General features: G+C 34.1%; 9 protein-coding genes across 9 annotated transcripts; 4 read left to right on the top strand and 5 right to left on the bottom strand.

Annotated features, from left to right (window-relative positions):
* Positions 1–7198: 7198 nt before the first annotated feature.
* LOC106353534 (BEL1-like homeodomain protein 3) lies at positions 7199–9836 on the bottom strand. The gene is made up of 4 exons (XM_013793297.3): positions 9581–9836; positions 8106–9206; positions 7974–8034; positions 7199–7836 (listed from the first exon to the last, which is right to left on the bottom strand). The coding sequence occupies exons 2-4, from the start codon at positions 9131–9133 to the stop codon at positions 7465–7467; spliced, it is 1461 nt and encodes a 486-aa protein (XP_013648751.1). The 5' UTR covers positions 9134–9206; positions 9581–9836; the 3' UTR covers positions 7199–7464.
* A 22992-nt stretch (positions 9837–32828) lies between these two features.
* LOC106353535 (dehydration-responsive element-binding protein 2D) lies at positions 32829–33887 on the top strand. Its single transcript, XM_013793298.3, has one exon. The coding sequence runs from the start codon at positions 33268–33270 to the stop codon at positions 33880–33882; it is 615 nt and encodes a 204-aa protein (XP_013648752.1). The 5' UTR covers positions 32829–33267; the 3' UTR covers positions 33883–33887.
* A 641-nt stretch (positions 33888–34528) lies between these two features.
* On the top strand, positions 34529–37374 carry LOC106369436 (uncharacterized protein At4g04775-like). The gene is made up of 2 exons (XM_048759999.1): positions 34529–34785; positions 36793–37374. The coding sequence occupies exon 2, from the start codon at positions 36796–36798 to the stop codon at positions 37369–37371; it is 576 nt and encodes a 191-aa protein (XP_048615956.1). The 5' UTR covers positions 34529–34785; positions 36793–36795; the 3' UTR covers positions 37372–37374.
* On the top strand, positions 35700–36578 carry LOC106355720 (glutathione S-transferase T3-like). The gene has a single exon (XM_048759859.1). The coding sequence runs from the start codon at positions 35700–35702 to the stop codon at positions 36576–36578; it is 879 nt and encodes a 292-aa protein (XP_048615816.1).
* A 1941-nt stretch (positions 37375–39315) lies between the features above and the next one.
* Positions 39316–42096, bottom strand: LOC106355722 (protein WALLS ARE THIN 1-like). Its single transcript, XM_048759998.1, has 6 exons — positions 41819–42096; positions 41669–41731; positions 41461–41577; positions 40702–41122; positions 39967–40118; positions 39316–39864 (listed from the first exon to the last, which is right to left on the bottom strand). The coding sequence occupies exons 1-6, from the start codon at positions 42028–42030 to the stop codon at positions 39663–39665; spliced, it is 1167 nt and encodes a 388-aa protein (XP_048615955.1). The 5' UTR covers positions 42031–42096; the 3' UTR covers positions 39316–39662.
* A 3794-nt stretch (positions 42097–45890) lies between these two features.
* LOC106355724 lies at positions 45891–47869 on the top strand. Its single transcript, XM_013795622.1, has 4 exons — positions 45891–46407; positions 46504–47304; positions 47487–47704; positions 47783–47869. Exons 1-4 carry the CDS (start codon positions 45891–45893, stop codon positions 47867–47869), a joined length of 1623 nt encoding a protein of 540 aa, XP_013651076.1.
* A 3784-nt stretch (positions 47870–51653) lies between these two features.
* Positions 51654–53243, bottom strand: LOC125588491. The gene is made up of 3 exons (XM_048759858.1): positions 53174–53243; positions 52269–53062; positions 51654–52067 (listed from the first exon to the last, which is right to left on the bottom strand). Exons 1-3 carry the CDS (start codon positions 53241–53243, stop codon positions 51654–51656), a joined length of 1278 nt encoding a protein of 425 aa, XP_048615815.1.
* Positions 53244–65290: 12047 nt separating this feature from the next.
* On the bottom strand, positions 65291–66481 carry LOC106355725 (glutathione S-transferase T3-like). Its single transcript, XM_048759857.1, has 4 exons — positions 66056–66481; positions 65605–65993; positions 65499–65514; positions 65291–65353 (listed from the first exon to the last, which is right to left on the bottom strand). The coding sequence occupies exons 1-4, from the start codon at positions 66479–66481 to the stop codon at positions 65291–65293; spliced, it is 894 nt and encodes a 297-aa protein (XP_048615814.1).
* Positions 66482–68526: 2045 nt separating this feature from the next.
* LOC106353538 (general transcription factor IIF subunit 2) lies at positions 68527–70223 on the bottom strand. Its single transcript, XM_013793302.3, has 5 exons — positions 69898–70223; positions 69472–69583; positions 69235–69365; positions 69080–69154; positions 68527–68987 (listed from the first exon to the last, which is right to left on the bottom strand). Exons 1-5 carry the CDS (start codon positions 70105–70107, stop codon positions 68712–68714), a joined length of 804 nt encoding a protein of 267 aa, XP_013648756.1. The 5' UTR covers positions 70108–70223; the 3' UTR covers positions 68527–68711.
* Between the last annotated feature and the right edge of the window lie 606 nt (positions 70224–70829).

Here is a 70829-nt window from a genome sequence, read left to right as displayed (position 1 = left end):
TCTCCACAGATTTTGTGCTCATGTCCAGGTTATAATTTTTTTGACCCATTGCAAGAAGTTCAACATGTGTCGAACCTTCCCCCAAAAAAATGATTCTCTCTCCTTTGACATTATCAACCACAAAATCCCAACGGCAATCTTTCAACAACCATTCTCCATACACTGCATGTAACTGACGCATCATCTACAAAAATTCAAAATAAATCACATTAGTGAACATAGAGAAAATGAAAGTTTACTAAACATTGACGCAGACGACATACCAGTATGTCGTCTGGAAGACTTACCAGTAAGTCGTCCAAACATGTCATTTTTGCAATTGAATTTTAATTAGGACGACTTACTTGTAAGTCGTCCAGCTTTGTTTGTTAGAAAAAAAACCTAGACGAGTAAGTCGTCTAGGATAAACGGGTTAGTTTTACATTTGACCGAATTGTGTCAGATATTTGACTTTTCCTGAACGACTTACCAGTAACTCATCTCCGGTAAAACAAAATTTTTAATATTTTATTAAAGCTAGACGACTTATTTGTAAGTCTTCTCAGATTAGTTTGCAATTCGAAAAAGAAACTTAAATATTTAACTTTACCCAGACGACTTACTTGAAAGTCGTCCAGGTAGACGACGTACGAGAAATTCGTCCAGGTAGACGACGTACGAGAAAGTCGTCCGTGATAAGCAAGGCTTGACCAGAATCTAGGAATTAAATCTGGACGACTTTGCTTATCCTGGACGACTTTCAAGTAAGTCGTCTTACATGACGACTTCCGCGTAGGTCGTCTGGGAAAAGTTAAATATTTATGTTTTATTTTCCAATTGCAAAAGTAACCTGAGACGACTTACAGATAAGTCGTCCAACTTTAATAAAATATTGAAATTTTTGTTTTCCCGGAGACGACTTACTGGTAAGTCGTCCAGGAAAAGTCAAATATCTGACACAATTCGGTCAAATGTAAAACTAACATGTTTATCCTAGACGACTTATCAGTAAGTCGTCTAGGGTATTCTCTAGATTTTTTTTTAACAAACAAAGATGACGACTTACAAGTAACAGAAGACTTACCCGTAAGTCTTCTACAGCCAGACTACTTACGGGTAAGTCTCCTACACGAACAGATCTGGAAAAAATTCCAATTTCATACTTTAAACTATTGAGATGACTTCCTTAGCACACAGAGTCTTCTCCAACCACCCATAATCTCAAACGAAAGTAACCCACCAAAAATAGTATGCTTGAATGGCTCTATCAACCATAAAAAAAATTTGAATCAAAAGCTTGAGTTTTTTAGATGAATATGGAGGCAAAGTGAAAGAGATGTTGTTTTTAGTTCATAACAAGTGAGAAAGAGATAGTGTAAATCGATTTTAAGTGCATTAAGAGCTTCAAATTGGTTGTTCATGGTGGTTGGGGTATTGATGACAATTGCAATCTTGTAATTACTTGAAGATGATGAGGGTGAGAGAGTAAAAATGTCATTTTCGGAAAGAAAAAAATTGATGGCATTTTCGTGAATTATATGAACTTGTGGGATGAATAGGACAAAAGAAAAATCCAAAAAAAAACATGGGTTAGTTTTAAGTTTGACTTTGAGTTTTGAGTCAATTTTGCAAAAAACTCAAATTTCTTATGATAAAGTCAATTTTGCAAAAAACTCAAATTTCTTATGATATCTATTTTTAAGTTTTTGTCACAAAAATAGTCATCAATGAAAAAAAAAGACCAAAAAAAGTTTTATTAAAATGTAAAAAGATATTTTTACCCTAGGGTTAACTAATCTAAACTTAGGGTTTAGAGTTAATGGGCGTGATTTTGGGAATAAGATTTCAAATTAAAAAAAAAATAGAAAATAAATATTCAAAATTTAAAAGAACTATTTAAAAGAATTGTCCTACTTTTTATATATTAAAACATAGGACGAGGTTTGCTAAGAAACAAGCAGAGTGAGAAACTCAACCGAGTCTCTCACCAATACTATAATGACCTTACTTCATATAAATGTGACTAAAATTAATCACATACTAGGTTGGTTATAAAAAATTCTAAGCTCAAAATTTTATAATTTATGAAAAAGTTCATAGTTATTTTGAACCGAGAGATTCATAATTTTGTAATTTTGGTCTAAAAATATATTATAATATCTTATTCCATTTCCTAAGTTAATATATATATATGCAGATATAAGAATATTTACAAAGTTATTAAGATAATATTTTGTAGCTTTTTTTATTTTTTAAATAATTTATTCATTTTTACTTTTGTATTTTATATTTTAAAATAGTCTGATCGATCGTTGCACAAGAAAAAGAACTAGTATAATCAAATATATCATATTTTCGGGTTCTGGAGGATTTCACCCTTTTATCTCTCATGTTTTTTTAACATATACCCTTATTACAATTTGTGATTTATAAGCTTCTACAAGGCTTGATGTAAAAGTTGAGATTTTGGTATACTAGAGTTGAATTTTATATATATATATATATATATATATATATAATATTCTAGACCATGCAATTATACGTACATCTAACATTATAAATTCTAACCATCGTTATTAATTATAAACCTTATACAATCAGGCAACTTATATATTCATTTTGAATTAGACACATGTACAATACAAATAATATATATAGTGTTAGGGTTTATGTTACTATTATTAGCGCTAACATCTAAAAATAATATTGGTCATGTCACTTTAGATATATATATAATATTGACAGAAATAGTATAATGTTTGATAAAGATACATGGTCACAAGATTACTTAATGACTTTTCAAGGGAAATATATTTACATATATTCTCTTGGTCAATTAGGCTATATATATCTCTAAATTACTCTGTATACTTTTGGAATCAATATCCCATATAATGATATTCGTGCCACATTTCTAGTGCTCTCTCCGTATCACTTTAAATGATGTTTAAGGATTTTATTTTATTTCATAATAAGTGATATTTTCACATTTCTAGATAAAATTTAAAGTTATTTGAAATTTGTGATCAATTATACTCCTAAAATACTGCATTTTTATTGGTTTAATTAATTTTATTTAATGTTAGTTTATGTAAGAAAGATAAATTGCATAAAATTTTGTATTTTCTTAATCTTTGTGCAAAAACTTTAAACACATTTAAAATGATACAGAGAGAGTACTATATATTATCAAAGATTTATTTTGTATGGTGTTTAATTGCAATGGTGATATTGAATGAGATAAGGTGACAAACAAATCGCCCTAAATGATCGTCATGCACCAAAGCAATATGTTGTATTTCTTCCGTTCCAAAATAGGTGATGTTTTGAAGAGTTTCCGATGATTCAAAATAGATGATTTTTTAATATTTTAATATTAATTTTATTTTTATTGAATATTATGTGACCAATAATGTTTTATAGTTCTTTTGATAATTGGTTGAATTAGTTTTTATTTATATTTTAATAATATTTTTAGATAAAAATGTATATTTTAATTTTCGTACATTGAACTAAAACATCAATTATTTTGAAATTGAAAGAATATTAACTTTTACAAATCAACCAAGCAAATAGCATAACTGGTCATTGATGAAATGATCAAAGTCCAAAAAAACGTTTTTTTATTTGAAAACCCATTTGCGTTCATTGAATCCATGTATCATGTTGATCAGCGATCTTGTCCTTATTTGCTTGCTGCAGATTATTAAATTAATATATTCTGTGAAGAGGAATAAGAAATTGAGGCAAGTAGATGTTCGTGACTCTGACTTAGCGTAAGAATAAAATTATACTTCAAGGTAATAATATTATGAGGAGTATACTTCTCTCTCGCCACCGCAATTTATTATCTTGATTTTCCACCATCGCTTTTTTTAAACGATCCGAATAACACACGTACGAAAGGTTGATTGGAATCGATTCTTTAGATAGTTGCACCATTTCACTTCTTCATTTTATTTTTGGCAATAAACTTCATTTATTCACGATTATATATATATATTCCCGTTAACACTAGCTATTGGATCACATGCGCGTTCGTATGTTCGTTTGCGCAACTATACAAGTATGAAAGACACATTTTAAGTGAAACATCTTTTAGAAAAATCGGCTAAAATCCACTTCAAATAAATACCTTGTACTATTAAAATCTAAATAACCTATCTTACATATTTTATTTTGACAGATTTTTTAATGCTAGTTAATTATATTATTATAAATTATATAAAATATTACAAATTTTGAAATGATTTGCAAAATTTACGCATGGCAACACTCATATACATTATGCTAAAATTCGATAAATTTTTCTTCTTAATCTGTATAATTTTTTTTTTTTTCTGGAGTTTAAAACATAGACTTCCTAATACAAAAGCATTAATATTTTTTAGTCAAACCATTACACTGATCGAGCTCTCACAAGCAGATTCATCTTATTCCCAATATCTTCTCATCAAAACTTTACATAAGACGCACTGATGTATATGAAACCATTGTTTCAAATACGAGTTCTGAAGACCAACTTTTTCCAGCAGGACAGGATCAAAAGGATTCTTCTTGTCATTGAAGATGTTTGACACGTACGTATAATCAAAAGTATTCTTCTTGGTCAATAGAGATGTTTTAGAAGCAAATATCCGATTTTGACAGGTTTTTGGGATTAATTGGGATTTCAGTATGTGATTTATCCGGTTACCAACAATAAACACATTACACCGGACCTGTCACGTATGAAAAAAAGAAGAAGCAAATTTAAGTTTAGATGGGCTAAACTGCCAAAAAACATGGTGGGAAAACAATCACTGCCATTTACTCTGCAAAGGTTGTTGACCAGATGAGAGTTCTCGCCCAGGTTTGTTTGTAATAGACCCTCTGCGATTTGGGCCCTATCATAAGTGATAGAAGTCGAATAGAAGACCCATTTCTTAGATACTATAGTAGATATGACAATTAATAGTCACATCTTTTGTAATAAAAGTTACAAAACAACACTAGACATAAATTTATTGTCTAACTGGGAGTCTTGGATGAAGGGATGGACATGATTATTTGATATTTGGCTTATATTCTATGGTTGCCCCGTACTTGCTTCGAAAATCAAGTATTTAACATTCTCAAGTTAAGTAATAAATCAACAATTTTTTTACTACTTTTAAGTCCGAATCAAATCGAGTAGCAAATACTTAAAAATTAACAAGTACTTACCCGTTCTCAGTCCTAACAAGTAGACTAAGTATTTGCTAATTTTCAGGTACTTGTTACTTGGCTTAGTTCGTTCAAGTAGTTTGATTTAGTACTTGTATTTGGCTTGTTCGATTTCATTTGTTTTCTTGGATCTTCCTATCTAGGGTTATATTCATTATAAATGTATAAACAGAGCTTGCTAGGTTTTGTTATACGTACTTGGCTTGTTGCGAGAGGGATCTTGAGTTGGTGTCTATGACCATGTTCTATCCTGTAACCGATAAGCATTTTCTTTACTGAAATGCTAGCGTATTCTCAAAGAGATAGATGGTCTTTTGATAGCGAACAGTACGTAGGTTCTAGCATCCCTTTTCTTTGTAGAGCTTGCTCAAAGTTTCTAACGGAGAGGTCTTCTGTCGCCAACTTCGAGCTCCCAATCGCTGCTGTTCTTTCCTGTGGCCATGTTTACCACACAGAGTGCTTAGAGACCATGACTAGATAGAGAAGTACTATTGAGGAAAAACAGGTTGCAAAAATAACAAGGAAAGCCTTAAAGGCAAAGGCAAAGCACTACAGAAGATATAAAATCCGTGTGGTGGAGTGGATAGTTACAGAGAGAGTGAATGCAATGAGTTTATGTTCCAGACGACAGAAAGAGAAGCTCTAAAGATGGATCCTAGTTGAAGTAGGAAAGGCTCATCTAAGTTGTCTTGAAATGGCATTTCGCTTCTATCAGCTCCAAGTTGAGTAAAGCCTCGTCCAAAGACTCTGCTTTGATTAAAGGGTTTTGGTCAAGACACTTTCATTATAACATTTGAGGCATGACACGTGTCGTCGTAACAATGATTCTACAGGGTAGTTTTGGAAAAAAAGTTGGTTCATCTAAATATAAACTATAGTTTTCATTAAACTAACCATAAATTAAACTAACCATAAAATCTCTTATTAATCTAAAAATGTTATTTTCCATTCTTTCCTTAAATAAAACTTACGAATTACCTAATATGATTAAAATATATATGACAATTAATAATTGTCAATAATAAATATTTTTTAACAATTTATATACCCTTTATCATTTTTTGTTTAATTTTTTTGTTATTAAAATAAGCTACACAATTACATTAACTATTTAATAAAAAAAATTAATTTTTCGCATATGTTGTATTTTGAATTTTTAAAAATGAGTATAAATTACTAAAATGTTAAAAATCTGACATAAACTTTTGTAATCAATGATTTAAATTTTCTGCTATGATAAAATACAAATAATTATAAAACTAGGTGAGTAAGAAATCTTATTTAATAGGTGTTATATTAATATATATATATATATATCATTTAAATTAAACGATATACAATATAACACATACTTATATTTTGATATTTGCATTAAACAAATATTAAAAATTTAATTTTAAAATTTTAAAATATGCATTGAATTTTTAAAAATGATTATATGTTACTAAAACAATTAAAATCATATAATATATCTATGTTAATATCATTTAAATTTAATTATATATCATAAACAATAGATAAAATTGATTGTTTTATTTATTTACCAGAAAATGATCGTTAATAAACAAGAGTGATCGTTTGATTTATATACATAATAGGTATTGATTCTTCAATTATTCAACATATATTTATTTTTTATTATTTTATATGTATAAAATATAAAATAAATAATCATACATAAATATAATTTTTATATAAAATGTTTATCCTTGATCTTAACCTAGGTAAGATTTGAAATGGTTTCATGATAACCGGTAATACACATTTCAGGGACTTAACCAAACATCTCACCTGTGATGACCCCTCTATCTGGAACAGAAAAACACAAGTTACTTAGGAAAAGCTTTGTAGAAACAAAAACAACAGATATTGAGCTTCATCTTTCAAGTTCTGTAATCTCCATTACATGCCGTTTCTTTGATCTAGATGATCTCCATGTTTACAACATGGATGGAACATGCTCAGAAAAACAATTGACAACAGATTCACACTTGTAGCTGTAACAAAAAAAAAATTAAAGAAAAATCTTTTCACACTTGAGGATTATATTTATACACAAAACAATACAATATTGGCTTACCAAAGTGTAGCTCAGTATCATATACAAACCTGAAGACTAATGCCACCACCAGGAAATATTACAGATATATATATATTGTGTATCCCCCTATCTATAAGAATGCAAAAAGCGCATCTTTCTTGCGCTTCAAGAATCATTACTCCCCAATCCAATCACTGGCATTGCCAGTTCTTGAGCTTATCAAAAGCTCAGAAACGTTTTCAGACAACAAAGTCGTGTAATTGATGGGGATTAGAGAATCTACCATCTTGCTGGTTTCCAAGGCCAATGTAGCGGTTGTAATCATCCACACCAAACCCTTGATGATAGTTCATCAAGCTGTCGTAATCTCCACTAGTAGAACGGTCTGCATCAGATGTATACGGGACGTTGTTGTTTCCATGACTCTGTTGTTGCGAAGAAGAAGAGTCTTCATGTTTGAGCTGAGATGTTTCCTTCATTTTGTTGTTGTCTTTGTCTTGATTAGAGTTAGAGAGTAACTCTGATGATGAATCTCCAAACTCTTCTTTATACATCTCCTCAATCATCGGTTTCCATAGCCGAACTCTCGCGTTAATAAACCAGTTAGCAACCTAAACAATGTAGGACAACATTTTTCAAGAGCCAGAGGAACCACTCAGCAACAACAAAAGTGAGATCACGACAAGACCACTAGGAAAGTGGAAACAGACGAGTACTTGACCGTCATATCTCTCTTTTTTTGTTTTACCTGGTTTTTCGATAGTCCTGTCTGTTTAGCAAGCATGATCTTCTCTGACTCCTTAGGATAACTACAAAACATTTGAAAATGGTTATGAACTAAGCAAAGAGAGAAAGTGGTCACTTTAATGTAAACACTTACGGATGAAGGAAATGCTCAAAGAGCCAAGCGCGGAGTATAGAGACAGAGTTTTCAGGTAAGCCTCTTTGCGGTCTCCAAGAAGGTCTAACCATTCCAAGCTGTTGATGCAAAGCTCTCTGTTGTCTCAGCCTCTGATCTAAATACCTAAGACGCGGTATCCTCTCTCCTTGCTCTTCACAAGACTCCTTGTCCTCCCCAAGCTTCCCTCTAATCACCTGAACCTGCTCTTTTAACGCATCCCTTAAGCAGCGGAAATGGCGAGAGATTCTGTTCAGAGCCACTGATGTGTAAGGCTTAGCTGCTCCGAGACCAGCTACCATCTCGAAAGAGGAAGCTAATGCTTCCATCTGGTGGTGGTATTGGTTGTACCTTTGGTCTACTTCATTGACCATTGTTAAGAGCTTGTTCTTCTTGCTCTGAAGCTCTTGACGTTCTGAAGAAGATAACTCCTCATTGTCTGTGTTGTTTTCGCTAGACCCATTGGTAAAGTCTTGACCTTTGTCGTTGTTGTTCTTGGTCTTCTTGTTACTATCTTTCCTGACGCTAACAACTTCATCTAGCAATAGCTGTGTTGGTTTAAGGTAAGGAGATCTTAGAACGCTACTCACGAACCCTGTCGTCTCGTAACGGTAGTTGTTGTAGAGTCCAACTCCGTTGATGTAACCAGAGGAAGGACTCTTCCCATTCTCATTAGACAGAGAAGGATTGTAATTCAACTGGTTCGGGAGGTTCTGGTAATGGTATTGGATCTGGTTACCGAGGCTTAAAGAAAGTCCTCCACCGTGGAAGCTTAGATCGTTGCTTGAAACCGTTACGCTTCCGTTAAGACCAGCGCTTGTTGTTGGTGGGATAAAAAGCATCTCGTTTTGAACACCGCTGCTCGAGTTTGGGACTTCGAGACCGCCTCCGCCGGAGATTATCTCGGCGGAGGAAGAAGAAGCTTGCTGTTGCTGTTGTTGTTCGTTGAGGTAGATGGGTTCTTGGTACAGAGGTTGCATCCCGACACTAGTTTGGTAATAAACCGCCATGGATTTTCTTGAAAATGTTTATTACAGTGAGTTTCTCATCAGATTTTGATGTTTTGTCTGAAAACGAGACTTCCTGTAAGAGAAAGAGAGAGAGAGAGACGTGTAAGATTAAAAACCAGATTCTTGAAAGGAAGTTAAAACATCGTCGTCTCACGCCGCAATTACAGATGAAAACAATTTCAAGAAAATGAAACCAAGAAGTATCCAGTTTAGGAAAGAATTAAAACCCTAATCTTTATACGCAAGAAAGCTTTCTACTTTCATAAACAGATGATGATAAGTCACAGGGAAAAGATGATGATTTCTTTCCAAAAAGGAAAAAGTTTTTTTCAAGAAAGAAAGAACACAGAGTACAGATCAATCATAGCTTTCTATCAAGAAGCCAAAGAACAATTGATTATTATTAATAAATAAAATCACAACGTGAGAGAGAGTTTAAAGCTTTACAGAGGTTAGATTGTGGATATTGATGTCGCTGAACCAGGGAGCACACAAGAAAAGAGGAGAACGTCGAACAGTTGAAGACAAAAAGAGAAGAAGAAGAACACCCAATCCCAAGAGAGGATTAATAATTACTATTATAAATAAACAAAAGTATTCTCTTCTTTTTTTTGGTGTGTGTCACTCACAGTGAAGAGAACCCAACCCATCTTATCATTGGAACCTTGTTCAGAACAAAGACCAGATCTTAAAACTAATAAAAGAAAATATCAACCAATATGATAATAATATATGGAAAAAAATTGAAAATCTCTACTAATAATTATTTATTGAATTTAATTCAAACAGAAGCTTCTGTACAAAAGTATATTATTATATGGGCAATTTTCTCGAATAGCTGTTTTTAAGTTTTTGTCACAAAAATAGTTGTTAAGAAAAAAATGACCAAAATAATTTTTTTTTTTTTTGAAAATTTTAATTTTAATTTTTTATTTTTTAAAATTTGAAACCCTATATCCAAAACCTCACTCCTTAACTCTAAACCTTAAGTCTAGATTAGTTAAGGAAAAAAGTTTGCCAGCTACACGACGTTTACTATAATATGTTATAATATGTTGGAAACCATCCGATGTATCATAATGTGTCAATAACTACACGAAATTTATGTTAATACATGCCACATATACGACGTTAAATATGTTAACAACATCATAATCCGGTCTAATTGATTTTAACCTTAGTTATTGGGGTCAATCCGTAATCTTATAAAGTTAAACCCGATTAACAATATCCAACCCTATCCTTCCCTTAGACCCGACTTGACATGACCCTTCTTCCCCAAATCGCGATTTCATTAGTTTTAGGGTTCCAAAGAAATTTTTTTGGAGGTTTCGAAAAGAGAGAAAGAGAGAGAGACTTGAGAGAGACTTGAGAAACAAAGAAAGGCCGTCGGATTCTAGGTTTGTAAGAAAGTTTGGTGAAATCGGAATCCGAATCCAAGTTTGGTGAAATCAAATCAAAAGTAGCTAATGGAAGAAAGGTAATAAGCTGTAAACCTTTGTTTGTTTACTTGGAGAATCAGTCGCTGTCTTTCACCATGTTCTTATGTATTTTTTTTGCTAACAGTAACACAATCTCGGTGAAGATAAACCTTTGGCCGGAAACCCACAGTAATAAAGCACATTACCTTCAGTTATCTTGTTCTTTAGCTTATTGTTCGATCCTCCACCATGTGCCATCTTTCTTTCTCTTTGTCTTTCTTTCTGAAAATTGATTTAGGGTTCGTAATGAAATCGATTTGGGGAAGAATGGTTATGTCGGGTAGGTGTTACGGAGTTGGGTCGGATTTTCCTTTCTTATTTCGGGCTTAGATTTTTTATTACAGAATAACTCCATTAACTTATCTTAAAATCAATTACACTTTGTTGTGATGTTGGCACCATATCTTAAAATCTTACATCGTATATGTGGCATGTATTAACATAAACTTTGGGTAGTTATTGACACATTATGATATATTGGATGCTTTCCACCATATTATAGTAAACGTCGTGTAGTTGACAAACTTTTTTCCATTAGTTAATTCTAGGGTAAAAAAATATTTTTACTCTTTAATAAAATTTATTTTGGTCATTTTCTTCATTGAAAACTATTTTTGTGATAAAAACTTAAAAAAAACTATCTGAATTTCTCTTATTTTATATTTTGCATCTCTCTTTTTTCATGTGCCAACCATTTATAAGAATAGCAGTAAAGCGCGCCTGATAATAGGAGAAAATTCATTGTATTTATTTTTCTGTTTGGGTTGTTATAGATAATAGAGATTTTTTTTTACAAATGACTTTTATATGGATTTATATTTCAAACTATCCATAAACAAACCAATACTGTGTTGTCATTGACTTGACTTAGTGCTAATATTCAAATAATTATAATAAACGAAAACATTTAAAAAATCGAAGAAAAGAGTTGCAATTCGTCTTGTATATATATGTATACATATTTTGTTTATAAGAACATGATTAACCCCGGTCTCTTAGTCGGAGTTCTTAACCCATGATTTGACATTTTTTTTTTTTTTTTTTTTACACTTTTCAACTAAGAGACGACTCTTACACTACAAGAAAACACAACATTAACGACGGCGAAATTCGTATTAAGTTCGTCGTAAAATAGGCTTTACGAGGAATTAACGAGAAAACAAGTTTCGTCGTTATTCGTTTGTCGTAACGCATATTTCCTTGCCAATTCGTCGTAAACTAGCGAGAATCACATTTCGTCGTAAAGACGAAGAACAGTATTCGTCGTAAAAACCACGTAACTTTTTCACGTAAGGAGTACGCTACATTTCCTCGTAAATACCTCGAAAGTATTTCCTCGTAAATTACACGTAAACCATTCCACGTAAAATACTCGTTAAGCTTTCCTCGTAGTGTTGCCGTAAAAGTTTTCCTCGTAACTTCCTCGTAAGATTTCCACGTAATGTAGTCGTAATTTACGTACAAATTTACTTCGATTTTTTATTTTCCATAATTAAAAAATATAATAAAAATTATTTAATTTATTAATAAAAAATAATTTAAAAATAATGTAATACGAAAATATTTTATACATAAATAAGTTTTGAATTTATAATACAACCACCGAAAAGAAAAAAAAAGAACTAAGGGTCGTTCATCGCCCGGTAGAATTCCTCACTCCTCCTCTCTACATCCGCCTCGCCATGTGTGCCGGATGACTCGACTGGAATGGGATTTTGTCGTCGCATGTTCGTCAACAAGGACTCCCATTCCGGATTTGTGGCCGCTACAACGTCCAACAAGCCCTCGACTCCACCCATACGAGCTGTAAACGAAGATCGCGTCGAGTCCAACTCGTTAGGCAGCTGAGTGACTTCATCACCCCGTCTCTGAGCATAAGACGATGTCGCTCTCGGAACATTATTGACGGGACCAATCCCCAACGTACGTCCATTTTTCTTTGGGACAATCTTAAAAACAAAAAATAAATATTGTTAGTAAAAAAGTTAAAGTTAAATTAAATGAATAATAAAAAAATTAAAATTTAAAAAAATTTACCTCCTCGAAAATCCTATCCACTTCAAGTGTGGATAAGGTGACGGGTAATCCGTCGGTGGACTCCTGTGTCAGCCCAGCTGGGTCTGGCGTTCTTCAACCCGACCAACCAAGTCGTTGAAGATCTCCTCGGACCTAGCATCTAGAAATTGGCCCGCCTTGTTCTTGTGGGTCCTCTCGTAAAGTTGCAAAAGGGACGGGAGTTCTCCCGTCTCTTTTGGCCAAAAAAACATTTAAAAAAGTTAGAATATATACGTATATATATAAAATTAATAAAATTAAATATTTAATTACCATATCCAGACGGACACCGGCGTGGGTTTTTTGACCCGCAGAGTGAAGCATCGGCCCGTGGCCATACTTATCTACCGTCTGACGGGAGGCCGAGCAAAATTCGACGACTCAAATGGAGTCAGGATCCCGCCAATAACGGATGAGGCCATCCCACACATCCGTGGTGAGCTCAGGGGGTTTGCCACGCTCATACCCCTTCACGATCCAGTCACCCTTCTAGTTGGAGACCGTGTCCAACAAGCGAGTTTTCGCCTTCGCGTTAAACGCTTTCTTCACCCTCTCATTGACCCCCATGGACCAATAGTATTTTTGCTGTCACAAAAAAAAATTAAATTAAGAATTAGTTTTAAAAAATTAAAAAATCTAAATCATAAAAAATTAAAGTATATATAATTAATTAATGGTAACTTACAGCGAAAATTTTGAACCACGTCTTTCTGACGTAGATCGGCGTTCAGATGTGGCTCGGAGAAGTAACCTTTGATCGTCTCGGTTACGTTCCGAGCAACACATCCGTCAACCCCAAACCTAAAAAAAAAAACAATTTTAAAGTATAAATTATTTATTATTGTTATAAAAGGATTTTAAAAGAATTTTTAAAGAATTTTTAAAAAAATGTAACGTACCACAAAGTTCTGTCCGGTCGGTCGGGGTCTAGGACTGATAAACCTTCTCTGTCTGGCTGAGCGAGAAGGTCCTCGAAAGTGTACTGCGAGTAAGGAGCACTCGGCGGCACCATCAAATCGGGATGAATCCCGGCCGGCATCGGAGGAGCCATCGGAGGAGACACAGGAGGAGGCACCTCTGGGACATGAACATGAGGAGCCGGTGAATCGAGGAATCGATGGTGCACCAAAGGGAGGCGACCGAGAGACTCTCTGAGAAGACTGAGTTTCGGGGACAGTCTCCGGACCCGAAGAACCGAGAGCTGAAGAAGAACGGGGAGCTGAAGAAGACGGGTCTAAACGACTACCAGGCTCACCGAACATCTCTCTGTAATGGGGAGTAAGTCTGTTCTTTCGAACCTGAAAAAAAAATTTAATTCTAAAAATTAAAATCAACAGTAATTAACAAATTCTATAATTAACAAATTCTATAAATCTAGCTAAATTCCCTACATTAACCACCTAAACAACACTAATTAACATAAAGTCCGTAAACCTATCTAAATTTCCTACACTAACCACCTAATCTACCCTAAACTAATCAAATTAGAGAGGACTAATCTAATTAGAGAGGAAATAGAGAGAGTACATACCATTGCTACGAAAGAGAGAGAGGAAATGGAGACGAAATGGAAATGAGAAGCTCGCGTGTATATATAAGAAATTAGTAATCCTCGTAATTTCCTCGAAAAGTTACGAGGAACTCGCGAGGCCCGTGTTTTTTTTTCGAGGAAATAACAAGGCCCATGTTTTTATTTACGAGGAAATACAAAGGCCCGCATTTTCCTATTACGAGGTCTTTACGACGAATTCTGCCTACGTGGAATTAACGAGTTCCGCGTTCTTTATTTTTAGGATTCGTCGTAAGTTCCTCGTTAATTTACGAGTAAATATCAAGGCCCATGTTTTTATTTACGAGGAAATACAAAGGTCCGCGTTTTCCTATTACTAGGTCTTTACGAAGAATTCTGCTTACGTAGAATTAACGAGCCCCGCATTCTTTATTTTTAGGATTCGTCGTAAGTTCCTCGTTAGTTTACGAGGAATTAACGAGGATTATGTTCAAATCCCTAAAATCCGAAACCACAAACCCCATCTTCCCTTAACTTATAATCTCAATCTCTTCTTTCTAATTCAAACCCCCCATTACCTTACACAAAATCAAATTATATAAATAGATTTTCATGATTAAACCCATTAAATCACATGCATTAAGTCTGAAAATCAATCATATTAAAAACAAATACATCAATCGGAAACATCGACATTCTCGTCATTACTAGAAACATCATCATTTTCATTAAACTCGTCTTCAACAGCTTCATCCGTGGCATCGTCGGTAAGATCTTTGTACTCATGATTATGCGGATCAATGAGAAGGATGTCATCATTTTGTTGTTCAGGTTCCTCGACTTCATTTATCTGTTCTTCTTACAATGGTGGTTCGTCTCCACTGATGATTCGTCCACGAGGTGTAACTTTGATCACGGCTAACCAATTTATTCCCGATTCTCTCATCCGAGGGTATGGAAGGAAGCTAACTTGGTCTGCTTGTGAAGCTAGGATGAAAGGCTCAAATTTGTTGTACCTGCAAAAATAAAGACAACGTAGAAATTAATCATACAAATCATGTATGCCAAAAAAAGAATTTATTGTACCTTCGTCCACCATTGACATCAACTATACCAAATTTGTTAAACCGAACACCTCTGTTGACGACGGGGTCGAACCATTCACATTTGAAGATGACGCATTTCAGCTTCAATAACCCTGGAAATTCCACTTCAATAATCTCCTGCAAGATTCCGTAGAAATCTGTTTCGCCTTTCACACATATTCCATAGTTACTGGTCGCGCGTTGTCTACCATACTCATATGTGTGAAAAGTATAGCCTCGTGTGAAATACATCTGTGATGTGGTGACCTTTGCAAGTGGAGTTTGAATTACTTCGTGAAACCACGTAGGGTAATCTGGGTCGTCGTCATAATCAACCTGCAAAAATAAAGAGAACGTTGAAATACAGATCATGTATGAAAAAAGAGTTTGATCGACCTGAAAAAATTAAGAGTTTGAGTTAATACCTGATTCTTCAACCACTTAATAAAGTGTTGATCTTTCCTTTTGTCTACGTCACTTGTGGATATACCTGAAAATGTTTCTTCGACTTGAGAAACAAATAGGCTGTAAAATCACATTTTATATTAATTAATCTTTGGCAATTATATAATTTGTACTTATATGTGTTTAGAAGTGTCCATATATGTTACCTTTCAAAATAACGCATCAATGGATTCTCGCAATTAAGTAGAATATAGGTGTGTCCACTATGACGTCTTCTTCACTCGACCACCAAACCTCTTTTAATTTCCCACCGATTCGTCCAATCTGGCTAAAGATGTCTGGAACACCAGCAACTACATATGTTGGCGCGACACCACCATCATCATATCTTCTTGGAGCTCTTTTCCGGGTACGTAGTTTTGACGCAAAGTAGTACGATATGAAGTGAGAAGTTTCTTCCGTCAAACTTCCAGCAATTATAGAACCTTCAACTTTTGCGAGGTTTTTTTGCTTTTCCCATCAAATATTTCATGGCTCGCTCATACTGATGCATCCATCCATAATGTACAGGTCCACGAAGCAATGCCTCATATGGGAGGTGGACAGCTAGATGCTCCATGACGTCAAAAAATCCCGGAGGAAATATCTTCTCCAAGTTGCACGATAATATGGGAATGTTCTCATGAAGTTGTTCTACGACTTCTTCTTTAAGAGTGCGTGTGCTCAGATCCCTGAAAAATGCTCCAATGCCTTGTATATTCCAAAAACAATTAAACACATTAGTAGTCATATATTATTGAAAACTAAACCATTATAAAATTAATGCGTTATGATATACTACCTGCAAGTGCTTCATGTACGTTTGTTGGAAGTAGCTCCGCAAATGCAAAGGGAAGTAGTCGTTGCATAAAGACATGACAATCATGACTCTTCATCCCGGAGAACTTTTGATCCTTTTCAATACATCTAGAAAGATTTGAAACATACCCATCGGGGAACTTCACTTCTGATGCCACCCAGTTGAACAACACCGACTTTTTTTCTGAAGACAATCTGAATATCGGAACTGGAACTTGTCCATTGCTTTTTATATGTAACTCACTTCTTGAGCAAATATTCGGCAAGTCCAACCTCGATTTTATGTTCTCTTTTATCTTCCCTGGGACATTCAATATTGTATTCATGATGTTCTCAAAGAAATTCTTCTCTATATGCATCACATCGAGGTTGTGCCGCAGAAGAAGATCCTTCCAATATGGCAACTCCCAAAATATACTATTCTTGTGTCAGTTGTGCCGAACACCGTAAAAATCAGGCATATTACCGGGGACATGCCAATTACCTCCACAACAAACTGTTTCGTTAGTTCCGTAGTAATCGATTTTCGCTTCAATTTGTTCCCCAGTTAGATATGGAGGAGGAATGTCTCTCACAACCCTTTTGTGCCAAAAAAATTTCTTGTTTCTTCGGTACGGATGGCCAATGGGAAGAAATCGACGGTGACAATCGAACCAACTTATCTTCCTACTATTCTTCAGTTTAAACGCATATGTCGTTCCATTACAATATGGACAAGCTAATCTCCCATGTGTAGTCCATCCAGACAACATCCCATAGGCAGGAAAGTCAGTTATGGTCCACAAAAGCATCGCTCACACCGTAAAATTCGTCTTCGTTGAGCAGTCATACGTCCTCACCCCTGTTGACCACAAATCCTTCAACTCTTTTATCAGTGGTTGTAGGAAAACATCCAGAGACCTTTTTGGATGGTTCGGACCAGGTATTAATATGGTCAAGAATAACAACTCCCGTTGCATGCACATCTCCGGTGGCAGGTTGTATGGCGTAAGAAAGACTGGCCACAATAAATATTGTCTCCCTGACATTCCGAATGGACTAAATCCATCTGTGCATAATCCGAGATACACATTCCGGCTATTGCTAGCGAATTCCGGATGTACTTTGTTAAAATGTTTCCAGGCTCTTGCATCTGATGGATGAGTCATCTCACCATCCGTCTGAGTATGCTCGGCATACCATCTCATCCCTCCGGCAGTCTGCTCAGATTGGTACAATCTTTTCAATTTGTCTGTAATTGGTAGGTACCACATCATTTGGTACGGTACCCTATTACGTCCTCGTCCTTGTGGCTTCTTGCAGCATCGACATTCTTCTAACTTCTCATCATCTCCCTAGTAGATCATGCAATTGTCGATGCAAACGTCTATCATCTCCGAAAACAACCCAAGACTATAAACCAGTTTCTAAATCTCATAATAAGAATCAGCAGACACATTGTCTTCCGGCAAATACTCTTTAAACAAGTCTGTCCATTCATTCATGCAACTTTCAGGTAGATTGTGATCAGTTTTAATATTCATCATTCTAGCAGCCAACGACAATTTAGAGAGACCTTCTCTACAACCACTGTAAAGTGGCTGATTCGCAGTATCAAACATTTCATAAAACCTTTTTGCATCTATGTTAGGTTATTGATCTTCATCATGAGCTACGAATGCATCAGCTACCATATCATGAACCCTATCATAATCTACAATCTTCTCCTCCTGATGGTAACTATGTTCATTATGCAAATGATGATCAACCGGTTCTTCCTGAAAATTGCTATTACTACTACTAGCTTCATTCTCATGATAATTATAACATTCTCCATGTTGAAACCAGATATAGTAATTTGGCGTGAAACCTCTATTTATTAAATGCTTCCAAACATTTTCACGATTTGCCAATTTTGAATTGTTGCATTTCCGACAAGGACAGAACATCTTACCGCTTTCTTGGGCGTGCGGTGTGAAATCTGCTTGATGCATAAATGTCTCCAGCCCTTCGAGGTATTCTTTCGTCACTCTCCCGTTAGCATTTCTGTGCATATACATCCACCTCCGCAACTCGAAAATATTCCTGGAGGCCGACATTTTTTTTTTCTTTCAAGTTTTTATTTTTTTCTTGTTGGTGTGTTTAAAATGATGTTCAAACGTCCATATTTATAGGAAATTTTCGAATCTGGTTGTTGAAAGTTTACTAGGAATTTACGACGAAATTTAGTTAGGTAGCCGAAACGAAAAACGTGTTACAACTACAAAGTTGGTGGACTCGAAATTTTGTCGTTAAATAAACTTAAAATATTTCCTCGTAAAGTAGACGCTATTGTTACGTCGAGTTTACGAGGAAACCATTTTTCCTCGTAAAAACCACATTATGTTACGTTGTTTTTACGAGGACATGATTTCGTCGTTATTTTACGACGAACTAACGTTGCTTTTAAATTTTCTCGTAAGATACTCGTAAAGTCGACGTAAATTTACGAGGATTAAATTTCCTCGTTAATTTTCGTCGCTATAGTTTTGTTTTCTTGTAGTGAATTATATCTCTTATTTAAAAGACGGTTCTTAGCTTTTCTTGGTTAAAATCTAGGAAAAACTAAGAACCGTCTCTTAACCGAAACTAAAAATCCTAGTTAAGAGACTGGGGTTAATCATGGTGTAAGTCTCATAGCTTGGATACAAATTCAAGCAACCGCTGAATTGTTTTACCATTAAACTTGTCCACCAAAGCTTAATTGATTAGTTGACTAAAGAATCTCAAATTGGTTGTGGTTGTGGTTGTGCTGATAAAATCGTAGGTTAGTGTGAACCAACAACATATGTTTTTATTTCCAATATAATTGCAAATCCCTGATTATAAGCGAGCATGAAACATGTGTTAACATGATACTCCTTCTTTACTATACACAGTTGTTAAAACTATCGTCGTCAAAAAAAAAAGTTGTTAAAATTATCATAACGAAAAAACTCTTTGTAAAATTTGTTAATTAGGATCTGTTTCTGTAACCTAGAATCACCGTTTTCCGGTACACCGGCCGATGTAACCTCCAATTTGCCCATTTGGGATGAAATTAATGTATAACATTTATTTTTAAAAAATTGTAATTAGAAGCAGATAATAATTTTTAGGATAGTTAAACTATACGTGTTATGTTCAAGTAATACAGCGGCCACATATTTTTCATTAAGTGACGTGCGAAGGTGGAAACTTAATTAACATCATTTTAAGGATTTTCTGTTTTTTTTTTCTTACATGTTAATAAAACGGAGAAAATTTCAACATATCATCATCATATATACCTTCTGTTCCTACTGCATTGATGTTTTATTCCTAAAAATGGTTTTTATCTGTGTTACTTACTATTTAATAGTTGATGTTGGTACATATTATTATTTTAGGGAATATTATTGAGAATATTTAAAATTTCTGAAATATGATTAGCTCATCATTATGGAAAGTGTTTTAGCGAGAGAAAATAATATTTACAAACAAATATTATTTCAATTTTAATATGTTCGAAAACTCTATAATTATATTTTACTATAAATAAATACTTTGTTACCAAATAAAAAAATGTTAAATGGAGCTAACTTTTTTGTTTATTTTGTTTGAGGTAGCTTAGAAAAATTGATTTGGAGGGAGTGTTTTCTGAGGAAGAAATGTGTCTGCTTAATTGCTTAATTGAGGGATTAAATGCCTTAACAAACAGTTGGCGACTACCCAAAGTCTTCCTTGTAACGAAAAACCCGGTAAAAACACATTTCAACCATCCAATTTTATATGAGATAAGGAAGAATAATTATTCCCAGCAATTAAAATGAAGAGAATGACATAGGAAAGAATAATTATCACAACAATAGAAACGGAAGAGATTTGAGCTGTCTGATAGGCCGATTCCATGTCCGAAGGGTTCTGTGGAGGTTGTGTAATAAATAACTAGGTGAATGAACATTATACATAAAAATTGTTTTATGTATTATATATTTTTACATATTATGAAATAATAATTATATATTGAATAATTAAAAATAAGTATTTATTACATATATAATTAAATTGATGCGAACATATAAATGAATTTAGTAATTCGAACAATAATTTTTTTCTATTTGATAGGATATGTAATTAAATTTAAATTATTTTAAAATACATAGTATATTTTTAATATTAATTTCTATTGAATGATGCTTTCTATTCATATGATTTTTTGATCATTTGTATTTTTATACCAAAATTTTTAAATTAATGATAACACAATTTTTATTGTGGAATTAATAGTTTTAGTAATTTATAATTTTTTAAAAAATAAGTTGTTAATTTTTGTTCAAAGTTTTTATCAAAAAACCTTATTCAAAGTAAATTTTGAAATTAAAATATTTATGTATTTTCATGGTTTATTGTTTAATTTAAAACGGTATATATATAATATATATTATTTTAATTTTAATAATTAATTAAATTAAAAATATTACTTATATGATTTTGTAATCATTTGTATTTTTTCATAACAAAAATTTTAAATCATGGATCACAAAATTTGAATGTGAGACTTTTAATAGTTTTAGTAACTTATAGTCGTTTCAAAAATTCAATGTATAACATATACAGACAGATCTAAATTTTTATTATATGGTTATGTGGTTTTTAATTTATTTTAATAGTTTAAAATTAAACATATATGATAAAAGATACACTAATTTTATCAATTCTTTATTATTCAAAATTTTTAATTGCCAAATATATTTGAGCCATGTTAGGCAATTCTGTAACTTTTATTTAAGAAAATAATAAAGAACATTAATAATGAATTTATGGTTACTTTAATAAAAAAATTATTATATAATTAGATGGATCAACTTATTTCTCTAATGATTTTAATAATGACCCTAATGATGACACGTGGCTACAAAAAGAAGTTGTAATGTTTCTCAATTAATATATAGGGGATGTTTTTAGGAATTGAGAGGATGATGTTCATGAAAAGAGGGCTGACCTTTTTATAGGTGATATACACCGCCTAGAGGAGGAGTAAAGATGGTTCTTAATGTCGATGAATCAATGAATCTGTAACGTTTTTGAGTAGAATAATGTCAGACGAACAGACGCTAACAAAATCTGACCTAAAGGTTCTTCACGAAGATTCGTCTCACCTAACTTCATGAAACTCCATTAAGGGCGAAGGTTCGTAGCGTCGATGGATTCGTCTGATGATGAATCGATGAATCCTATATGAGGAAGTCAGATCGAGAAAAACGATGAATCCAAGATGTCGTGAAAAATCAGTTGTTTACCTTTCACTCGGGCTGGACTTTTGTTTTTCAGAAAACATAAATAACAAGATATGAAGCTCCAATAAGGTAAATGCAAAGCCTAAATTCAAAGGAACAAAAACACTTCAAAATGAATGCGTAATGAATTAAACTCACCGGAATACATGAATTAATGAAACACTGAGTACTTTGGGGAGGGACACGTGTTGTAATGAGAGACTTCGACTTGATGACGTGACAAGCTGAGAGAATAGAAAACACTACTTTATAATAATAGATTAGGTAATAACCTGCGCATTGCGCGGGATGTGATTATTAGTTTCGTTATTTTTTTAATAATGACACATTAAATCTGTTTAATCTGGATATCGGTTCAGTTTTAGGTTGTTTGTTTTGGTTTTTAATCTTGTAAAATATTACCGTCATTCTAAAGGAATATTTATTTTGGTTTGTTAGGTTAAAATGTTTGATATTTTTGATTTTTCTGGTGATAACCGAAAATTATTATTATTTATTTGTTTTCATGTTATAAATTTTAGATAGTCGTGATGTTGAACCAATAGTTTCATATTATAGTTTCTAAACGGATAATAGATATAGAAAATGAAAAAAAATTATTAAGACAAATCATTTCACTACAATTTGGTTGATAGTGAAAGAAGTATCCAAAAAAAATAAATACTTCAGTGGTGAACACTTAGCTATAAGGTGCTCACGTCAATATGCACATATATGTGTATGTAAAAGTATATAAAGATGGTTGATAAATATATAAAAATACTACTAATTAATATTAATTGACATTTTCGTTCAAAATAACACATGAAAGATAAAAATTCTTAAAAAAAAATTAATTAAAAATAAAATAGGGCAAGACATTAGTGAATTTTTTTCATATAAAAAAAATAAATTGTATCCGTAAATAGGGGTAGGCACGGATCGAATATCTGGGTATTTGGAGGCATTCGTGTCGATTCGATCTGTAGCCACACGGATATTTGGTAACTCGGAAATCTGAATTTTTATAGAATTTTAAAGGATATCTGATTTGATTAGTAAATAAAATAATTTTAAAAAAATAAATGAAAAATATAAAATAATATAAAATAATAATATTTATTACAAAAATAAAGCATTATTTAACCTTTTAAATTCTAATACCTAATATAATAAATTTAATACATAAAAATATTGTAAAACTTATATAAACTATAATATATATAACTTATATACATATATATTATTCTTTAAATATATGTATATATATGCATATTACGGATAGAATTGGATATATGTTCCTAAAAATATTGGTCTTTGTGATTTGTTTTTTTTTTTTTACGGATATTGCATTTTAGTATTTGATTTGCTTCGTAGAGTTACGGATATCCAGATTTTTCTGTTCGAATCAAAATGGATAATGAATCGAATCAAAATTTATGAATATTTTGCCCATCTCTATCCGTAAAAAAAAAATATATATATATATTATTTAGCTTTCGATCTTTTATCCGTTATGATTCGAACCAAAAATCCGGATAGTGTGAGTTTTATATTGAAAAAAAATCGTAAAGTACATAGTGTGAACACATTAATGTAGAGTTTAGCTGAGAAGCCCTCTACACGTGACACGCCAGCGTACTAATTTTCAAATCGTCGTGAAGTTGTCATGTGTCAATTACAGTGTGAATGTATTTGTTCCAATGTATTCGTAAATAGGGGTGGGCACGGGTCGGATATCTGGGTATTTGGAGGCATTGGTGTCGATTCGATCTGTAGCCACACGGATATTTGGTAACTCGGAAATCTGAATTTTTATAGAATTTTAAAGGATATCTGATTTGATTAGTAAATAAAATAATTTTTTAAAAATAAATGAAAAATATAAAATAATAATATTTTATTACAAAAATAAAACATTATTTATCTTTTTAAATTCTAATACCTAATATAATAAATTTAATACATAAAAATATTGTAAAACTTATATAAACTATAATATATATAACTTATATACATTTATATTATTCTTTAAATATATGTATATATATGCATATTACAGATAGAATTGGATATACGTTCCTTAAAATATTTGTCTTTGTGATTTGTTTTTTTTACGGATATTGCATTTTAGTATTTGATTTGCTTCGTAGAGTTACGGATATCCAGATTTTTCTGTTCGAATCAAAATGGATAATGAATCGAATCAAAATTTATGAATATTTTGCCCATCTCTATCGGTAAAAAAAAATATATACTATATATTATTTAGCTTTCGATTTTTTATCCGTTATGATTCGAACCAAAAATCCGGATAGTGTGAGTTTTATATTGAAAAAAATCGTAAAGTACATAGTGTGAACACATTAATGTAGAGTTTAACTGAGAAACTCTCTACACGTGACACGTCAGCATATTAATTCTCAAATCGTCGTGAAGCTGTCATGTGTCAATTACAGCGTGAATGTATTTGTTCCAATGCTTCCCCCCCCCCCCCCCCCCCCCGTTTTTTTTCTAATTATTTTTATAAAAATTAAAAATTTAAACTTAAATGATGCAAAACGAAATTAATAAGGTAGATGTGTCGGACGTGAGGTTGGTGAAAGTGACCAAAAACATAAGACTTGGACGAAAAAATTTCTTTTGTAGACGCTAGACGAAGTTAAACGGCTTTGTTCCATAGACCTTTTTTTTTGGAAACACGTGTCCATAGACTCCATACTAATAAATGTTTATTTCAGTTTTCTTTATTTTATTTGTGTGTGTTTTAAATTAAAAATATATTTTATTTTTTGCTGTATGTTTTAAATAAATTTTCTTTTTTTCTTCTTCTTTTATTTGAACTATTTATCGAGTTTCAATTTTTCGTAGACCGGAGCAGCCAACACAAACCTTTTGAAGAGAATCAATTGATAGGACCGTATTATATAAACTACGGAGAACTGAATATTGTAAAGAATAAATTTGATAAAACTATACCAAAGATTAAGAAAAAGACGATACAACTGCAAATGCGAGATATTATCTCTTTCCTTAACTCAAAATACGTCCCGTAGTGCGACGGTTCGATAACGTAATGAGTCCCAAGATACAACTGCAAAAAATCTTCTGATTTACGTCACTCTATCAGAAGCCTGGCAAAACTAGTTTTGTGTATATTATCAGATTCAAAGAAAATATTAAAGTGAAAGAAGCAAAATAATAATAATTGTCTCGGGTATGTTGCTTTCTACACAAGTGCTCTCCTTTTATAATCAAAAGGAAGTGCACGTTATGCAATCTAAGGAGTCAGCCAACGTACGAATCAATTGTAGTAATGACATTGATTTCCAAGATTCTTGTAAGTTAGCTTTGCAAAGTAATGTCTTGGTTTTGACCAATTCAACAACCTTTATTATACTTTGCTTGGGTTTATAATTTTATATATAAATATACAAATTAGCATGAATAAGAATAACTAAATAAGTTGATTGATATAATGTCCAATTAACGAATTTAAGTTCAAATTCCAACCCATATATCCAAAGTGATCCAATTTGCTAAATATTTTATATTTAGCCAAATTTAAAACTTTATAAGTTTTGCACGTCACTCACTTTGGACCTCCATTTTTCATTCAACATAATTCTGATTTTGACAACCAAATACACTAACTCATAGTGTTCACGGTGACGATTGCATCGTGCCCAAGTTCCGGTTCTTCCGACAGACGTCTCCGTCAAAAAACCCATCGGAAAATTGGTCCACACCACTTTGTCAAAAACGAGTTCCAACATCAATGTGAGCAACTGATTCAATAACCCATATTCAAGAACCCAAAACAGAATCATGGCCAGAACTCTTAAACCAATCAAAGTTTCAACTAAAATCTCATCAATTCTCATGTTCAAGTTTCGTCGGGAGAAGTCTGCTCCTTTAGAAAATATTAATTTTACATAACATGAGTCTCGTCTTAAGAAAATGCACGAGTCTTGGAATCCATTATCTTTTTAAAAAACTCATCACTCAAATTCAGCAAAATACACAAGAAAACATAACAAATACACCATGGTAATAATAAGTCATTCCTTCTCAAAAAGCTCACACGGCCAATGAGGGGTGACTTGTAGATATATGAAAACAAACGATTATCCGACAACACTTTTTGCTTTCTCAAACGTTTCTTTATTAATTATTACACTCTGGTTCCTCAAACAAAGTCTAATCTAGTTTTTTTACCAAAAAAAAAAAAGAAAGTCTAATCTAGTTTAGTTATACTACTGAACGGAAAAACACAACATTGCATATGGTTTGTCCAAAGCACTGATTCGTTTTTTTATACCAAAGCGATCATTAGCTAGTTTTGTTTCAGAAAAACTAATATCGATTGGATTTGCATAAGAGTGGTTTTGTGGCAACACTGCAAACGATCCCAAAGCCTAGGGGTGGGCAATTCGGTTTAGTTTCGGGTTCGGTTTGGGTTCGGTTTGGTTTGGGTAATTTGGGTTTTATAAAACTCAAACCAATTAAAACCAAAGTAGCTTTAGTTTGAGTTCGGTTTGGGTTTAATTTGGTTCGGTTCAGTTCGGTTTGGTTTAGATTTAGTTCGGTTTACATTATTATGGTCTAGTTTGGTTCGGTGTAGTTCGGGTTGGTTATAAAATATAAAAGCATCAGTTTTATACTTTTATTAAAAAATAATCAACTCATAAACGATAGAGTGAGAATATAAAAACTTATGCTACATGATTTTATATATAATAGTATTATTTGAATCGTATTTATAATATTTTTAAAAGATATGGAAGTTATGAAAAAATGAAAAACGAAACTTTAACTAAAATTTGCAATATGTTAATACATATATATATATATCATATATATTTTTACTATATATATATTGGATTATCGGTTTGGTTCGGTTTGGTTCGGTTTAAACCCAAACCAAACCAAACCGTTCGGGTTGAGTAAAACATGAACCAATTGAATTACATAAAGAGCACGGTTTGGTTTGGTTTGCTTCGGTTTAACTTCGGTTTGGTTGGTTCGGTTTGGGTTTTTGCCCACCCCTACCAAAGCCCACGTGCCTTAAACTCGTCTTTATCCTATTACACTTTCTACTGGTCTCTTAATCGTCCACTGATTTGTGGTTATTTTAGTATCAATTTGAGTTTAAGTTACGATAATAATCTTTTTTTATTTTTCTTTTCTTTTTACAATGTATATTTTGGAACTAGTCTTCTTCTTGTTATTGAAACGAGCTCTCGTTCATGGAAACAATTATGTGGCAGCAAGTTTGGCTTACTTTCTCCGTTCCTAAAAGATCCATATTTTAGAGAAAATTTTTGTTTAAAAAAAATACATATTTTATATTTTCAATGTAATTTTTGTCAACTAATAATGAGAAATTGTGAAGTTCAAGAACATTAATTGAATTTCTTAAAATCTTATTGGTTTAAACATATAAGAAATATAAAATTACAAAAAACTATGCATTTATAGTTAAGTTTTAATATGTTTTATTAAAAAAATGTGAAAATTCTAGAACATGAATTTTTTAGGAACAGAGAAAATATTATATATCCGCAAAAAGTTTATATCCATCAAGAAGTGGGCATTTTATTTAATGAACTTCTAATGGGCCATTGTTTATCTGTATGTTTGATTTGCTCAATTTCGTTTAAACGGCCATATCTATACGCATAATCTTTCTTAGTATTATGTTCCTGACTTTTCCAATTAACTAGATTTTATACTCGTGCTACGCGCGAATCTTTATTAATAATTTAATTTAGTTTTATAATAATGTTAAATATAACTAATATATAATCTTTATTTTTGAGTAAATTTATTTAAATATTATTTTCTGTCTTTCTACTTATGTATTCTATAAAATTATAGCTTTAAGCTAATTACTTCTTGATTTATTTTTTGTTTTTATAAATGAATATATTATGTTTATAAAGGTATTTATAATGCTTATAAAATATAATTTTTTAAATATTATGTACATTTCTCGACATATATAAACTATTAATACACTTTGTATAAAAAAATTATCATCATTTTCCCCATCATGTTGCTCGATTAATCTATTTGCATAATATTTAATGTGTAATATTTTTACCATACATTTAATTATTCTTATCATACATTTTAATCATACATTAAAGTAACCTATCATAATTCTTATTAGTCTTAGACAAAATGTGTGATAAAACTTTTGAAATTTTAGAAAATATTACATTTTTGATAAGACTCTCACCGGCTTATCCATCCAACTAACTAATTAGATGTGTGTCTTTAGACTCTTGATAAATAAAATTCTTATCAACATTATGTGTTTCACATAAAGTGGATTATTCTTATTAGCAGTTCTTTTTAAAATATCTTTTTGTGAATGTATTGAAAGCCAAAGAACGAATTAACTCGGTAGAAAAAAAAAGAAAATATCCATTTAAATAAATTGTATTATTATAAATTAAATGATTATTTATAGTCTACACAACTACTTTGGAGATAAAAACAAGTTTTATATTATATATCATGTTAATTTCTTTTTATTTTATTAGTATAGCAATATTTATATTAATTATATATTTTTATTCAATATATATGATATTTCTATGTTTTAACATACTCAAAAGTCACAACATAATTTTTTATCAATTTAATTGGCACGTATATAGAGTTATTAATTTTAAAAATATTCTTTATGTTTGTTTACATTATTTTATATTGATTTATTTTATTTTTAAATAAGTAGATTTTGAAAATCTTGGTAATTTTGAATTATGTGGGTAGCTTTTGGATATTCTATACTACAGAATGTGTAGCTTTAACTTTCTAAATATATGTGTTTTAAGTTCCTACTGCTTTGATTTTTCAAGTTTTTGTTCTTTTAAAAAATACTAATAATTTTATGTTTGATGTTAACGTAGTATATATGTCAAGTTAATTCTTTTTATTTTTTAGTTTACTTTGATTAATATGTAATTATTTTTTATTTTGAATTAATTTGTTTGTTGAAAATAATGATATTTTAGAAAATAGTAAGCTTTTGTATTGATTTTTCGTATTTTGACTGGTGCTTTTAAATCATTAGAGGGCACTTTCGGTGATTTATAGACTCAAAGCAAGAGTTCCTTATGACCTCAAACTCATCGGAACCACGAAGGACATGCCTGACGAAACAGAGTATGTCAGGTTTGGAATATACGTTTAACCGTTTCATTGGGAATCAGTTTGTTGCAAATAGACATTCCGGTAGACGGCGATACGGACGGGAACTCTCTCCAGTGTCTGCATGAAGAGGCAAATAGAGCTATTGAGAATTAAGGTTCAGGAAAAAGGAATCAACAAAACAGATAAGGTAAGACATATCATTCATTGAGGGTTGGAAAAGAGGATAACGGGGCGGCCGTGATTCTCTTGAGGATGAAAGCGACGGAAACAGCGTTAATTTACTTTGTCTAGCAGGGGTGAGTATAGAATGAAGGAATCAGAGAACTAAGTGAATCTCGGCGACAAAAACGCCGTGAATCTACAGCTGCGGCGGGGAAAGAGAATTTTGCGATATCTAGGGTTCGTAAAAGAGTAGAGATGAAAGAGATGAGGAAAGTGGGTAAATTTGTGGAGATGAAAAAAAATTTAAACTTGCGTAAATGTAACTAAACTAATGCGGTTATGGGGTAGTTAAGTCATTTGAGCCCAATAAAATATTAGACATGTAGATAGTATGTCTAGGTGATATGAAAGAAGTGAAAAGTATGTGTGAGTGTTAAATTTTCTTGTCATTGTGGTATCTTTGAGTGTTATTTCTTTTGAACTTTCACATTAATTTGACGTTAGTGGAATGTTTAATTGCTTATGTCCATAACTTTTTGCATCTTTAGTGTTTTCTGGGAGTGGGCGTTCGGATATCCATTCGGGTTCGGTTCGGATCTATTCGGATTTTGAGTTTTCGGGATCAAAGATTTCAGCTCTATTCGTTTATTTCTAAATTTCAGTTCGGGTTCAGTTTGGATCTTTACGGGTTCGGTTCGGGTTCGGTTCGGTTCGGGTTCGGATAACCTATTTAAATTATTTTTAACATTTTAAAATTCATTATATACTTTAAATTTTTCAAAATCTATAAAAAATAATATATTACATATAAATTTGAATAACATATGTCAAAATACCTAAACTTAACAAATAAATTGGTTTGATTTGAATATTTGGATAGAGAATCAATAGATATTTTCAAGTATTTTTGGTGTTTTGCTTATATTTTAGCTATTTTAGACATTTACTTTTGACTATTTGTATATATTTTTCAGTAATTTTGACAACTTAAAAGTATCTTATATATTTTGGATATTTTAAATATACATTAAATATAAAAATAATTAATATATTTAGGTATATAAATCTATTTCAGATACATTCAGGTACCCGAAATACTTCGGTTCAGTTCGGTTTTAGTTCTTTAGATACCAAAATTTTGAACCCGTTCGGATAGTTAATCAATTTTAATTCGGATTCGGTAATATTTTTCGGATGAGGTTCGGTTTGATTCTTCGGACTCAAGTTTTTTTGTCGAGCCCTGGCGTTTTCCAAAGGGGTCTACTATGTACTTATTAAGTGCGAGACAAGTGTACTCCTACTCCCTACTCTTTTCGGTGTCATGTATTTTTACACAAAATAAATCACGCAAAATAATATTATTTTAGTAGTATTAGGACTAATTTTTTTTTTTTTTGAAAAAAAAGCATATTAGGACTAAATTGAAATCTACTTATTCGTTTTCTCTTTTAAACTAGTTTGTGTAGAATGTTACTTTTCCCCTAGAAGAAGTTTAAAGATTTTACTTTTGCAATTACATTGTGTGAGTTATGTTTAGCAGTTTCCACGATAATATTTCTAAAGTTCAATACTTGAACTATTTTGATATTCTAAAACATTTTTTTAAAAGAAGGAATATGTTTAGATATATAGGAACCGGAGCTTTGTAGTTATCGGTTAAAAGAATAAATAAGAGAAGAGGCCGCTTTTCACGTGTTTCTCGACCACAAATGTATTCTGAAACAAAGAATAGAAAAGGTTCAGTGAACTTTGTTTTGTCTCTCGAGGAACCAACTTCGGGCCCCGCTCGTTCTGTTTGCGTGTACATACTAGCTACCACATGACTGACCCTTACAGACATTCATACTTGTATTTTCCTGTATTAACTCCACGTGACAGTCAAAACTTAAAAGGCCGAGTGAACGGATAATATAGCTAGAAGAAGAAAAAGTTGGTGACTGCATGTACAAAAAGATTACAAGATTTCACAGAACTTTTTTTTTTTTGAAACTATGATTAGATTTCATAGAATCTACGAGTGGGATTATGCAATACATATCTTTCATAATCAGCGTAGCTTGACCAATCTTTTTATTTGCAAAGTAAATTAGTATTTACGTTTCATATGTTTTTGTTTCAAACTAAATAATGAGTAATTTTCTTACAAAAGAAAACAATATATCTTTGTTTATCAGTAACTAATACGGTTAATTTTCAAAACAAAATAAGACTAGGAGTTTTGTCCGCACATACGGACATAGTTATTTAATAAATATTTATTAATAAATATATTATTAGTTTAAAGATCAAAAAAATTAAATAAAACATTAAATTTATACTATTTTATGAATCTTTCAATTTCTTAATTTCTTAATTTTTATTGATTTAAAAACATTATTTTTGGATAACAACACTAATATCTTGTAAATATGTTGTTATCTTGAACAAATTTTTATTATATTAATTTATAAACAATGATATAATTAAATAAACAAATATATAATTGTTAATATAAAGTGATTTTATTAAACCAAATTCTAGGAATTAGCATAACCTACAAAATCTCAAAATAAATCAAAAGCACAAGAATGTTAAACCAAACTCAGTTTTACATATTATATTAAGTCAAAGTAAATAAAAATATTGATATATGTATAATTATATTGTGAAATACTTCCTATAATAATTGAATAAACACTCAAGCAGACCAACTATGTTGACAAACAAAACATCAATATGTAATGTATATTTGAGAAAATTTTAATTTAAACAAAGTTATAATTCTTTAAAACTCTTGAAAAATTAAAAGCAAATAAAGTAAATTTTAAATTTTCATAAATATAAGGTACTTGTTGTAAAAAAGTATTTTGAAAATATTCTTTTTTGAAAGTTATTCTTGAAACTGGATGATAACAATAAAAATTTAGTAAAAATAAAAACAAAGAAATATTTAACTTTCAACTTAAATAACAAATACAAGTTATTCTTACAAATGAATGATAAAAATAAAAATGAAAATATCACGAAAATCACATTAACAAACAAATATACATCAAATTTATTGTTATTGTTATATACTTCTTTTTAGTATTTTAATACTAAAATAAATTTAATAATTTTTAAAAATATGTTATGACATATTATGTTTACAAACAAATATAAATCAATTTTTTTATTTTGAATAAAACTATTTATAATATTTTAGTATAATGATAAATCTAGTTATGATATGTGTATATATAATACTAATTATAAAAATAAATAAATAAATAAATAAGAAATAAAGATGTAGATAAACACAAAATAAATACATGGAATTATTATTATTTTTTTAAAACGTTTTTCATTTATTTTTGAGATATTTTTTTAATATTAGTTTGTAATCAGTTAAATAATGAATTATATCATTTATTTATTAGATATTAAAACTTTAGTTAGTCAAATTAAAATTAAAATTGTTTAATGACTAAGCCTAAAATCATAGAGAATATGATAAATAAGCAAATTCACTTCTCAAATAATAGTATAGATGTATGAAGTAAATTTTATTCTGCTGGCTTTTATTTTTTTTGCTTTTGTATTCGATTTAATTTGACATATGAATACCATTTAACAAAAAAGTAGTTGATTTGACATCAATTTTTTTTTTTTGTCATTTGACATCAATTATTTTGCTCATTTGGCTATTAGTCCAAAAAACCTTATATTTTTCTTTACAAATGGGTAGTTGACATAAAAATCTTATATTTTACATTATTTGATTTTTTGTAGCTGTTTTATATTACTTTTAGCTGTTTTATACTAAGGATCCATAAAGAAAAAAATATAATTTGAAAAGCGTTCACACCAGTCAATCTAAGTGATTAATTTTTTTATATTCCCCAATCACGGATGACCTTATCCATATATCTCTCTCTAAAACTCATCTCTCTCTGTCGACTGGGTTTACGATCTTTGCTGCCAAAAAGAGAAGGGTCTCTCGAGACAAGTGTTAGGATTACAAAGACAACACCATCTTCCTCTTCTCGACACGACACGACCCTCCGTCATCTCTCCTCCTTGCCACGTTTCATCACTCTTTTCCACTATATATACACACTCACACATTTCCTCGTATCTTTGCCTTATCACTCACCAAAAATCATCTATAACAACTCAATCGAGCTGTCAACATCAGCATATGTCATCCATAGAGCCAAAGGTAATGATGGTTGGTGCAAACAAGAAACAACGAACGGTCAACGCTAGTTCGAGGAAAGGCTGTATGAGAGGAAAAGGTGGACCTGAGAACGCGTCATGCACTTACAAAGGCGTTAGACAACGCACTTGGGGCAAATGGGTCGCTGAGATCCGTGAGCCTAACCGAGGAGCTCGTCTTTGGCTAGGTACTTTCGAGACCTCCCGCGAGGCTGCCCTGGCTTATGACTCCGCAGCTCGTAAGCTATATGGGCCCGATGCTCACCTCAACCTTCCTGAGTCCTTAAGAAGCTACCCGGAGACAGCGTCGCCTGGGACACAAGTCTCCCAAACGCCAAGCAGCAACACGGGTGAAAAAAGCAGCGAGGAGTCGCCTAGTTCATCCAACGAGATGTCATCGTGGGGAACAAGATCGGAGATATCATGGGAGCATATGAACGTTGATTTGCCGGTAACAGATGATTCTTCTATATGGCAAGAAGCTACAATGTCACTAGGGTTTCCATGGGTTCATGAAGGAGATGATGATATTTCTCTTTTTAATAGTTGTATTTCCGATGGCTATTCTAATTGGGATTCCTTTCATTCACCACTTTGAGGTTCACTAAACTCTCTTAGCTATTAAGACTTATCGTATACAATATACATACACAAAGTAGTCATTGTGATATAGGAATATGTGTAAATATACATCAGCTCCGTGTAAACTATATATATATATATATATATATGTACATATACATGTGGTTTGTCTGTAGTGTGTAAAAGAAGATTCTTACCACGCCAAAAACATATAAGACGACAGTTGTTCGTCTCAATACCAAAATGTGTCATAGGGAAAATATAAGTGCAATGTATCTGTTGTGTAAAGAAAACGTGATGATCTTACGTTGTGTAACGGTCAATGTTAAGATTGCATGTGTCTCTGTTTCCCGTAGGCTTTACTATTATATTTTGTTTTGTTTGTTGTGTTGTATCTTTCCAGTTGTGTTATCTTCGGCCTATGTATTTGGTCTCCACCTAGTAGTCGATGCAAACGCCAAATCTTGAGTCTACATAGTCCACTAGCATTTGGTTCCATGCCAAACTCGCTTATGCACAGCGTCTCTGGTTATGAAGTATATATAGTCAATAATTAATGTTCTTAGAGCATCAGCATCGACGCCCAGTCCTTAGTGTTTTTGGGTTTAAAAATAAATCAAAAGGCTCAAAATCAAAACAAACGGATGTTAACTTAGATCTGTTCGATGGGCGTCCTTAGTGGCACGTGTCGCGGTGAGAAGGGAGACGGTTAGGGCAAAACACGACATTCTTCAACACACCTGAACTCTTCCTCTCCCGATCCTCTCTCGACGACGATTTATTTGGCGATAGGGTTCGTCGCACATCTCTCCAATCACGGCGACTTCTCTCGGAATCTCTCCATATATCTCCCTAATCTCTCCCCAATCTCTGTTCAGCTTCGATATCATCGGATTCTCCGTAGATTAATTTGAAGAAGGTATGTATCTTCTTCGTTAGGATCCTGATTTCGAATCTGTGTTGTGTGTAATCCTTAAATCGAATCTGTTTATAGTTTAATATCTAAATCGAAATCTGGGTTTAGTTTAGACCAACAATCGAATCTGCATGTTAGATTAAATCAGTCCTGATTTCGTTTAGTACCTCCTCTGAACCTAACCGTCTGAATCGAAATCTGGTTTTAGTTTAGACCAACAATCTGGGTTTAGTTTAGACCAACAATCGATTTTGTTTGGATGATTGGGTTTTGTTTTCGTGTTGTATATCCTCTGAATCTGTGTTGTGAACAAAGAATCGTCAATATAGTATCGAATGTGTGTTTAGTTGCTATAGTTTCTTGAGAAACAAAGAATCGTCAATATGAAGTATCGAATGTGGGTTAAGTTGAATGTTCCTTTGCATTGTTTTACTTGCTATAGTTTCGTTGATAGATTGTGATGCTATGGTTTCTTGTGTGCCATTAGAGAACGATGCTATCATTTATTGCTTCTCATCAAACTTGATAGGTTGTACTTGTCTCAAAACAATATTCTAGGTCAGTTAGGAAGTAAGTATTATATTTCTGATAAAAACATTAACGAAACTTGATAGTTTTGTAGTTCTGTTAGGAAGTAACTTTTAAAATATCGTGGTCTGCTTGTAGTGTAGTTAACGAAACTTGATTTCGACATTGTGAACTAGAGTTAATAGCTATGTACTTGTAGTTTTGTAATAAGTGTTGATTAGACTTAGGTAGATAATGGTTAGGTGTTATGGAGTTATTACCTGGTTATGTTTGTCCTATTTAATCATATATAATATGGTTGAGCTTTAGTATCTCCTAATCTTCTTTCTTAATTTTTTACGAAAAAAAATCTCTGTGGTAGTATCAGTCTCTTCTCTGTCCTTGTTGCCATGATTCCAGGTAACCAGTACCCTGGTTATGTAGATTTCCTTCATAGCGTGTCAGGAAATAATGCTCAGGGAAACTTTTCTTATGAAAGTTTTCCTTATAGTCTCAACCTTGGAGCCTCTCAAATTCCCCCTTTCAGTTCACAACAGACTGAAGCTCCATCCCAGCCTGATAACCCACCAGTGGAGACACCAGTGGAGCGGATGGTGAGAAAGAAATGGAATCCTGTTGATGACGAGGTCCTGATCAGTGCCTGGCTAAACATATCAAAAGATGTTGTTGTCGGCACTGAACAGAAGTGCCGGAATTTCTGGAAACGCGTAGGAGATTACTTTTCAGCAGCTCATCATGAGAAGAGAGATGGCGAGCATTGTAAGCAGAGATGGCATAAACTCAATGGGGATACAAACAAGTATTGTGCAGCATACGCAGCTGCGGAGAGGCTTCAAAGTAGCGGTCAGAATGACAACGACTTAGTGAAAAAAGCTCATGAGATCTACTTTGCGGATCACGGCTCCAAGTTCACCTTGGACCATACATGGTGTCTTCTGAGATACGAACAGAAGTGGCTGAGCCTGAACACTCCAAAGTCTGGCGGTGAGAAGAGAAAGACTGCTGAGGTTGGTTCCCAAGCATCAAGCAGTAACGTTGGTGAGGAAGAGCCCCGTCCTGAAGGTATCAAAGCTGCGAAAGCAAGAAGGAATTCTAGGAAGGGGATGGCTGTCGAGGACTTTAAGAGCGTCCATGAGCTCAAGATGGAGGATTTGGCGAAGAAGGAGAGGCTCTCGAAGCTGGCCATTTTAGACACTCTCCTTGCTAAGAAGGAGCCAACCGAGAGGGAAGAAAATGTGAAGAACATGCTGTTGGCCGAATTTTCCTAGTTTTAAATCCTAAGAGTCTATGTTTGTGTCATGCGTCTAGTGTTGGAGGAGAAGCTGTGGCTTGTGTTCTATGTGTTTTGTTGGTGTTTCAAGTTATCCTTTGTGTTTAATTCTAAGAATTAGTTTCGGTTTAATGTGTGCTGTGACATGTGTTCTATGTTCTGTTTTTAAATTATATTCTCTGTCTAATGTGTTATGTTTTGATTATTCTCAGGCCATGGGTTTGGATTATTCGTACACGCAGACGTCTGAGTCGGAGGATTACGGTTTAGGAGGTTCAGCAGACAGTGGAAACAGCTCTACAGAGATGTATATCCAGCTGGACCAAGCTCAGATCGAAGCCGCACGCCATCAGTACCCTCCGCAGCCTGAAGTGGAGTTTGGCTTCCCCAAGGAGTGCTACTGTGGTGGCGAGCCACTTGTAGCCACTTCTTACACAAGAACTGACCCGGGGAGAAGGTTCTACACCTGCAAGAACAAACAGGACGGAGACTGCCATGTCTACAAGTGGTGGGACGTCGCGGCTACAGAGGAGATCAAAGCCATTGGTGCACAAGTGACCCTCCTCACTGATAAGGTAGATTCTCTTTCATTCGTCGGTTACGAGGAGACCGAGCTGCGGGAGTTAAAGGAAGTTCAATTTGATATGGAGCAGAAATTGGTTAGGTTGGAGAGCATTGTCTGTGACTTAGGTAGAAAGAAATCTAGATTTGGTAATGGGTTTGAACTAGTTCTAGGTGTTCTGGTTGTTGTGTTAGTGATAATAGCCATCGGAGTAGCTGCTCGTATGTAGGATTATTGCAAATGTATGTTTATCGAAAATGTATGATTATCGAAAATGTATGATCATGTACCTACTCTCCCAACTACAAAGTAGTTGTAATATTGAGAAAACGTGTTTTTACATATGCCTATTCAAATAACTAAAATTAGTTGTAATATGAGAAAACGTGTTTGGTTCACATATTGTATAGCTATAAATATAACATGTCTTTCAATTACAGAGTCACAACACTTCTAAAACAATCACAACCACTTCTCAATAATTTATAATGGCTTCTTCATCACATTATCATTATCATAAAGATGATGATGATGAGATCGATCTTGATACTCCTTATGAAGAATTTTATAACAATTGTGCTCTCGTACAAGAACCAGAAGATAGACAACGCCGTAATGTTCATGAGAGACACCGGGAAGAAGGCCACACCTTGCTTTGGAATGATTATTTTGCCGACAATCCAACTTACTCTCCCGCTCTTTTCCGCCGACGGTTTCGAATGAACAAAAGTTTGTTCCTGCGTATTGTGAATCGTTTCTCCACAGAGATTCCGTATTTTCGACTATCAGAAGATTGTACCGGACGGACAAGTCTAACACCTCTACAAAAATGTACTGCAGCAATTCGACAATTGGCATACGGTGCTGCGGCGGACTCGGTGGACGAATATATCCGTCTAGGCGAATCAACAGCTCGAAAATGTTTGCACAAATTTACCGCCAGAATAATAACCTTGTTTGGCGAAGAATATCTACGACGTCCAACACAGGAGGATCTGCAAAGACTACTACATATCGGAGAACAACGTGGATTTCCGGGGATGCTTGGAAGCATCGACTGTATGCATTGGGAGTGGAAGAATTGTCCCCCGGCTTGGAAAGGAATGTACTCACGAGGAACCGGAAAACCGACAATTGTGTTGGAGGCGGTAGCTTCGTATGACCTCTGGATATGGCACGCGTTTTTTGGAGCACCAGGTACTATGAACGATCTAAATATTCTTGATCGATCACCTGTTTTTGACGACATTATTAATGGCATCGCGCCACAAGTAAACTTCTATGTTAATGATAATCAGTACCATTTCGGATATTATCTCACTGATGGTATTTATCCGAAATGGGCGGCTTTTATTCAATCTATCCGACTACCACAAAATCAGAAGCATTCATTATTTGCTCAAACCCAAGAATCAGTTCGAAAAGATGTCGAGCGTGCCTTCGGAGTCCTTCAAGCTAGATTTGCCGTTGTCAAAAATCCGTCAAAGTTATGGGATAAAGAGAAAATAGGAAATGTTATGAGAGCATGTATCATACTCCATAATATGATTGTCGAAGATGAACGGGCATCATTCACTCAGTATAACAAATTTGAGTTTCAACCAAGAGAAGTTCCGGATACATTTACCGTCAACATGCCTTCGAATATCAGTGAAAATGTCGGCACTACAATGGATCGTCGAACGAGGCTTCGGAATAGACAAATCCATGAAAACTTAAAAGACGATTTGATTGAAAATATATGGGCTAAATTTGGACATCTTCCGAATAATATGTAATTTTAAGTTTCTATGAATAAATTGTATGTGTTTTAATTTCTCAACTTTGTATTTTTTTTCCATTAATAAAATGTTTGTAATTTTAAAAACTAGTTAAAAAAAAATTTAAAAAACCTAAGGACTTATCAAAAGTCCCACCCATAATCAACATTTTAACAAAAGTCCTTAACCAAAGTCCTAAACTACATAAACTAATTAAATACTCTAAGGACCATTCTAAAATTCCTATTGATGCACTTGCTCTTAATAAAGATTCTGTATATTAAGAGAATAAAATATGATATATAAAAAACTAGTTCACTTTGAACAATTGTTCATTTGGTTTAAATTCGGTTCAAGATTTTTGTATATCAGTTTTGAATATCCTGACAGTGATCAAACGTATAAACCATAAATGCAAATTATAACATTCTTTTGATGATAGAAAAGCGAAATAAAAACCACAAGAAATGTAACAAAGTGGCACTAATATAACAGCATAATATAATATATTGAAAGGTCCAAAAGCCAAGCTTCCACATAGTCTTCATCATCACCATCAGGATCATTGTCATCTTCACCACCATCCTCATGAACAATGATGTCTCATCTACTTCTTTTCCCTCCTCAAAACCCTTTCTTAGGTAATTAATATTAAGAAAAAAAACTAAAAAAAAAAAAGCAGACACAAAAGCCATAAAACACAACGGCACACCATTGGGTAATGGCGTTGTAATTATTAGATAGAGAGACACTCGACAAGTCAAACGTTGTCCGTTGATTGATGGAGCAGTGGAGCTGTGATGGACGACTTGACGGAGCCGCGAGAAACGGGTGCACGCTCGATAACATGCTCCGCTGAGGACTGGATCATTGCCTTCTCAAGAGCTGCAAACTTCCTCTCTTCGCTCTTACCATACAACACAAAGTAGAGTCCCGCTATGATCAGCACAGCTCCAATAATCCTGCCACGTGGTTAAAACAGTTTAAATTATTTCGTTTAGTCATTCTATTTTATTGAAATTATTGGAAAGCCCCGGTTTATATTGTTAATTAGTTTTACATACCCGCCCAAGTAAAACTCTTCGCCTAACGCAATCGAAGCCATAATCGCAACAACCAAAGTCTGAACAGGTTGGTAAACCGCAACGAAAACTGGACCCCCTCTGTCAATACACCAAATCTGAACCGCAAACGCGATTCCAGACGCCACTATTCCCTGAAAACAACACAATGTGAGGGCCAAATAGACAAATTTAAAACAATAGGGCCAATAGCTGATGTGATGATCTTCTTTGTCTAGCTATACTCTTATTCAGTAGAATTTGATTAAACCTAGAGTTGAAGCTAAAGATGTTTTAAATTTTTTGGGGTTTTTTAGAGTGAATTTTGCTTTGTGAAGCGGCTTTAAATTCCAGTTCAATTGTATATATTTGCTATTTCCGTCAAATGAGTTCACATTTTGGCAAAGAAAACAGTAGGGTCAAGATCGAAATATACACTCTTTGTATTATATTAAAATAATTTTTTTAAAGAAAACAATTGTTGGACAAAGATGGTTTTATGTTTTCTAATAAGTTTTTATTAGCTAACAATAATTTTTTGAAAAAGTTAATAATAAAATTTTAAAAAATAATTGAATTCATTAAATTACTATTGGTTTAAAGTTTTAGATTTGATAACCTAAAATGATGTATTATAAGCGATTTAATGTATTTTTAATAGTAGAAATAGTAGATTTTTTTAAAAGAACGGATATAACAATAATTAATAAATAGTGAAAAGGTAAAAAGAAACTTAACTGCGTAGAGGATGGTGAAAAGCTCCCAACCGGAGTGAAAAGCCCAAGCCTGAGAATCTCTTTCACAGAAAGCAGCTATGATCACGAACTGGATGATTCCGAACAAAAGGGTGTAAGACGTAACCGAGAGCCTCGCCGGATAAGATTTAAGAACCGGAGCTTGAAACACGAGCCAGCCGGACCACGAGAGACAGTGACCTATTAGGTAGAGGCAGCCAAGAGTCCAATTTTTTGGCGCGGCGTCTCCAAGCGGCGCTAAGATAGCGGAGTTGGTGGTGAGGAGGTGAGCGTGGAGGTGGCTAGTCGGAGTGTAGATGGTTGGACCCTTGTAGAGAGTGATGACGGAAGCTCCGGCGACGCAAAGAGCTGTTCCTAAGACCTTGGAGATACCGTCTCTTCGGTTTATTCTAACTTTCTCAATCCTGGTTTGTTTTTACGTACATAACATATAAACAGTGTCATTGCTGTTGTGATCACATTAGTTATAACTTATTATCAATAGGCATTCAATGTTATCTCTACGTATAATATTATGTCCACTAATGTTAACATCTTACCAAAAAAAAAATATTATGTCCACTAAATCTTATAAAAGAATAATAATATTATGTCCACTAATGGTAGGTTTCATTCTTCTACACGTTGAAAAGTCAAAACGAAATTATTAAAGTAGTTCGTTATAGACTTATAGCTGGCCAGGAGTTTTAAATTATATCTTGTTTTTTTCATAATTGAAACGCGATGACAGATGGATCAATACCTGAGAAGAGCAGCCATGAGAAAGGTAATGGCGGGAACAGAATTTTGCATGGAAGAAGCAAATGTTGGTGAAGTGTAGTCCAGTCCCAACAAGTAAAACCCTTGGTTCGCTGTTATTCTGTGTCGTGTAATAAGTCACTAATATATTAATTACTACTCCAATTTTGTTATTGAAAATACAAAGTGAGGAGTATATATATTATATATACCCGATGAGTGCTAGAAAGAAGAACTGAATGAGAAAATTGAGTGTAATCGCTGGTCTCTCCTTCCTAAATAAAATAAGTATGTGAATTAGTTTACTAAATTGTTTGTTAATCACAAGCAACTAACAAGAAAAGAGTTTTAAGAAATGTTACTTTTCGAGGAAGTAAGCGAAGGGAAGGAGAAGAAGCAAGGCAATGATGTTACGATAAACAGGGAAGACGAGTTTGCTGATTCCCATGTTAAGAGCAGCTCTCGAGACCACATGGAATCCAGCGTAACCGAACTGCAACGTGAGCATCGCTATGTGAAGCTGAAGCTTCTCCGGAACTCCCCATATCGCTCTCCGGTCGGTGTTATCAGCCATTGGAACTGACCTTTGAATCAGACGACGATGGAGAAGGAATGAGTGTGTTTGATTGAGGGAAAGGAGTGAGGTTGTGGAGATATAAATATAGGTAGATAGCTATCTCATTCCCCCTTGGCTGTGGACCACGCTTGAGAAATTGTAATATGACATCTGTATATTGTTATAAACTTATAACAAACTGAAATATTGAATAAAAATGTGGAAGCCCTTTAATAAAATTGTTTGAATGACGGTTTATTAATGTTTAAACATTATAAAATCAGGATTTTGAATCTAAATGATTTATATATTAAATAATTATACAGGTTAATAGATGAATGATTTATATGAAATTTTTAACATGATGCAAATAAAATTAGTTAGACGTGGATTTTCATAAGGTGGATCGAGTTGGTGTACTCAAATGTAAACCTTTTTAAAGTAGATAGAACTATTGATTGTAAAATAATACATGTAATCATTTTCAAAATTGTTATATCGTAATAAATTAGCATTAAAAATATTGAATAAAATGGATTTATGTACATTAATGACGTTTATCATTTCCGGTCATAACAAGACTTGTTATATGTTCTTTTACAATACAAAAAAAAAAAGACTTGTTATATGTAATGGAAGTTTTGAAGGCATGTCATCCTTGACTTATATATTTTGAACTTTGATATATATTGCTACTTCGCTATTGATTACAAAGTATGATCAAATTCTCAGGAAAACTGTGGTGCGATCAAATGTCTGCTGTCCATGGAGCGAACGCAATAACCGTTTACACAACTCGGTTTCACTATTTCCTCAAAACTTTTCAGCAAGCTAGACAGAAAGCGTAACATCATCGGATGACAAAAAAAAGGCGTAACATCATCACTGCTAATTAATTCCATTACCCTATCTTTCAACGATCTAATTAATACGTTTTTGGCTCTAAATTATAATTTTTGAGCTAGTGATCCTGTAAAGGGTAAAATTTCTATACACAAAACACTCTTTCCAGTTCAATCTAATTAACGTTCAACCAAAGAGAGACCGTATGATCAAATAGGTTATTTTGGTTATATGTGTGTGAGTATTTCTCTGTATTGTTCAGTTATTAAAAAAGTTAAGATATATATATGTGTGTGTGTGTGTGAAAAGTTGCAGTAGTAAAATATATATATTTCTGAAAAGTAAAAATGATTTAACCATAACAATTTTACCTAATTTTTAAATTTAAATTTACCTAACTTTATTCAGATGATACTAAAATCAAAGATATTTTACTAATGCAGATCAAAAACCTTTTAATTGCTAAACGATTGTGTTTTTTGAATTTTAGGTCAAAAAATTCAATATGTACTTATTACACTATCATGATCACTGTAATAAATCGCTTTCGGTTTCTTATGCCAGCTTTTTGTAGTTGAATTTGTAACAAATTTGGTGTACCTCATAATGAAGGACATGTGTTCTAAAGTCGAAACTTAAGAAATATTTTAACTTCACTTTTTTTTAACTTCCATTTTAACTTCATATGCACTTCAAATTATTTTTTGCTGTTTACTTAGATTTCTAACTTTTCATCAATTTTTATTTCATAGAATGATAAGACTGTTAGTTCATTATATACCTCCTCATGTCTACAACATCAAACTTTTCACAATAAATCAAACTGAATTACTCATTGGCATTCCTGGTTAGACCTAATAACGCTAGATAAAATATACGTAAATTTTGATACGATTTTCGATTCAAACAAAGAAAAGGATATCTATAATTCTACGAAGCTAAACATATGCTAATATGCAATACACATGAAAAACAAAGCAAATTACAAATACTATTATTTTTAGAGACAAATATCCGATTTGATCTGAAATATACATATATTTACATAATTATATATAAAATTAGATAATTATTATATATTATGTAAGTTTTACAATATTTTTATTTTAAAGTTATTGTTTTAGCTATTAAAGTTTTAAAAATAAATAATATTATTTTGAATTTTATGTTTTATTTATATATTATTTTATTTATACGGATCAAATCGGATATCAGTTAAAAATATAAAAAAAATTTGATATCCAGATAGCTGTGGATCAAATCGAATCGAATAATTGCTTCTTCTGACAAAAAAATGGACCACATATATTTCTAAAAACTTAGATATTTGATTAGTGTACCCCTAGACGTAAAGACAAGTTGAGCCAGAAAATAGCAGTCTTCAGAGCACCATTAACCCTGGCTCTTAGACATCGGTTTTAGCAAAAGAATAATTAAAAAATTAGTGGGTCCCACTCACTTTTTAAGAACCGTCTCTTTCTCCTCTTCTGTAAAGGTCGAATCTTGGGTGGTTTTTGGACTGTTCGCGGGTCCTACCGACACGTGGCGGCCCGCGATTGGTTACCTTTTAATTAATTTTTTTTATCAGACAAAAGAAAAAGAAAAATTCAAAAACCTACCTATGAAACCGTGCATGGGTTAATGGTGCTCTTACCATTTTAGAACAATTAAAATAACATGTGATAGACTTTAGAGTGCGTTACCTTCTCAGACACATTGTTCTCTTTTTTGTCAAGATAAGACACTTCCCACTGGAGGGACACATTGTCCTCTTCCACCCCCATGTGGTTTTACAGCGGTACCCCTCGCGCTTGGTTAAGGGAAACTAGAGGATGGTTGCATATTTTTAATTTAAAATGTTGTCTATATTGTGGGGACCAATTATGTTTCCTTAGAAGAGTTATTAAGGTTGATTTATAGGATAGAGGGAGACATAACAGCCGTTGGATGGATCACGATCTAATGGTGGGGGGCTGTTATGTTTGAAAGAAGTAAGTTTTGTAATAAATGCTTGTGTGTCGTTGCTTTCGGCGTGAGGAACGAGCTGCAGCTTGTTGTAGGAGAAAGGTGAATTTTTTGTAGAGGAGATAAGATTTATCTTGAGATTCATATAGATCTCTGAAATCCTTAAGATTGCTAACTTGTGACGTAAAATGTTAAATCCTTAAAGAAACTGGTTTGGAGCGATGGACGAGCAATGTTTGGTTCTAAGGGAGACTGGGTGTGTGGAGATGGAGGTAAACGAGATTTTATCATTTAGAAGCCGGATGGGTCGTATGGTGCCGGTGTACGAGGGTATTGGTTGCGAGGAACTTGAAAGAAATGTGCTCTGTGAGTTTAGAATGGATGAAGCGCGGTTCGGTGTTACGTTGAGCTACTGGCCACCAACAAGTTTGGAGCTTGCAACTGGGATTAGGACCCCACCGGTGCTGGTTACAAGTGATGGTGCTGTGAAGTATTTCTGCCAACACCTGAAAGTGAAAGGTGGGATGAATTTGTTTGCTCGGTTCGAAGCGAAACATCAGTTTGTGGACACTGATGTTGTGGATGATTCTGGTATGGGGTTTGTGTCACCAGATGCGGTGAAGTTTTCTTCAAGGTCTTCGAAAAAGGGGTACGTGTCTTCTTCTGCTTCAAAAACGAAGGTCATAAACCTTGCTGATGATGTTGATTTTGTACAGGAAGTAGAGAAAGTCGAAGATAAATTAATGGGGGAAAGTCATGAAGGAGAAAGCTGCAAGGATGTGGCTGACAGTTGTTTCAGTGCCGGGACAGAGGCGGAAGGAACTTTGGAAGAAGATTTGGAGGAGATAGAAGTGAGGCCAAGAGGTTATGACGAGGAGTTTTGGAAACCGCTGTTAGCTGGCGACTATGGCGGTTCCAATGCTGTTGATCTTGTTTTCAACGAGGATGAGATTGTTGAAGGGCTAAAGAAAAAGTCAGGCCCTAGATCATATTTTTGTGATACCGGAAGTTATTTTGACCACTATGTTGAAGTTGGTGGCTAAGGCGGAGGTGAAACGAAAGCAAATGTGATGAAGCCAGAGGATTATAATCCTTGGATGGGAGCTGGGAGTGAGGATGCTGGAGGTGGAAACATGAGCGCTCAACCTACACGTAAGCTTGCAGATATTGATGACGAGGAATTTGACATCCCCCCAATGTTTGATGATACAGAATACAATGCTGCAGAAATTCCTGACATGGATGTTGATGTAAAAGACGGCCAAATAGTTGTGGGAAAAGTGTTTGGTAGTAAGCAGAATTGTCAGATTGCTCTAGCAATTTATGCAATAAAGAAACAGTTCAAGTTCACTCAGACAAGGACGAAAATTGGTTCTTTTGTGGTGGAGTGTCCAGATGAAAGGTGTGATTGGCGTGTAACAGCACATGAAATTAGGGGGTGTGGTTACTACGAGATAAGAAAGGCGCAGCTTGATCATATCTGCCCCATTGAATTTCGACAGGACTACAAGACTAGAGCAACATCTCGTGTTATTGCAGCTGTGTACAAGGCAAAGTTCGGGAACCCGGAGAAGGCACCAGTGGCTCGTGATTTGCAGAAACTTCTTTTGAAGGACCCCCGTGTAAATGCCTCATACATGAAGTGATATAGGGCAAAGGAAAAAGCGATATTGGGTGTGCGAGGTTCCGATGAGGACGCCTACTTGAAGCTGCCTGAGTATCTTCACATGCTCAACCTTGCAAATCCTTGTACAATTGCTGATTTGGAGACAGATGTAGATGAAGATGGTGATGAACGTTTCCTGTACTTATTTTTTGCATTTGGTGCTTCGATATGTGGGTTTAAGAAGCTAAGGCATGTTTTGGTGATAGATGAGACACATCTAAGTGGCAAGTACAAAGGAGTTTTGTTAACCGCTAGTGGTCAGGATGCTAATTTCCAGATCTTTTCTCTAGCATTTGCGGTTGTGGACAGTGAGGATGAGGATGTGTGGACATGGTTTTTGCAGAAAGTTGAGAGGATTCTGGGGGATTCTCCTACTCTTGCCATAATATCTGACAGGGCCGTATGTATTGCCAATGCAGTGAGTAAGATTTATCCTCAAGCAAAGCATGGAGCTTGCATAGTTCATTTGGCAAGGAGTGTGAACTCAAGGTTCTCTAGCAAACACTTAGCACAAATGGTGACTGCTACAGCGATGTCGTATATGCCTAGAGATTACAAAGAACTTTATGGGAAGATCCGAGCAACTAACAGTGCGTGTGGTGTATATCTTGGAAAAATTGGTGTTGCTCGTTGGTCAAGAGCAAATTTCACCGGTGAAAGGTATAACATCATGACTATCAATATTGCTGAGCAGCTGAGGAAAGCGCTTTTGGAAGGGAGGGGAGCGAACATTGTTGAGTTGATAAAGTTCATTCAGAGGATGATGACGAGATGGTTTAGTGCGAGGAGAAAAAAAGTCAGAGAAACACAGAGGTGCTGTGAGTGTGGAAGTGGACAAAGAGATGACAAAAAACATGGCCACTGTTAAAGGAAACTCCATAAATGCTGTGAATAGCTGGACCAGTCAGATCGTTGGAAAATTTGGCAGATCAGACAAGGTAATGCTTGCTGAGAAAAAGTGTAGTTGTAAGTATTTTGATCATATCAAAATCTTTGGCAGCGGATAGGCTTGGAGTGCCTTACGAGACATTGTGTGGGCATTGGTACAAGACATCGGTGTGGAGGGAGACATATACAGGGATGATCAGTCCAGAGGAAGACCCAAGGGATGTTGACATACCTGAAGAAGTTAGCAGCATGGTTTTGTACCCTCCTATCACAAAAAGGCAAGTTGGATGTCGTCGCAAGACACGCATCCCTTCAACGGGGGAGATACGGGTGAGGTTACGTTTTGTATATAGAAAATGTTTTAGTTTGAATTGATGTTTGGTTGAAGGTGTATTTGTATTGTTGTAGGTGCCAAAGAAGAAACAGGTGCAGAACAGATGTGGAAGGTGTGGAGGGTTTGGGCACAATCGCACAAATTGCGTCAACCCTATCTAGGCGTGACGGTGAAGGTTTTTTTTCGGATAAGAATGCGGATTAATTGGGAAGGAGTGTTTGTTTTGTGGATCATTTGCTGGTTGGTTGGAACTACAGTCGTTATGTTGCGTATGACCCTTTTTTTGGAGCCTCAAAAACTATTTTGGCGAGTCTCGGTATTTTGCAACTTATGTTAGTTGTTCTTGTAGTTCTTTTGGGAATCTATGTTTGAAGAGCAAACTATCTGAAGTTGATAACTAATAGGTATGAAGTTGTGTGTTTGATTGTTAAAGTTTTCGGGTGAAGATTTCATTTCTTGTTTTGGTTAAAGAGATTTGTAAAAGGATTGTGTTAAAGTTAGGAACTAAAAAGAACACTCATTAGGTCAGTGAGAACTTGATATGCACAAAGTCATATTAACTGTGGATGTGGACATGTTTGTTTGCATATCTATTTAGGTTCAGTTCTTACTAAAGGGACAATGAGTAAGAATTGTTGTCCATAAAACATTAGCAGGATAATAGAGTGTGAGTCTGATGATACATGTGTTACAGCTAACGAGTTGGGCATTAGAGGATGAAGCTGATAAACATAACAAAACTATAAAAGGAGCATGAAGAATCCAACGATTAAAGTGTTAAAAGCGTTAATAGAACATAGCGTTATATTACAAAACACGAGAGTTTTGACATTAAGAATAAATAGTTGCAAAAGAGTTGTCCATAAAACATAAGCAGGATAATAGAGGGTGGATCTGATAATACATTTGTTAGAGTTAACAAACCTACTAGCTCTGGGACTAGTTAGTGATCTTGGCGTAAAGCCATGCCATTGTTCCAAGTGCAATGGCTGCAACAGCAATATTGATCACTTGGGACCGAGAGTTGTTCGCATCCGAGGCTAGATTGGGTGACTGGAGAGTATCTTCTGTGGCTATAGTTGAGTTGTCATTAGTCCCAGAGCTAGTAGTTTTGTCATCCAGTAACCTATTGATCTGAAGGAGGGCTTGGTCGATTTGTTTTGTGTACATCTTGAAAGGGTCTACATCTTCCTTAAGCTGATTATGTTTAGCATCTACCATGTTAACCTCGTCAACAATGGCCTCGTCAACCCATTTGAACAAGTGGTGCTCTGTTTTCCTCTGAAAATTACAACAAAAGACTAGTCCAGTACATTGGGGCAAGGAACTAGCAGCAGTGTGTTAACAAAAGTGCTTGGAGCATACCTATACGCTTATTTGGCATTGGTAAAACCTTCGGAAGAGATTCTCCTTCGTTAGAGCCCCGTATGTAGTAAGCTTCGATCCACACCAACAAGTAGTTGGGATGCCAGCTGTTTGTCTCCCTGTGTTGGATCGTGAGGAAGAAGCGGATGAGCTCATGTGTTACGTATTTTGTTTGAGAAAGTTTTAGAAGCAGGATGAAGACGTAGATGGAGAATATGATATCGGATCTGGCTAGGGATTTTGTTGGTAAGGATACTAAATAGAAACAAACTTTTTTTTGAGTTCCGCTTGTTTCTTGTTCGACATTAACCAAAGAAAATTTCATCAGATTTGTTGGTTAAGCAGAACCAATCCGAAGAAATCAAATTTGCGACATTAACCTCTTGGTCTGTTTGTGGATGTGGACCTAACATGGATGCTTAAAAATTTGCGAAATCAAATTTACGACATTAACCTCTTGGTCTGTTTGGGACATTAACCTCAAAATCTGTTTGTGGATGTGGACCTAACATAGATGTATACTTCATCCACAATTGTCGTGACTCTATTCTAAAGTGTAGAAACACAAAAGAAGGTAAGTAGTAAACATAAGAAAGTTTAGATAGAGTTTGAAAGTGAGAGAGAGCGTTAAGTTTTTGCCAGATACATGACCGGCAAGCATTTCATTACAACAAAAGCAGATTCCGAAACTCCCAAATAGTACACAAAAAAGGGGAGGGAAATAGCTGATATCGTCTAAGCATCAGTGAAGCGTCCATCATAATAAGAAGGCAGGACAATGGTTTTGTAGATGTCCATCGCGTACTGCTTGCGTATGTCGTCCACAATGCGGTCTGTGATGCTGCTCTCTGAGGGGGTGGGTCACCATGGGCGTGCATCTCTAGGAACTTCATGCTGACAGGTCCGCAGTCACCGGAGCGAGTGTCGGTGTACAGGTCTGGAATGCGATTCCACATAAACGGCTTCAGTCCACGGAATTGGGTCTGCTCACACATAGCGACTTTTTTGACAACGCAAGGAAGCGAATCGACCAAAGGCTTCATGAACTTAGCCACGCGTCTGACACCGTACAAAGAAGGAAGAAGATCAAGTATTTCAACCAACCCCAAGTCAAGGTTGATTGGTAGGCCCACCCAGTGAGAGTCGTTCCAAATCATAGACGTTTAGATTGTGTGGACATCTTCCATCCATTTCTTTCCAGGGAGGAGAACAATGTCGACCAAATTCTCGTCTCAACTGAATGTGTTTTTCTTTCTAGACTTGCTGAAATCGACATAGTTCTCCTAAAATAGTTTTGCTAGAGTGGGTGGGGCGAAGGCTGCATGTTTCCTCTGTAGAATGTCGGAGTGTCTCGCCGAGAGCATGTGAACAAGCAATTCCATTTGCTGGTGAAAAATGACCGTGAGTTTTAAAATAGCCTTGAGAACAAGAAATAAGAATCAGAAAGCGGGACTTACATAGGTTGTTGTCCATTGCTTTGGTTTTGTAATTTGGAGCAGAGATTTGTTGGAAAGTTCCAATTCAGACCGGGTAGTATGGTATCTGTGATGCAAGAAGGATTGATAGCATATGAGGAACTATGTCAACATGTAATAAGAGTGGTTATGTGTTTGTAAAACTTACACGTTAATGTTTGCTTTAAGAATATTCTCGAAAAGGTCCCATTCCATCTGTGGGAGTGGGGTGATGAGGGATATAGCAGGAATAAGTGGATATCTGAATAATTCATTGGCCAAATGGTTCTCTTCCATAGATGGAACGTGCCTCGGCAGGTCTTTTGTCTGTGTGAGGTCGATAACTCCATCATCATAACCCTGAGACTGAAATATTTTTATAAAAACATGTAATTAACAAGATAAATACAGTGGTGATGTGAGTGTGGAAGTGGACAAAGAGATGACAAAAAACATACCTCCTCAGCAGAAGTTGGACGTCCTATCACCGGTGGAGAGGTTGATGCTGTGGCTGCAAAAGCATTGGGTGTGGCTGCGTGACAGAGGAAACCTAAACCACTATCATTACTCTTAACCGGTGAGGTAAGTGGTGTAAAAGGAAGTGGTGACAATCGTAAAGGAATGTCTGGCGCAGAGGATGGACCAATTGTAGAGTCGAATATTGGTGGGTTGGAAAGAGGTGGGTCTGGGGAGATGTGATCATATATCCTGACACCATGAAAGAGAATGTGGTGAAGCTCGGGGCTGTTGGGGTGATCACTTTTATCATAGATAACAGAGTTCGGCTCTGGTCGGTTTGAGAGGTGTCTGAGAGGATGAGGTGGAACAGTTGGCTGGTTAGGTTCCTCAGGAGCATGAGTTGTCTGGATGTCGTCCTCAGGAATCATGTTGGTGGTATTCTCGTCATGAGTGATTGTTGTCTGAGTTGTGGTCAGGGGATGTGTGGACAGTGGTGTGGTTGTGGTCAATAGGGTCGTGGACAGTTGGTGTGTGGACAGTGGTGTGGTTGTGGTCAATAGGGTCATGATCGATTGGTGCTTCCTGTCCAACCTGATGAGATGTCGCGGGCTTCTTGTTACGGGATATCAGTGTATGGAAAGATGTTTGCCTTGGATGAGATTTCTTCTTATTTATTTTTCAAGAGTTTGTGCAGCTGCTTCATCTGCTTCATCTGCTTTTGAAGTTTCAACCCCATCTCCGAGAGTTGTGTATTGGTGAAACCGGCGACACTTGAACGTGTAAAGTACGAACTGATGCGCCTTTGCTTCCTTGAAGACGTCTCCTTTTTGATGACCTTCTTTGGTTTGAGAGATTGCTTAACCCGAGTCGGAACCTTCCCGTTTCGATGACCACGATCTTTAGGCTTTTTAAGCAAAGGCTCGGTTGTGACACCAGCAGGCCACATTCCTTTCTTGAAAGTGAAATGATCAACTATCAATTGTTCCATGTATATTACACAGTCATCATTGGGGTCATTGGACCACTCTCTCCAGCCAGACTGCGGTTGGCTTTCAATAGGTATAATCGGTGAGACAGCAAGCTGAGACAGTGGAGCGTACAAAAGTAAAATAATCATTTTATGTTTCATGTAAGGCAGTAAGATATAATAACATGATGACTTACATCCGAGGAGAATTCAACACGGCGGATATTGAGGGAATTGATGAAGTTGTGTTGTGGTAGATAACCATCTTCTAAGTCCATCAGTGTACGCTGGTCGGGTTGAGCAGGAATGAAAGACAGCAAATGGGGGATGGCGCGAAATGCCACCAATTGAAGTGTCAAAGGGAAGCCTTGAAGTCTGAAAGAGTTTTGCTTGAGTTTGCGAACCAGCCAAGAAACAGGATCGTGGCCGTTTTTGAGGGCCGATTTTGGGTGGTTTCATGCATGAGATGGTCTTCAAGAATGATTCTCTACCCCAAGGAAAGGCAAAGAAAGTTGTGAGGTTTTTAAGCATCATGACATATCGAGGAGTGGCGCGTGCTTGTTGTTTGTGAGCAATGAGAACACCGTCGACAATGATGATTAAAGCTATACGTATCTTCTTCCAATGATCCATTTTCTTCTCCTTTTCAAGCATCCGACAAAGTTCAGCAATCGTTACAATCTTCTTCTTCCCAAAAAGTCTCTTCCAGACTTCGTCTTTCCCCGCAACAACTGACTTTGCGATGTCGGGGTGATATCCTTCAGGGAAAGAGGCGCAATTCAGACCAGTCACAGTCCCAAACCCTTGAAGACCATAGCGGAGAGGGTTCCCACCAAAAACAGACCAAAGCGTGTTTTTGGGTAGACAGAGAAGCTGACGAGTGAGGAACGAGTGAATTAGCTTTGCAGATACTGGACATTGACGGGCTGGTATGTCGAAAAGCTTTCCGAAACAAGACTCTCGAATGATTTGGAACTCCTTCGTATCTCTAAGAACATGACGAAGGAAGGGGAGGATCTCCGGTGAAGAGTAGATGTTAAGACGCTTGGTTGGGAATCTATCAGTCGCAAATAATCGTGGCGGGAGACGTAGATCCGGTTGCAAAGACCCTGAAATTGGGAGCATGCAAGGTAATTAGCCGCTGGAGTCTCACGATTTTGACAATCAAAATTACAAATTACGGAATGTAAAAAGGAAACGGCGGAGGAACAAATGCTAACTTGATGCGTCTTGCGGTGGATCTGGTTCCGGTGTCGCTGTGGGTTTCTTCTTCGCCTTCTTTTTCGTCATTGTGTCGCCGTGGTTCCGGTGTCGCAGACGAAGTCGACAAAGAGAGAGATAAGAAATAGAAAGATTTTTGAGAAATTAGGGTTGGAGATTTAGGAAAGTGAAAAGTAGTTTGGGTTTGTTTTTTAATTTCCGACTGAACAATGAATTGTTGATAAACATTATAAAAATAGAATCTTGGTTAGGTGTCTCTGGTTAACCTTATCTTGGTGTGGTCAATATTGAGGGCATAAAAGACAATAACCATACATAAAGTGTCTTACTAGCAGGAAATACCTCTTTATGTAATACATAAGATACATAGTGTCTTAGCAAGTAAAAATTTCTAGAATTTAACTATGTGAATGAAGCTGTTAAATACTAAATCTAAATCATTGATTAAACAAAGGGCCCGCGATTTTAACTGTGTACTATTCTGTTCTTTAGAAAAAAAAAAGTAGAGAATGAAGAACAAAGCTTAAAAATATGTAAAGGGGAAAAGGCTGCCTCCCACATTCTTTTATTTTCTGCCTGTTCAAGCTGACATGACAACCCTCACGCCACTACTCATTAACGCAACCATCATTATTTTTCTTTATTTTTATTGTATCTAAAATCATTTTAAATCTGAAAATAAGTAAAAAGAAATTTCAAATTAAATAGGAAAAACACAATCGTTTATTACTGTATTCCCCCTCAATATGCACTAACTATCTTAGACATTATAATGGTTTCAGTTTGTCCTTTCTTTTCATATTTATTTGGCAGCATGGCATTGTTGCTAATTATTGCGAGTACAGTAATCTCCAGGAATTAACAGTCTTATAGTACTACTAGATTTCGTTAAACATATTTTTATTTCTTTGTAAATATTACTAATTGTTTGATCCTAATTGTTTATGCTAAATAATTAATTTTGTAGGGACGAACCCCACGCGCAGTCGCGAACCGTGAGACCCACAGTACCTCCTATTTCGTAGGCACATCCACACGCACAATAATTATGTACACGGTTACACCAATATTAATATCTGTATTTGTCCTCAATTATTTATAGTCGTATAGTTTCCTACGTACCTGTATACATACCTTTGTATCCTTATGGAATAGAATCATCGAAAATGTTATGGGTGCTTGTATGCTTTTATTTTTCTCTTTCGTTTGTTTTGTTTTTCTTGGAAAGATCAGCAATATATTACACATGAGAGAGTTATTTGGTAAAATGTGGTTGAAACATGTGCATATCCACGTGAAAACAAGGGAAACAAGATATGTATTTTTCCTAACACGTAAAAATGTAATCACGACATGGATCACTTCTTGCCACAAAACTGTTTTAGATTAGAAAACTATATGTTACAAATTTAATCATTATAAAATACATACGTTTGAATTGTTAAACTACATGAAATTATTACTTACTCTTTGAAGCCTTACCAACTGGATCAAACATTCGTCGTTTTATTGTATGGTTGAACTTGGAAATTATTCTTTCCAAATATATTGCTATTTATCAGCAAATGACAGGAGATAGTAGTATTCAGTATGAACGGTATGGAAGAATACCAAATACTCTTATCACTAAACATACCAAACAAAATATGATCGTATGATCACTACCATATTATATAATTTTAAGAAAGTTGTATCATTGGTGATAAAGACTCAAGGTTCACTATTAATTTCCCCAACTTACTGAACTAGTGCTTACAAAGTTTGCATTTAAAATAATGGAATTAGTTTTGATAAAAAGAGAAATAATGGAATTAGTTTGCATTTTTGGCTTTGTGACAGAAGATAAACCCTTGTTTATTTATTGATAAAAAAAACGAGTTATTTTTGGATTCACCCCTTAGGTTGAACGGCCTATAAGTTCACCAACCAATAAGATTTCGTTATTTCATATTCAATATCTTTTAAAACAGCAAAATATTATTCAAGTTATATTATTTTTAAAATAAAAAACATATAAATAAATAAAAAATAATAGTAGTTGCAAAAAAAAATCCTTTTAAATATATTTAATGCCGTCAGCAAAACCCTAAACCCTTTGATAAATCTTAGGGTTTAGAATTTATCCAAGGGTTTAGGGTCTACCCAAGGTTTTAGGGTTTAGGATTTAGGGTTTAGTGTTTTGCTGAATGTGTTAAAAATATTTTTTTTAAATTCAAAAATTTAGGATTTATCCAAGGGTTTAGGGTTTATCCAAAGATTTATGGTTTATGATATATGGCTTAGTGTTTTATTGGCAGTATTAAAAATATTTTTTTTTGCAACTACTATTATTTTTATTTATGTTTACGTTTTTTATTTAAAAAATATAATACAATTTGACAATATTTTGTTTTTTTTTTAAAGATATTAAATATAAAATAACGAAATCTTATTGGTTGGTGAACCTACGGGTTAGGTTAGTTTAACTCTGGGGAATTAACTTAAGAATAACTCAAAAAAATCCTTGTTTAGTTTAAAAAGATGAAAACATATTCCTTATAAGGTTAAAAAGAAGACAATAAACCCTTTTAGTCTTTTACATAAAGTTCATACTTTTATTTTATCCAAGTCACTCTCTCAACGGGTAAAGGGTAAAGAAACGGGTCGGGTAAGGACCCAGCAAGACAGTAAGGGGTCGGGTAAGGACCCAGTAAGACAGTAACGATGACGAGCAGACGAAGAAGAGGGAGTTAGTTGGGATATTTAATTGCTTTTGTCTCCTTTTTCCTGACTTTATTTCATTTCTCTATCGTCTTTGCTTGCCCACGAGCGAATCTTCTTGTCTCCGATCCATTTCTTCTTTTCTCCTCCTCTTTTGAATGTACACACAAAGATTAGTTTTTTACCTTATAAAAAAAAATTAGCTTTAACTATGTTTCAAAAAAAGATTAGCTTTTAACCTAATTTCTAGATAAAATAATGAAATTACTTTTAGAGATGTTTTGAGCTGATCATACCTAATTTTTGGAGTTGAAATAATCTCAAACTCTCCTCTGTATTTTTCATTCCAAAATAAGTTTGAAATAAACTCTTTTTCAATCTAATATCTCATTCTTTCCATTTTATTATAATGGAGTAAAAATAAGATTGTTTCAAAAATAGAGCAATACATTTTTTTACTTATTATTCTATTTTTTATTTCAAAATAAAATATAATTGGAGTAAAAATCAACTAGTAAGTTACTCCATTTTGAAGAAAAAAATGTAATAATACATTGAAGGTGTTTTTGGTATTTTTTTGCTAAAAGATATATGTTTTTAGTATGCTCCCAAGTTATAAACTGGTATTCTCTTGCTAATAGTACACGTTAGCACGTTTTACTGTAATCCACACAAAATAACGTTCCGGACCAGATAGACATATTGTCTGAAGAACGCAGACACAATTCTGCAAAATTGGATCTCATTTAATGGCTTGTATATACCTCAATAGGCAATAGCTGTACTGGTGTACATGCAATTCAATGGTGTTTATTATATTTTTTTTTTGTTTTTTTGAACACAAATGGTGTTTAGTTATAAGTTGAAAAAAAAATCGGGTTTCCTATAAATCAAATAATTAGTTTGATTTCTGGTACAAGATCCATGTTAAAAATTAAGATTGATGAACACCTATCAGATTTATATATACTTATTTGATCTCTAATTTATGATATATAGGTTTTACGTATGTTAAATAATCATCCGATGTTTTAACTAAAAGAAAAAGTATTCATCCGATGTTTTAACCAAAAGAAAAAGTATTCATCCGATGGCTTGATTGATCTTTGATAAAGGATATGTTAGATCCGTTTGTGAATTGTGATGATAAGTGGATGCACTAAGGAGACACGTTGGACGTGCGACAACACTATGAGGAAGAGACAAGTATGACTCTTCAACATATTACTCTAAGACTAATAATACCACTTTAACCACTAACGTTATTTCAATGCGTTTGTTAGAAGAAACGCTTATATTTTTTTCTTAAAAAGTAAAGTAATTGTAATTGTCAAACTATGGACTGTGTCTGTGGCGATCCAAATGAACCAACCTTCGAAAATAAACTAACTTGCGGAAAGCTACTCTAAGCATTTCGACCAAAAAACTTGCTCTCGTTTACACGTTTCCGTTGGAGTCCAAAGGGATATTTTCAAAGTTTTATTGCAAAATATTTTCATTTGATAACAAAAACTAAAGGTAATTAGCATAAAAATATAAAAAGAAAATTAATGAGTCTGTCAGCTAATTAAGATGTCGTCATATATTTTTTCTATACAGAAATCAAGAGAAATAATCTGTTTTGAAAATTCATCTTTTTGTCTAAAATATATTATTCTATAAAATAACAATTTGATAGTGTTTAACATTTTTACCTGCAAAAAAATTTACCCATTCTCTTTCAATATTTTTACACATATTTTTTTCTATATACGTATATCAGGTTATTGATGTGGTGAAAAGAACTTGTTCTCGTCCATTATAAAATTATGTAACAAATTAGCTCTGGCGAATTAAAAAAAAAATCAATTGAATTATTTTTTGCTTTAGGCTTGGAATTTAGATTTCATTATTTAGGGTTTTAGTAAAAATAAACACGCAAAATTTTTAATGTCCTATAAAAGTTTGTAAAATTTTAGTGCACGTATTAAAGTTTCTTAAAACTTACTAAAATTTGTTATAATACTTCTTACGTTTAATTGAAAATGTCACTTTTACATTTTTCACATAAATTAAAAAAATGATTAAAGTATATTTATTTTCTTATTAATTACATTTATTTAATGAATAGTATTTGAGAAATTCTTTTATAAGATCAATGCAGTTTATAATTAATATCAAGATGAAAGTAAATATAAGTTGCATTAAAATTCTAAAATGACACTCTTTTTGTAAATAAAAAATGTTAAAATGCCATTTTTATAAAGCAAATGGAATATAAAAGATATTTATGAGTGTTACAAAAAAATGAAACATATTTATGATATTGTAAACAGTTCAAGTGTAATTGATGAATAAAGTAATTGAAAGTAGATGAACTGTGAAGAAAAAAATTGTTTAGTAAATAAAATAGTAAAAAAAAAGGTTGAATCCAGCTTAATTTATTTGCTTGTTCACAAACTATGAGAAAAAGCGGGAAATCATTATACTCTTTGTTGAACAGTTACTAACATAAAAAGAATAAAAAAAGATTAAAATACTTTTTTCATAGTTTGTGAACATGCAAATAAATTGAAATGAAAGTAACAGTTTTTTTGTTAAGAGTATAGAGTACTCAATATATATGGATGGAGTTCAAATCTTTTATATCACTCGACCAATCATATTCTGCCACGTAGATAATGTTTTATTTCCAAAACAAATTACTAAAAGGAAAAAAAAAAACCGAAAGAAGGCAGTTTATTTCTTCTCTTGGTAAAACGAAAAAGAAAGAACAAATTATGTTAACTGCCTCAACCATTACAGCCACGATATCCACCTCCTACATTGCATCAACTTTAAATGAACTCTAGAATCACTTCGAAACAAATTTGTTTATAGAATTAGTACAAACAGTTTCATTTCTTGCACAAATAACTGATGCTTTCATCTTTCGTACAGTTTGATTTTTTCTTATCCTAAAAACTTTTTTGAAGTGTACAAAATGATTTTGGAGAAGATGAAGCGAAAATGATAGATGACTTTTGGAAATCCATCGGTGTTCATTGGTTAGTGGTGTTGGTGTAGACGAGTCATGTATTCGTTGTTTAGCAAAAGAGTAAGTGATAAAGTGCTAAGTATCAACATTTAGTTATCTTCTGTTATAAAGTTTTGAATTATTTTTAGCTTTCTTACAGAGGAATCGTTATTACCACCACGTCTTCACGTGGTATATAAGTTTTTTCCTCGGGCCAAAGCTGTTCGACTGAAATCGAGAGACTTCAATCTTACAAGGAGATTTTCTACTTAATTTTTTTTAAAAAAACGAGTTCTCGATTAAAGTTGACAATGGTTAAAAAAGAAAGGAAGAGAAGGGAGATTTCAAACTACCTGAGACTCTCAACCTACATGATTCTCATAATTTGATTAATAGGTCGATAATTTCTTCTCTTAAAACAATAATTATTGCTGCAAACATTTTTGCTTGAAAAATTCTTAAATAACAAATTTTACAACCCCTAAAAGACTATTTTGAACAGAATTTAATATAATAATATATGCATGTCTGGTTATACTTGAGGTCATTTTGAATTTTGTAAAACAAAAAAAATAAATTAAATTAAAACAAGTAATTAGTTAAATTCATTTATTAAATTATTAGTATAATATTTCATATTTTGTTCAACCACATATAATATCTAAATTATGCAATATTCTTAAAACTATATTTTACTAATAGATAAATTAAAATGTCATGTTACAATCAATTATTTTTTTCCTAATTAAAACAAAAATTCTTTTATTATTCAAATTTTTTTATGTAAAATAAATACTAATTTTGTGTAACTAAAGAAGCGTATTTTACTAAAAATCAATGAAAAAATTCTGTGCGGAACACGGGCTGAAACATACTAGTTAGATATATTTGGGATAATCTTCTTTCATGTACTTATGCTTGAAAAATGTTTAAAAATTAGATATATTAAAACAATTTTCTTCGGTAACCAAAATGTTAATTAAACGTGTGAAAATATCCAACAACTTTTAACCGAGAAAACGTGAGGAACAATGGTAGCACAAATAAGGTTCAACAGTCAATCAACAGTGGTAACACAAATAAGGTTCAAATATAAGAGGCTATTTAGCTAGTTGTCTATATTTTTCAGTTGCCTTTAGAGAGCCTGTAGCCAGAAATGGGTTCAAATATATTATTTTTCGACCAAGAATGAGTCATTACTTAAAGCCTATATAAAGCCGATATGTTATTTATTATAGATTCACATGATTTTACGATAATGGGGGAATTAAATTTCTACTCAAATTTCTTTATTTTTGGTTACTAATGATTACTCAAAAACTTATTCAGTTAGGTAAATCAATAAAAATCATTCAATTATCTTGAAGAAAAGAGAAGTTAAAACCTTTTTTTTTCTTTTCCTACTATGCAATTAGTGTTTCTTGCAACATTTTGTGGGTTGGCTTTTTGCATGCGAGATCTTTCTATATGTCCAAAACATATACTGATTTCGTATTCCCTTATTTTGTTTTTATTCATCTCAATTGCTTTTTCTTGGCATGCATGCATTGATTAATTATGGAAACATCCACTACATTTGACATGAAATTTGGTGGGATTGCTTCTTAGAGATATTCCGACACGTCTAAACCACTAAATATAATTGTCATAATACGATTTATATAGTCTTACTCTGTAACACCAAAATTTCCATCAAAGGATTACGATTTCCACCTTAAACATGATCATTTTATCTAGTCACGCTTTTGTGCTACATAAGCTATATTTTTCTGTCCAATTAATGTATCTTCGTTGAGCTTAACTCACCTTTAACTACCTTCTCATAAAGTCATAAGTGTTAAAATCATGTAAATATTTTCTTAAATTCCGTTAAGTATTCATATAATTAAAACACAAAGATAGATGCAAATATAAAACATTCGTATAGTTTATTTAGTGCAAAAAATATTCTAGCTATAATAAAAACAAGATTTACAATTGCTTTTTACATGTCTTCACTCTTCATTGCTATCTTCCTCCGCCAGTTTTCCTTGTTCACGTATGTGACTTGGTCAAAAAATAATAAGATAGATAACTTGTGTCTTTTCAACATTTGTCATCATAAGCTCCAACGAAGAAAGGAAAGAGTCAGCTCTACTGGTTAGAGCCTTGGGGGCCAATTGTCATGCTTCCGGGTTCGACGCCAGTCGGAGGCGAATTGCTCATCCCTGTCACTAAAGTGGGTACTGGACTTTCGGGCTCAGGAAAAAACCTCCCGGGTAAAGCTGGCCCGCTGCCTGACCGGACCCAGGGAATGACCCGCGAAGCGGGGAACCCTGGATTATCAAAAAAAAAAAAAAGAAAGGAAAGAAAAAGATTTTGCTAACAATTAAAAGTACCAATTATAGTTCATTAACTAGATTTCGTTTTTATTTATATTTATGTAAATATTTTGTTTTCAATTCTAAATTGGTATATATTTATAATATATATATGTGTCTATCAATTTTTAAAACATAATAAGTTTACTGTATATTTTTTCATTGAATAGATTGTTTCAAACTTTCACATATATTTGTATCTTCTTCTATATATATATATATATTTGGATTATTAATTCATTATTAAAATCGTAACTATATATATAAAGATTAGTAAAATATTATTTTATTGTCATTATTCAAAGATATTGTAACATTTCACAAATTTAGAAAGTTTTTAAAAAATTAAACTTTTCGCTTCATAGATTTATATTATCGAATAAATAATTAAAAATTTAGTTTTTGTTTAATTTATAAAATAAACTATATAGTTTAAAATTTGTTTTCATTGGTTTAAGGTAGTAAAGATTAATCATTGTTAGATAATATGATTTTTGTTATTTAAAAAAAAAATTATAATTTTAAAAGTTAACATAGACAAATATTTAAATATTTAGCATATGAAGGTATAATATTACAACATTAAATTTTATATATTTAATTTATACTATTTATAAATCCAATGAATCATCTTTGTTCAAATCCAATTATTGATAACCCAATAAAAATTTCTGGTAGATCCAAAATTGAAATGATATAATTATATATTAAATGTAACATGACTTTATAGGAATATGTTCATTAAGTCTATTTTTTAAAAAAAATCACACATTAATCAAGGCAGTGACTTCTATTTTAATATATAAGATTTACGTGCTTTTTCACTGTTTACGTTCCATAAATATAAGGCTGTGATATAATACTAGCCTATAATAAATAGATTTAACCACATTGATTTTTTTTAATGATTGAAAACGTAATCGACTTTTGTAAAAGTAGCAATGAACTTGTATCGTTATAAACTAGGATAGCTGGAATAATCTGGATCAAGTTTATTTCTAATCTCTCCTATTATATTTAGGTTATCTATGTTTTGCCAAAACATTTTAATAATCCCGAAAGCGAGTAGAAAATCTAACTCTAGACGATAACCAAATTTAAACCAATTGTCTTCTAACCAAGACTATCGTCCCTTCATCAGATGCGAGTTTCTCTCCTTATACTGGTAATGTTCGTTTGCATGTCTCAGTGACCTTCGATTTCAATTTGCGATCAGTCATAGATTACATGTCGCATGTTATTGTTTGTTTTACTATCATACGATTGATTGTGCAATCAAATCACATGTTGCCGTCGCAAATCGCATAACTTACGATAGAAAAATGAACAATATTTTGAGCGTAGGTTGTTGCGACATGAAAAAGAACAGAATCATTAATTTAGTAGTTTATTGAAAATTACACTGCTTTATTTCTCATTTTTGATTTTTGAAAAATGATTTTCACTTTTATTTCATAATTTGTGGTATATATTATAATTATTAGTCTTATTATTTCAAAAAGGGCTACCTGTTTTAAAGCCGATTTAAAAATAAGATTCTATTTTATCCCTATTATTTTACTTCATGAATTGGATAAATAAAGTCATAAGTGCTAATAAGTGTTTTATAGAAACATAAGCATGTTTAGTAAAAGAATTAGAAAAATAAACGATATTTATAATGAAACGGATATAGTATCACATATTTGATGAGTATATGTCCATATACAAAATCCTAAAATTTAGTTATTCCATATCAACTAAAATGTAATGATGTAGCTCTTTCGAGTTAAACAAAAGTGATCAAAAAATTTGAAATCAGCGTAACGTTAGTAGGAGAAATAAAAATGTAAACACGACGATTAGTGTGTCTGCCACAAAAAAAGAAGAAGAAGGAAGCACATTGCCATTGATAATGTTGTCTCCGTCATTAATGTTCATGATCCCATTCTACGGTTCAAATGTCAACAACTTGGAATCTTCAGCGAGAGAGATATAGCTCATACAAGAAAATCATGAAGTTTCCACGTCGTTTTCAAAAAGATTAGAGCATCTTTATCCTAAAACCTCTATTAGGGTCTCTAAGTATTTTTTTAGTAATTTTAATTAGTTAAAATGAGGTTAGAGACCTAACTAAGAAACCCATACAGTTAACGCCTCTATTGCAAGTCTCTTGTTTAGGGGTTCTTAAAAAAAAAACAGATTTTTTTTCCCTTTTTTTAAAAAAAAGATTTTATTTATTAAAGTACAACATTAAAAAAGAAAATATTTTTAACATAGATTTTAATATTAAACTTCAAAACAAAGATAAGTAAAAAAACGATAACAAATTGAAAGATACATTCGAGATCAGTTGTTGTCTTCATCACGTCCAAATTTAAGCCATACATGTTCAACCAAATCATCTTTGAGTTGTTGATGCATTTGCCTATCACGAATTCTAGTCCGAACACCCATCATATTGGCGACATTGGAAGGGATATCCGTAGAATACGTGAGATCCACATGTGGAGTTCCGGTGTCTTCTCCTTGTTGGAACTCTGAAAGATCATATCGAGTATATCCATCTCGTTCGTCTTCTACTATCATATTATGGAGTATGATACATGCTCTCATAATCTTCCCAATTTTGACTTTATCCCAAAACAGAGCTGAATTTTTAACAATGGCAAATAAAACTGCTTTCGGCCCTTGTGGTAGTGGAATAGATTGGATAAAAGTTGCCCATTTCGGGTAAATACCATCGGTAAGATAGTAAGCCATATGATACTCTCTTCCGTTGACGGAAAAAGTGACATTTGGAGCTTGACCTTTTATTATGTCATCAAAAACAGGTGAGCGATCAAGAACATTGATATCATTTAATGTACCTGGAGGTCCAAAAAATGCATGCCATATCCAGAGATCGTATGAAGCAACGGCCTCTAACACGATTGTTGGTTTACCCGAACCACGAGAATATTGCCCTTTCCAAGCAGTGGGACAATTCTTCCACTCCCAATGCATACAATCGATGCTTCCTACCATCCCGGGAAATCCACGATGCTCTCCAACATCAAGTAGACGTTGAAGATCAGCCGGTGTTGGTCTTCTTAAGTACTCATCGCCGAACAACAATATTATTCCGTTCACAAAATTTTCCACGCATAACCGAGTGGTTGTTTCACCGAGCCGGAGGTATTCATCGACCGTATCAGTTGCAGAACCATACGCCAAGACACGAATGGCTGCGGTACACTTTTGAAGGGGAGAGAGACTAATCCTTCCAAGCCCATCTTTCTTTTTCCGGAAATATTGAACTTCGTTGGAGAGTCGATCAACAATGTGTAGGAACAATGGCTTGTTCATTCGAAAACGTCGCCGGAAAAAAATTTCAGGATACGTTGGAGTTTCACTGAAATAATCATTCCATAAACGAATATGGCCTTCTTCACGATGTCTTTCGATATAAGCCCGTTTTTTTCTTTTTTTTCTTCGTTCTTCTTGATCACCATGTAGTGTAAAACTCTCAAAGGCTTCATCAAAATGTTGGTCAAAAACCTCATCAAAAGCATCATCAAATGCTTCATCTAAATTGTTTTGAGAAGAAGAAGCCATATATGGTTATTAAAGAATTTTATAAGTTTGATTGAGAAAAGTCGAGAGAGAATATGAGTTTGAGAGAAGTTGAGAGAATATGAGTTCGGTATTGAGTTATAAAGAGAAAAGACAGAGAGAAGTGGAGAGAGATGAGTTTGGGGTTGTTCTGAAGAGAGAAGTCGAGAGTGTAAATATATAAGAGAAAATAGCTGAGTACAATTTCTATAAAATGATGGAAGTCTGTGATACATCATAATACAAAGTCATATAGACACAAGCTTTTCAGTTTGGTACAAGTCCGTGATACATTATAATACAAAGTGCACACAAGAGTACAAAAACATGTGATCAACATAACAAACAAGACGAATGTCTTTATGTCCGTGAGAACCAACGACAAATGCTCCCACTACAAGGCATAAACATGTGACAACCATAAGAAACATAGACAAATACATGTGACAAGTTAACAAGTGGAGACAAAGAAGTACCTGCATATGAAGTTAAAACGCAGAGACAAAGAAGTACTCCTTCACAAGTTCAAGTTCGATCTTCTTGACCTTGACCTGTAAAACAATGCGTACAACATATGGTTCTATCAAAATATGGTGATGAAGTTGAGAGGCAAATAAAAACAATAACACAAGAAAAGATTTCGTCATTTTAATTAAACATAAGAAGCAGAGACATAACCGAGTGACCGTGAGTTACATGACAAGTAGTACTCCTAATACAACAACAACAAACATGAAGATCAAACAATAAGAAACAAGACGAAGACATAATATGATACAACAAGATCATGATCGTGAGTTACATCAACTCATTTATCAGCTTTTTCATAATCACTTCTTCATAATCAGCTAGTGGTGGGTCTTTTGCAAGAAGATTCTCAAGTATCCTCAGCTTGGAGAGTCTTTCCTTCATTGCCAAGTCATTCTGCTTGATGCTCCACATACTCTGGAAGTCAGACAGCCGTTTCTCCTCAGCCTGTGGGTTCTTCCCACGAGCTTTTGAAGCCTTAACACCCGGGGGACGAGATGTTCCATCCACAGCAGCAGGGTTTTCAGGGACTTGAGAGCTGGCTGAATGACTTCCATCCTCGAACTTCCTTCTTTTGGAGGTGCTTTCATTTTTAGCTGCAGCGACCTCACACCACTTCTGGTCATGGCGGAGCTCCTTCCACGCGTGTTCTAGAGTGAACTTCTTTTTATAGTTGTTAAAAAAGATTTCGTGAGCTAATTTTACAATGTCATTCTCGTTCATACCACTGCTTTTCTCTCTTGTGGCTGCTTCATACGCCCCACAAACTTGCAAACTGCTTCATTCAGCTTGTGCCAGCGTTGCTTGCATTGAGGACCCTCTCTTTTTTCACTGCCAGCAAGCTTAGGAGAAGCTGAAAAGTATGTTGCAACTCTTGTCCAGAAAGCGACTGACTTCTGCTCATTCCCAACAACTGGATCCTTGCTCGTGTTCAACCACGAGCTAATAAGCACTATATCATCTGTTGGAGTCCACGCTCTTCGCTCCTTACGCTCTGCTGGAAGATCGCGACCTTCCTCTGTACCTTGACTGAAGAAAGGAACTTGCGATGATGACCGAGAAGCACTGCCTTGACTGCCAAAGACTACCTTTTGTTGACTATTTAGTAGTTCAACAAATTTTGCAGAGTCTTGGAATGGATTGAAATCCATTTTCGAAGGCAAAGAGAGTGGAGAAAGAGGAGAAAGAGGTGAAGGAGGAGAAAGACGAGAAGGTGGAGAAAGACTAGAAGGAGGAGAAAGATGAGAAGGAGTAGAAAGAGGAGAAGGTGGAGAAAGAGGAGAAAGAGAAGAAATCAGAGAAAGAGGAGAAAGAGGAGAAGGAACGTTCAAACGCATTCAGTTGTACCCAACCAACAAGACTATCTAACTTAATTATATTGGCAAAATAATAAACGCATCTGTAATGACTTGACCTATATCTAACAACAAACAACAAACAATGTATTTCAAATTCAACTAACTAGAGCCAGACAATCACTTCTATTTATTACGGTGAGACAACAATTAATTACCCTAAAGTAACTACATCCAGACAACAAACAATTAACTAAAGCCAGACAATCAGTTCAGACAGAAGCAAAACCATTCCATTGCAGAAGAGAAAAACTCTAACCTGTATTTCTGCGTACTCCTCTCTTCAATGATCCTTCCTCAAGTCTCTTGATCCCTGGATCACAAAGACCGAACATATTAAAATTTATTTGATCGTAAACACACAAAGACAGAACATATAAAAATGTAAACCATCACATGACACAAAGACATGAACCTAACTGACCATCAATAGACACAAACCAACACAACAAACAATAAAATTTGGTAACAGTCGATGCGGTAAAAAATCAATTGTGATCCATTGATGTAAACAAACAAGATATAGATTCATTCATGACACATGATCGAACTCAACAAAGAAATAAACATCTTTAAAACCTTGAAGAAGAAGAAACCAGAAGCTTTACCTTTTCGATTTCAGGAGAACCACCCAGAGAGTACTCCGTCGCCGTCGAGGAGAGCCACTGAGAGACAGAATCAACATAACAAACAAATGAAACTTGCGATCAGACCAACTTGAATCATAATCTGAGACATGCATGAACAACAAAACAACCCCTCACCCTTTTGATTTTCAGAGAGGCGCAGAGAGAGAGAGGGGTCCGTCGAGGAGAGACACCATCAGATAGATCGCCGACGACAGATAGGTCGCCAATGAGAGCCTCCGAGGGATGCGTCGCGTAGATGACCAGAGCCACCGACGAGAGGAATCGAGAGAGAGAGAGAAGGCCAAAGGGTGACCCATAGGAGAGGAATCGAGAGAGATACACCGCCAAGAAGAGAGACAACGCTGACGAGAGCCACCGAGGAAGACGAGCCGGAGAAGAGACCACCGATGGACCAGGGGAATCGAGAGAGAGAAGCCCAAAGGGTTCCTCAGCGAGGAGAATCGAGAGAGGTAGAACGCCGAAGAGACCTAGATTGCCGGCGTGATCAACCGAGGGAGACGAGCCGAAGAAGATCCAATCCACCGCGGAGAGATTTCTAGAGAGAGAGAGACACGATTTCGTCGAGGCAAAACATCACGCAAGAGAGAACCCGAGAAGGCCGAAACACCATCTCTCCTTCGCCCAGTCTTCTTTCGACACCTGTCTCTAAGCGACGTCCCTACCGTGGCTTGTTTAAGCGACGTGTTTTGCTCCTTTTCTATTTTTTTTTTTAAAATTGGCAATTAACATAAGAGACAGGGGTTAGACACCCCCGATAAAGATGCCCTTAGTCCCGCTTCTGTCCAAGCAGTGGAAGACACGCATTGACGTCTCGTCTCTTTAGACAAGACTTCATGTTCGTTATATGTTTATATCTCAACCAGGCGGCCACATTATTTTGTTATTTGTCGTTATAAACAAACACCCATTTGAAAAGAAAAAAAAACTCGTATGTGACTATGATCTAGATTTTAATTTGATTTAAAGTTCAATAATGTTTCTAAATGATTTCGATTTTGATTTCCAGAAAATATAATTATCATCAATTATACAAAATAATAGGGAAAATTACAAAAAAATCTTCAATACGAAAAACCGTTTTCTGTATAGTATGTACACGTAACATGTATAACCATTACACATGAATCTTCAAAAGAGATATGAATCCACTTTTTTTAAGATAGATAGATGAATCATCTAAAGACATATAACTGAGATGTTAGAGTCATTTTATAATTTGGAGTAAGGTTTTATAACAGAATGATTAATAAGTGTTAAGAAACACTCAATTTCATAAGTTGACTATTCTGGCTTAAATAATCCAAATTAAAAGATAACTCTTCTTCTCTCCCTAAAACGACTTGGTGGTTTAGAATACTGTCACTATGCGATTGTTTTTACTGTCCACCTGTTGTATCATCTTCCCCAGCTTTCTTGTACTCTGGTTTAAGCTCATACGTGCCTTGGTTCGATCCTCTCTTATTGTAAACGCAAAGCTCGTTTAGTATCTCTTTCAAAAACTGCGCTGGTTGGTCAGTCTTCTGTACTAGCTGCTTCAAGGTCCAGTTTGGTTGGCCTTCGAATAGGTTGAACATTATACCTTCGAGCTCACCACGATCTCTCCTCGTCCTCTTCATATCTGTTTGCTTGACTGGAAGAGCTTTCCTCTTTTCCTGCTCATTCAGACACAACGCACAAAACAAACTAAGAACATGAATCGTTGCCCATCTCAATGATTACTCCATATATGCATAAATAATATTACCTTTGAATTGGAGGAACCAAAACCATGCATTCCAGGCATAGGCCTCATATGTACTCCACGGTCATTATCAATAACCTTAAGTTTACAACAATTCAAAGCTTATCTGATTAGCTATAAGAGTTGAAGAGAGACCAAGAATGAGGAGAACAAAACACCTGTATCTGTCGGTTCTTAACCATGGATCTGCTTGTTCTCTCTCGGCAAAGCCTTGCGTAGTCTTCAATGTCTTCGCCCTGTGGCTTCATGTCGAACTTTTGTTCTACCGTTCCTTCAGCAGCTGGTTGATCTATTAAGCTCATAGACAAAGAAAGGAAATGTATCAGAAGATGGTTAAGACAGATTTCAGCCGATGTGCATTAATCAGACAAGTGAAGACACCTCCTCCTCCTTACCTTCTAGACCGACAACGGAAAGGACATTCATTGGAACAAAGTCTTTAAACATGTTCAGAGAGTAGCTCTTTGGCATGTTCCCATACTCAGCACCAACCATCTCCATGTTGAACTGATATACAAAGAAGCATCAATGCATTGAAAAGAACAGAACACTCAACAAAAGTGTCGTCTTCAGACCAAATCGGTAGTAAAGATTCATACTTTTAAGGACACTACATATCGAAAACACGAAGGTCACATAGTCCATTTGAACTGATATATACCATTACAGAGAAACATCAACAAGTGTCTTCTTCAGAAAAAAATTGGTCGTAAAGGTTCAAGGACACTACATACCAAAGTAACGTTTCTAATCATTCGACAATCTAACCCATGAAAGTTGAGAGCTTCGAGAATCAAAATACGAAGATTGTAATCCAATACCTTGGGCTCGGTCAGTGGAAAATCAACGGACTGAACAACCTTGGCCAAACTAGTGAATCCAGGGGAAGGATACGAAGAATACGAAGAAGAAGGAGGAGGAGCGAGCTTCTCCCACGTCTTGGCGACAACAACAGGGCTCTTCATCATCCAAAGAACTTGATCGGCGTTTTCCAAATCGAGTTGATGAACGTCTCTTCCATCGTCTTCCATCAGACACTCTCTCTTCTCTTTCTCTCGCAGACACTTCTCCTCAGTTCTTCTTCTGATCCTAAGCCTCTGTTTCGGTTTCTTTTCTTATCTCTTCGGGTTTTGACTATAAACCTAAAGTAACGAGATGACGCGGATGTGAGAAGTCTTTTAAGAGACCCGACCCTTTACTCAATACCCGGACTCATTGGGCCTTTTAAGGCCCATTTACGGTGTCTTCAAACCCAGTACCAATGGCCTATTTTTCTACTTGCAAAAGCCGAACACCGTCTCTTTCTAGTACCTACCAACTTCGTGGATCAGACTTTAAGAGTATCTTAATTTAACCACACACTATTTCTTATTACAAAATAAAATCTGGAGTAAGAAATGTTAACCCTATTCCATTTTCAATTCAATAATGGGGTAAAAATATATTGTATTTACTTTTTGTTTATTACTCCAATTTTCAGTCCAAAATAAAGTAGAATTAAACAAAAACTCACTCCATTATAGAATTATTTCATTTTAGTAAGAAAAGTTGAAGTTTTACACTAGAGATGTTCTAGGCCCTTGGTTGAAATGGATAAACAATTGACTTATTCAAAGTTCTGGGAATTTCTTACAATACCTGATTTGTACAACATGCATGAAGCATGATGATGCATGTATGTGTCGTGTATGTACTAAATGGATACACACATTGTATCTGGTCAACGATTGTGATTATTAAGACACCGAGATTA

The sequence above is a fragment of the Brassica napus genome, chromosome C6 (assembly GCF_020379485.1).
Source record: "Brassica napus cultivar Da-Ae chromosome C6, Da-Ae, whole genome shotgun sequence".
NCBI lineage: Eukaryota > Viridiplantae > Streptophyta > Magnoliopsida > Brassicales > Brassicaceae > Brassica > Brassica napus.
This window is presented reverse-complemented; position numbering and strand designations above follow the sequence as displayed.

What these genes read in the sequence shown, in the direction of transcription:
- LOC106353534 (XM_013793297.3), bottom strand. Translation starts at nt 9,133, where the DNA reads ATGGCGGTTTATTACCAAACTAGTGTCGGGATGCAACCTCTGTACCAA. An exon ending in TTTGAGCATTTCCTTCATCC is followed by an intron (nt 8,035 to 8,105) that starts GTAAGTGTTTAC and finishes AATGTTTTGTAG; the next exon opens with TTATCCTAAGGAGTCAGAGA. An exon ending in CAGGACTATCGAAAAACCAG is followed by an intron (nt 7,837 to 7,973) that starts GTAAAACAAAAA and finishes TACATTGTTTAG; the next exon opens with GTTGCTAACTGGTTTATTAA.
- LOC106353535 (XM_013793298.3), top strand. Translation starts at nt 33,268, where the DNA reads ATGTCATCCATAGAGCCAAAGGTAATGATGGTTGGTGCAAACAAGAAA.
- LOC106355720 (XM_048759859.1), top strand. Translation starts at nt 35,700, where the DNA reads ATGATTCCAGGTAACCAGTACCCTGGTTATGTAGATTTCCTTCATAGC.
- LOC106369436 (XM_048759999.1), top strand. Translation starts at nt 36,796, where the DNA reads ATGGGTTTGGATTATTCGTACACGCAGACGTCTGAGTCGGAGGATTAC.
- LOC106355722 (XM_048759998.1), bottom strand. Translation starts at nt 42,030, where the DNA reads ATGGCTGATAACACCGACCGGAGAGCGATATGGGGAGTTCCGGAGAAG. An exon ending in TTCTTTCTAGCACTCATCGG is followed by an intron (nt 41,578 to 41,668) that starts GTATATATAATA and finishes TACACGACACAG; the next exon opens with AATAACAGCGAACCAAGGGT. An exon ending in CTCATGGCTGCTCTTCTCAG is followed by an intron (nt 41,123 to 41,460) that starts GTATTGATCCAT and finishes AAAACAAACCAG; the next exon opens with GATTGAGAAAGTTAGAATAA.
- LOC106355724 (XM_013795622.1), top strand. Translation starts at nt 45,891, where the DNA reads ATGAAGCCAGAGGATTATAATCCTTGGATGGGAGCTGGGAGTGAGGAT. An exon ending in GGAGAAGGCACCAGTGGCTC is followed by an intron (nt 46,408 to 46,503) that starts GTGATTTGCAGA and finishes TGGGTGTGCGAG; the next exon opens with GTTCCGATGAGGACGCCTAC. An exon ending in CAGAGAAACACAGAGGTGCT is followed by an intron (nt 47,305 to 47,486) that starts GTGAGTGTGGAA and finishes AATCTTTGGCAG; the next exon opens with CGGATAGGCTTGGAGTGCCT.
- LOC125588491 (XM_048759858.1), bottom strand. Translation starts at nt 53,243, where the DNA reads ATGACGAAAAAGAAGGCGAAGAAGAAACCCACAGCGACACCGGAACCA. An exon ending in TCCACCGCAAGACGCATCAA is followed by an intron (nt 53,063 to 53,173) that starts GTTAGCATTTGT and finishes TCCCAATTTCAG; the next exon opens with GGTCTTTGCAACCGGATCTA. An exon ending in CGCGCCATCCCCCATTTGCT is followed by an intron (nt 52,068 to 52,268) that starts GTCTTTCATTCC and finishes CCACTGTCTCAG; the next exon opens with CTTGCTGTCTCACCGATTAT.
- LOC106355725 (XM_048759857.1), bottom strand. Translation starts at nt 66,481, where the DNA reads ATGGATTTCAATCCATTCCAAGACTCTGCAAAATTTGTTGAACTACTA. An exon ending in CACAAGAGAGAAAAGCAGTG is followed by an intron (nt 65,994 to 66,055) that starts GTATGAACGAGA and finishes AACTATAAAAAG; the next exon opens with AAGTTCACTCTAGAACACGC.
- LOC106353538 (XM_013793302.3), bottom strand. Translation starts at nt 70,107, where the DNA reads ATGGAAGACGATGGAAGAGACGTTCATCAACTCGATTTGGAAAACGCC. An exon ending in TTAAGAACCGACAGATACAG is followed by an intron (nt 69,155 to 69,234) that starts GTGTTTTGTTCT and finishes TGTAAACTTAAG; the next exon opens with GTTATTGATAATGACCGTGG. An exon ending in TTGGTTCCTCCAATTCAAAG is followed by an intron (nt 68,988 to 69,079) that starts GTAATATTATTT and finishes CTGAATGAGCAG; the next exon opens with GAAAAGAGGAAAGCTCTTCC.